Source organism: Lactuca saligna, chromosome 7, assembly GCF_052625555.1.
Source record: "Lactuca saligna cultivar CGN05327 chromosome 7, ASM5262555v1, whole genome shotgun sequence".
Taxonomy (NCBI): domain Eukaryota; kingdom Viridiplantae; phylum Streptophyta; class Magnoliopsida; order Asterales; family Asteraceae; genus Lactuca; species Lactuca saligna.
Genome location: NC_136423.1, coordinates 130,785,418 through 130,857,506, shown reverse-complemented (window position 1 = coordinate 130,857,506; position 72,089 = coordinate 130,785,418). Strand labels below are relative to the sequence as shown.

General features: G+C 37.7%; 2 protein-coding genes across 2 annotated transcripts; both read left to right on the top strand.

Moving 5' to 3' along the window:
- The first annotated feature begins 32,802 nt into the window (after window positions 1-32,802).
- Window positions 32,803-35,826, top strand: LOC145004355 (uncharacterized). The gene is made up of 2 exons (XM_078963253.1): window positions 32,803-32,981; window positions 33,600-35,826. Exon 2 carries the CDS (start codon window positions 33,888-33,890, stop codon window positions 35,700-35,702), a length of 1,815 nt encoding a protein of 604 aa, XP_078819379.1. The 5' UTR covers window positions 32,803-32,981; window positions 33,600-33,887; the 3' UTR covers window positions 35,703-35,826.
- A 19,193-nt stretch (window positions 35,827-55,019) lies between these two features.
- Window positions 55,020-56,632, top strand: LOC145005194 (FAD/NAD(P)-binding oxidoreductase family protein). Its single transcript, XM_078964251.1, has one exon. The coding sequence runs from the start codon at window positions 55,080-55,082 to the stop codon at window positions 56,538-56,540; it is 1,461 nt and encodes a 486-aa protein (XP_078820377.1). The 5' UTR covers window positions 55,020-55,079; the 3' UTR covers window positions 56,541-56,632.
- The last annotated feature ends 15,457 nt before the right edge of the window (window positions 56,633-72,089 follow it).

Sequence of the window (72,089 nt, the reverse complement as noted above, 5' to 3'; positions counted from 1 at the left end):
CATATTCTTCCATAAAATCTCAACATTTTCCCCGAATGATTGTGAGAACCTAATCCCGTGAGATATCCAGTCGTTTTTCTTGGCACATGGAATGATATCATACCGAGGTTTTATGGGAAATTTGTTTCCAAGATAACCCAAACAGTTCACGTTTCTTGGCTTTAAGGAAGATTGGAAAGCTGCCCCAACAAATGGGTTTTGAAGTCTGCTACTCATTATCTTCACTAAAAACTCATGTCACAGCTTGCAGATCAAGTATTGGGGACTCAGGACTTACTCCTAAGAGGAGAGGTCGTCATTCCAAAAAAACAAATGGAGAAGAAGAGAATAATCTTCGTACCTAATTTAGGGAATAAAAGAATCTTTAGAGATTGAATGTAAAAGAAAGAAATCTAGGGCACATACATGAAGAAGAAGAGAACAATCTTCGAACCTGATGCCTCCTCCGCTTTTTTTTTCTGCATCTTGATGCTTCCGATCGTACCCTAAACCTCAGACTTTCGATCCCAAATCTGACTTGCAACCTTCGATCCACCTGTGGGAGACCTAGGGGAAGTTGATCGCTTCTATCCACCTGCCAAAAAAGTGAATCGTCTTCCTGTAAGTTTTCGGCGCTTTCTCCCGATCTTGCCGCTCAACCGGACCAATGATGCCGGGAAGGAAAAGGACGTCGCTCTTCACCTCATACTCGTGGATGTGCCACATCGGCTTTTCTGAGTCCGGCAAGGTTAAGAACAGTTTTTATGTTATGATGTTTTCAACTCCTATTAACCGGGCATCGACGACTGGACGATCGTAGATCAAGCACTGTCTCATATCCTCGTTTTGATGGCGACGGAAACGGCGGCATAAATGGAAAGGGGATATCAAAGAACCAAATAGATAGACACGGGAGGCGGGAGAGAGAAGAGTCGAATGAGTGTTTTAAAAAGCCCTAGAAATTATCCCAATGATATTCTGATATATGAATTGTTGAGGTATACAACAGAGATGCTATCATGATTAGGGTTTGCAGAGAAAAATGAAGAATAGAACGAAGGGGATCTTGAAGCGGGGTATTAAAAAATTTAAAAATTTTGAGGGGATTTCATTTCCCCCTTTCAAGAACGCGCGTTTTAGTAAAAATCATAAAGCGACAATCACAGTAGACGCACGTTTTAGATAATGTGCCCTCCGTGTTTTTTTTTTTTACATTAGACACTAATTTAGGGGCACGCAATAATGCGCGACCTAAATCCTCAAATTTTTTGAACAGACGACACGTTTTTATTGTCACTCTCTTTTGTGTAACATAAATCAGTGAGAGTCGTGATTTGCGCGTCGTGAAAGGGTCTTTTTCTTGTAGTGTAGGTCAATAACAATCACATGTGATTATGCCAATCATGTAATTTGATTTTGTTAAACTAGTAATGTGATAAACTTACTATGTAATTCATGTTAAAGTATGAACTTTCATACATATTTTATGATACAACTCAAAGTATATGTCCATACGATTCCAAAAATATAGAGAACATCTAAATCTGACTTCCATGAAGAAGTTATGATAAACCAAACACTATAAATATCTATAATAAGACGAATTTAAAATAGACTTAGATTTAGATATTGGAGTCTAAAAGAAAGTTGTAGTGCTCATAAATACCTATGCGTGGATATAAAGAACGTCAAAAACGGAATTCGTATGCAAAAGTTACGACCTTCCGAAGTTACAGCTGTCTAAGTGCACGACACGTGTCAAAAACCCTGATCTGACTAGACTCACGACGTGAGCATCAAAACTCACGACTTGAGGATTCAAAAAGGCACATTTCGAAGCTAGAAGTCCACAAAACGATAACCCAAAAGCTCACAACGTGAGGATGGTGCACGACACTATTCGAGGCTAGAAAACACGCGTTAAAGCTACGGGATTACTCTTGCCATAGCTCAGGATGTGAATCTATCATTCTCACATCGTGAGAGGCCAAAAAATAGCCTATAAATAGAAATTCCATCCTCCACTCTCCTTACACCATTTCTTTTCTCTCTCTCTCTCTCTCTCATTTGCTGAAGCCGTTTCGCTTCCCGAGCCCCGACGACCTCGTACCGCTGACCGTTTCTGCTTAGATTACATAAAATCACGCTACTAAGGTGAGTTTCACGGCCCCACTTTCTAATATTTTTAATGGAAAACACATGCTAAGTATTGTATATACGTTACTATTAGGTCTATATGATGGTATATTAGTATCAATATAGATAGTTATATTAATCGAGATATGGTTGTTCTAAATATAATATTTTGAATATATACAACTATTGTCAACTTGTTAGCATGCTACTGTTATAGAAATATATTAATGTAGATCTTGATTTATACTTAAGATTCTATATATATTTTGTGTGCGATATAGTTCCGAAGTTATATTCAGAAGTTCTACATGTTAAGTTATAAACTATGTTGCTATTATTGGTTTTATGTCCAGATAAAAATTGGTATGTTATATGTTGTTATTATTAGTTTTATGTCAAGATAAAACTTAGTATGTTATCTATTGTAATTGATAGTTTTATGTCAAGATAAAACTAGGAACGTTATATGTTGCTATTATGGTTTTATGTCAAGATAAAACTTGGTATGTTATATGTTGTTATTATTAGTTTTATGTCAAGATAAAACATAGTATGTTATATATTGTTATTGATAGTTTTATGTCAAGATGAAACTAGGAACATTATATGTTGCTATTATTGGTTTTATGTCAAGATAAAACCTGGTTTTAATTCTAATTATAGTTGTTGTACTACCTAAGTATTATAAATATTAGGAGTAAAGTTAAAAGCATAGTCTAATAACTTAGGGTTTTAGACACGAATATCATTTTACTACTAGAACTAACGGAACTTGACAAGTCTACATGAGCTATTGTATTCATCAACTAAGATTGGAAATCTTAGGGAAAATCCTCTGACCTGTAACCGTTAATCCAGTGTGAGCGAGGAAGTCATGTATGAATAAGATACGGGTTGACAACCCCACTCATGGTTGCTAGCTACAACAAAACTATGTGCGAGTGATGAACTATCCTTTTTCTTTGTTTATTGTTCTGACGTTGATGAAGCGTGTGGAACCTATGTCAAGATGCGAAACTTGTAGCATCAATCAGAGGTTTGAAACTAGTCATATAGTCGTGGTTACGGACTCTAGGTATAAGAAACTGGTAGGTATACTACTTGTATATTAAGTAGATAATTATACCTAACACACATACTCATATAGAATTGAAATAGATTTATACGTAGTTGTTTTTGCTCGTATAGAATTGAAATAAGATTTATACGTAGCAACTTTCGTTTGTATGGAATTACAAACACTTATGTTATAGTATATGAGACTTATAGGTTAACTACTTATTTGGTAAGTAAACTTTTATACCTAGGATATATATACTAAACATTGGAGAGTCAAAATAATACTTTCACAACTATACTTTTGAACTTGGAAATGTATTATTTTAATATTGAGTCAAAACCTGTGGATTCACCAACTTTATCTTGACGTATTTTAAATTGCATGTGTTTTCAGGATGTGGATAACTATCATACGATAAATGACGTTACACCGCCCGGTGTTTCTGCCAACGGCCAGGGTGTGACACAAACTTCATGGATTAGCGATTAAGGGGGTGCTTTTCTTGGAAGTGCCAGGCATTTTCCTTTCAGTAGGGGGGCCACTCGGTAGAGGTGGTAGGTTTTGGTTGGAATGGAAGGAGCAGAGGACAAAGAGAGGATCGGTTGTGTAGACATGATTTTTTTTTGAGGATTTTGAACACCAAGGCCTCACGGTGGGCACCAAATTGTTTTGGTCAAAAATTACACAAGCACTAATCAACCGAATTAAATGACAGGTTGTGATGTTCAGATTGTGTAATAGCAAATGGTAAAATAAAGTGACACAATGGTTTACATGGAAAGCCCTTGATCCTTGCTAGAATCTCCGACATAAAACCTTGGTAGGTGATAATGACCACCTACCTTGATGATTTTATTGATATAAAATTAAGATTACAGTGGGTTCTTCGTAAGAATAAGTAAAGAATTTCGTAGAGTAAGCTTAGACTCAAAAAAAAACATTCTGTTGTGTACAGAGTACAAGTGTCAATATATAGTATAAACTAGCCACAAGATGTCTGATATTTTCGGGATCCTCTATGACCATCTTCATGAACACTATTTGAACTAGTATTTCGGGTCTTCAACATTGTTGAGACGATTCTTCATTGAGAATTGGTGTTCCCTTGACTACTTCTGCACACGTGTTAATTATAGACAAGATATGACTGTTATAAATATTAATAAAGATAATAACGGTAATTAGCCGGGATCCTGAGGTAGTTGAGGATCTTGGATATTTAAGGATCGTGAATATTGTAAGGATCCTGGTCCTAACAATACTATTATAAAATTAAAAGTTTAATTTTATATATATATATATATATATATATATATATATATATATATATATATATATATATATATATACATAAGAAAAAGTCAATTTTACCGTTAGTAGGCCTCATTCATGAAGCCGATCTATAAGGAGAGGTATAAGAAAACTGCCATTAAAATGGCGGTTGAATGCGTGTCCACTCTCACCCATCGCTTCCTTGATTGGTGGAGGGTCGTTAGCCGAACGGGTAGGTTTGGACATTAAATTCTCACTAATAAGTATAATTAAAATATTAAAGTATTTAAATGTTTTTTATAAAATTCCCAATATTAGTTACTTTAGGAAAATATGAATTTGATGCTAATCCATGAAATTGCACATTGGACTTTATAAAAGTCGTTAGTGGAGTGTGTGTGGTTAACCGGCACACTAATATGGACTAATAAAGGGTAGCAATGGGTAGCTCGTAAATTATCATTTATCAATGGAGTGTGTGTGGTTAACTGGCACATTGCTAGTTTGTATGGTTATTCACACTTTGTTTGTGATCCTCGGTATCCCAGTCACAAATGGAAATGGCATAATCGAGATTAAACATGCCATTGAATAGTTCAATGAATCTCAAAAGATCTACAAATTTCATTTAAAACCTAATTCAGTTTAAATTTCGTTTTCATGGTGGATTTGGTAAATCGTCATTTACCTACCTTCAAATAATTTACAATTGGATTACGGCGTCCCTCTTCTGAAAAATGAATTATTGTGTTGGGTCCTAGACTTAATATTTCATTTTGGGTGTTATATTAAGGATTCCTTATCTAATCAAAACTTTTCCTTATTCTTTTGCAGATGTCACCTTCTAACAATGCTTTTGGTTCCTCCAACAACAACTCCTCGAACACTTTCTCGCTCTTGAGCATTTGTGCCAAGGTGACATTCAATGGTTCCAATTTTATTGATTAGATCTGTAACATCCAAATGGCCTTGCGATTTGAGGACAAAGAATACGTCTTCGACAAAGAGCTAAATAATATAGATGAATCACAAGCTACTACTAAAGAAATAGATGAGCATAGGGCTCACTACAAATATGCTACCAAAGTGTCTTCCATTATGGTGGCTACTATGACGTCTGAGCTACAGAGGTTCAATGAGGAATATTAGCCTTATAAGATGTGCAAAGACTTGATGTATAAGTAACATCAAATACCACATCAAGAAGGGTATGATATAGTTAGGTCACTCGTAACCACCAAGATGAAGGATGGAGAGTCCATCACGACCCATCTGCAACGTATGGAGTGCTATGTGGATCGTTTGCTGAAACTTAATGTAAACATCGATGAAGAGCTAGCTATTGACATAGTATTGCACTCATTGTGTCCTTTATATGGTTAATTCAAAATGACTTATCATTTGAGCAAAGAGGAATTCACATTAAGTAAACTTCAAGGCTTGCTGAGAACCGCTGAAGGTGGATTAAAAAGAAAAGTTGTTGAATCCATGCCCACTACTGCTACAACAGCCATGATTATTGGAAAAGGGAAGGGGGAAAAAGAGAAAGATCCCTCAAAAAAAAGCTAGAAGGTAAATTCTCATGAAGGGTCTTCTAGTGGGCCCAAAGGAAAATCCGGTTCTGCTCCCCCTCTTGCCTCAGATCTAAAAGAAGTGACATGCTTCTACTACCAAGACAAGGGTCATTGGAAGAGAAATTGCCATAAATACCTGCATGACACTAAGGATGGCAAGATCAAGCCTGCTGTGGTAGGTAATTGTTATATTAGTTTTCTAAGCCCATAACTATAATCCGCATGTACTTGATTTGATAGTAGCATGATCCTTGTGAGTTGCCTTTACATTAGCAACTAGACAGGATGATTGTTAGAGAGAGATGTTGAGTTTGTAATTTGGAATAATAAATTGGTGCATAAAAATGATTTATGAATATATTATAAGAATAATATATTAATTAGAAATCATATTATTAATTAGTATTTAATCGGAAATTAATTTGGAACTAATTTCAAGATTAAAGGAACTGATTAAAAGTGCAGGGGCTGTTTTGCAATTATTTGATAGTTGTGGTTTTGGGCCATTTGATCACCCTTATTAGGGAGGGCCGAAAATCCTTAGAAGGTTCTAGAGATTTTCGTCCGAGCCCTAAGGAAGGGGTCCATGGACTTGCTTAGGCCCTAAGCTAAGGAGTTAGGATCTCCACCTTAAAACCCAAGTTAGCCTCAAGAATAAATAGACCCCTTGGTCTCTTGAATTCGGGAACCTCCAAAAAACCCTAAAAGAGCTGAATTTTTGAGCAAGTGAATCCTTTATCCTCTCTCTCATATTCATCCTCTTTCCCTAGTGTGTTTGTTAGCCATTAGAGGTACTACGCTTGTTGTACTTGTTTTCAAATGCAAGAATCTTCAAGAATTGGTTGTTATTACTATATAGCAACAAAAGTATGTGTTCTAATATTTCTTATGTAGATTTCGAAATATTAGATGCATATTATGGTTTTATATTTTGTGTTTAATACTGGTATGTCTAATAGAGAAAATATAGATCCAATTTAGGGTTCCATGCACACATAGGATTGTTTGCATAAAACCCATAAGTGGTATCAGAGCTTTTGGTTTTTATTTTCAGTTAGATTTGATACAATAGATTGAAGTTGAAAAAACTAGGGTTTATGGATTTTAAACCCTAGGGCTTGGATTTTTCGAAATTAGGGTTTCTAAACTCTAGGTTCGAAACTTGGTTAGGGTTTTTTTGAACCCTTTCCTTTGACCCTCATGATTTTAGGTTTGTTAACCCAAAAATTTTCAAAATTGCCTTCCCCAAGATTAGATTTTGAAAATCTAGGGTCTTAGGTAGGTATTATCTTTTAATTATTTAAAAGGATAATTGCAGTTTTTAAAATATTCATTCCCAAATTTTCAAAATCTAGGGGATAAGGGGATTAGGTTAAATTATTTATTTAAATTAGTGGTTAATCCTTATGAGATTTAGTAATTTAAATTAATTGTTTAATTTTGGATAATTTTGAAATCAAAATTTTTAATATTTAAGATTTTAAATTAAAATGTAATAATTTCAAAAATTTTAAATTAGGTTAAAAACTCTAGTATTTTGAAATGTTTAAAACACACCCTTATACTATACATATAATTAAAAGTTTATTATTATATATGTATAAGAAAAGTGAATCTTACCATTACTATGCCTCATTCACGAAGCTAGTCTATAAGGGGTGTTTAAGAAAGCAACGTATAAAACGACTGCTATTAGGTATCCACTCTTACCAAACGCACTGTTGACTAGTGGAGGGTCGTTAGCCGAACGGGTAGAATAGGACATTAATTCTCTCATTCATAAGTATAATGATAAATATAAAGTAAGTAAATGCTTTTTTTATAAATTCCCAATATTAGTTACTTTAGGAAAATGTGAATTTGATGCTAATCCATGAATTTACACAATGCACTTTGTCAAGTCGTTAGTGGAGTGTGTGTGGTTAACCGACACCCTGACTTGGACTAACAAAGAGTGGAAATGGGTAGCTCGTAAATTATCATAGATCAATGAAGCATGTGTGGTTAATCGTCATATTTATTAGGTGGTAAATGACATCGAGAGTACCAAGCTAATTTGCAGGGTTATTCACACCTTGTTTGTGATCCTCAGTATCCCAGACACAAACTTAAAGGGCATAATCGAAATTAAACACACCATTGAAGAGTTTAATAAATCTCAAAGATCAAGGAATTTCATTTTAAACCTAATTCATTTTAAAATTTCGTTTTCGTGGTGAAATTGGTAAATCGTCATTTACCTACCTTCAAATAATTTAAATTGGATTACTGCATCCTTTTTCTAAATTTTGAATTGTTGTGTTAGGTCCCAGCCTTACTATTTCATTTGGGTGTTATATTAAGGATTTCCTATCTAATCAAAAACTTGTCTCTATACTTTTTTTAGATGTCTAGCCTAAACTAAGTTTCTGGCTCAAAATCCTCCAACAACAAATCCTCGAACCCACTCTCGCTCCTGAACATTTATAGGAAGGTTACATTTGATGGATCCAATTTCAATGATTGGATCAGAAACATCCGAATGGCCTTATGTTATGAGGATAAGGAACATAGTCTTGACAAGGAACTCGTTGAAATATATGAAACCACTACTACTCCCAAAGAAATAATTGAGTATAGGGCCAAATGCAAGGAAGTGACCAAAGTGTTGTGCATTATAGTGGCCTTTATGACTCTCGAGCTGCAGCGATTGTACGAGGACTATTGGCCCTGGGAGATGTAACAGGACTCAATGCAAAAGTACCATCAAAGAGCAGATCAAGAGAGGTATGAAATAATCACCTCATTCATAACAACCAAGATGAAGGATGGAGAGTCCATCACGACCCACTTGCAAAGGATGAAGAGGTATGTGGATCGATTGCTCAAGGTTATTGTCAACTTTGATGAAGAGCTAGATATAGACATAGTCTTGCACTCTTTGCCTCCTTGTTATGACCAATTCAAGATGACTTATCTATTGAAAGTGGATTGAAAGTAAAAGTTGTTGAATCCACTCCTGCTGCTACCCCAATCCTGGCTATTACACATGGAAAGGGGAAAAAGAGGAAAGCTCCCTCATGATGGATCTTCTACTAGTGGATCCAAAGGAAAAACCAGTTATGCTCCTCCCTCCTCCAATCCAAAAGAAGCAACATGTTTCTACTGCTATGATAAGGAGCATTGGAAACGAAGCAGCCCGAAGTACTTCCATGACATCAAGGATAGGAAGATAAATCCCACATTCGCATGTATTTATACTAATATGTCTAAAAACTGATCACATGCTAGTTCCTAGGTCCTTGATACAGGATGTCGTTATCACATTTATTCTGACTTCTAAGGACTAAGAAGAAGTACTGATGTGGAGCATGGGAAGATGAACCTAATAATGGGAAATATGAAATCATCGCTTGTTACCAAGATTGGAGTTTACTCTTTAGTGCTTAGTAGTAGCTTTGATTTAGATTTGAATGATTGTTGCTACTCATCAAGGATGATGAGGAATATTATTTATTTTCATGGTTTGTACAGAAAATGATTTAGATATTCATTTAGTAATGAAAGTGGTTCTCTAAATGCTTATTATAATGGTACTTTTTATTTTGAAGCATTTCCTTGTAATGGTGTGTATGAAATTGTGATGGTTGTAAATAACTTAGGAAATAATGTATTGCATATTGATTTGTCTAATGATTTAGAGAAGGCATGCTTGTGGCATTTTCGTGTTGGACATGTCAACAAGAAGCGCATTGCCTAACTCCAAAAGGATGGTGTGTTGGAGTCATTTGACCTAAGGTCAGATGACACGTATGAGTCTTGTTTTCTTGGAAAGATGACTAAATCACCTTTCATTGGTACTTGTGAAAGAGTTGAGGGATTATTGGATCTCATACACAAAGATGTGTGTGGTCCCTTCAGATCCACTACAAGGGATGAAAACGCTTCTATGTGAATTTTACTGATGATTATAGCAGATATGGATATATCTACTTAATCAAGCATAATACAGAGACCTTTGAAAAGTTCAATGACTATAAGCAAGAAGTAGAGAATCAATTGGGTAGGAAGATCAAGATGCTCAAATCTAATAGGGGTGGTGAGTATCTTAGTATCAAGTTCCATGACTATCTTAAGGAATGTGGAATTGTTTCACAATTGACACCTCCTGGGACAGCATAACTTAATGATGTCACTGAGAGGCATAATCGAACCTTGTTGGACATGATTCGTTCCATGATGATTCGAGCTTCGCTTCCGATATCATTTTGGGGGTATGCCTTAGAGATTGCCGCTTATATCCTTAATCTAGTCCCGACAAATAAGGTTGGCAAAACTCGTCATGAGATGTGGACACGGAAGGTTCCCTTATTGGCACATATCAAGTTTTGGGGTTGTGAAGCTTTCGTTAGATGAGATACTCACGACAAGCTTGAACCTCGAAGTGAGCGGTGTATTTTCATCGGCTACCCATAGTAGTCCATTGGATACTTGTTCTACAGACCTAGTGAGAACGTGGTCTTTGAAGAACGAAGGGGAGTCTTTCGCGAGAGAGAAATCATATGCCAATAGGACAGTGGGAGGACAATTGATCTTGAAGAGATTCAAGAATCAAGCGATGAAGGAACCTCTAACACTAGCGCTTAACCTAAGGAAGAAATTCCTATTGAACCAATTTATGAGTCATTACCTCTTAGATGTTCTACTCGAGTTAGAATGGCACCTGAGTTTCATGGTGTTCATATTACTGGTAAATTTGGATGAGCCTTCTAAATACAAGGAAGCCATGGCGTCCCCTGAGTCTACTAAATGGAAGGAGGCAACGGACAGCGAGATCCAGTCCATGTATGACTATCACTTTTGGAACTTGGTTGATAATGTATCAGGTCGTAAGACAGTTCAGTGAAAATTGATCTTTATGAAGAAGACCAACATATATGGAAAGGTGCACGCATTTAAGGTACGTCTGGTTGCGAAGGGCTTTACTCAAACCTTATGGGTTGACTATGATGAGACCTTCTCAGTAGTGGCCAAGATCAAGTCAATTAGGGTTATGTTAGCCATCGTTGTGTTTCATGATTATGAAATCTGGCAGATGAATGTCAAAACTACTTTCCTTAATAGGAAGATGGCTAAAGATGTTTACATGTGTCATCCAGAGGATTTTGTGGATGCTAAATACCAAAATAGAGTGTACAAGCTTGAGAAATCCATTTATGGATTGAAGCAAGCATCTCGCAGATGGAATCTTTGCTTCAATGAGAAATTTAAAGAATTTGGTTTCTCTAGGATTGAGGATGAGTCATGTGTGTATATCAAATCTAGTAGGAGTATAATTAGCTTTCTAGTTTTGTATGTTGATGACATACTTCTTATAGGAAACGATGCTCCAACCTTGTAGGAAGTTAAGTCCTGGCTTGGAAAGCATGCTTATATTCTAGGGATAAGGATTTTGAGGAATAAGAGTAGATGACTAATTGGACTTAGTCAAAGTACATACTTGGATAAGGTGCTGAAACATTTTAGAATGGAGAACTCCAAGAAAAGAGAGTTACATATCTAAAGCAATGCCAAATTAGGTAACACTCGGAGTCCGAGCACCGATGCAAAGATAGCAGAAATTAGTTGAGTTCCATATGCTTCTGCTGTTGGATCGATAATGTATGCTATGAAATGTACTCGTCCTGACATGGATTTTGCTTTAAGCATAGTTAGTCGATATCAGGGAAATCCAGGTAAAGCGCATTGGATAGCAGTCAAGAAAATTCTTAAGTATCAGCGAAGGACTCAGGACTATGTCCTTGTGCTTGGTGGAAGTGATGACTTAAGAGTTACAGGGTATAGTGACGCCAACCTTCAGACCGACAGAGACAACTTCCGCTATCAGTCAGGCTAGGTGTTTAACCTTAATGGAGGAGATGTGACACGGGAACGTTCAAAGCAGGAGACCGTGGCTGATTCAACATGTGAATTAGAATATATAGCCACGAGCAAAGCATCAAAGGGGGCTATATGGTTGAATAGCTTCATTAGAAACCTTGGGGCTGTACCATCCATAAAGATGCCCATGGAGATTTTCTATGATAATGAAGCAGCGGTTGCCTTAACCAAGGAACCAAAGGATCATGGCAGATCCAGACATATCGACATAAAATATCACTTCATCAGACATCATGTAGAAGGACTCCTCATGGTCAAGAGGGTATCGTGAGAAGAGAATCTTGCAGATCCCCTCACAAAGGGTCTAAGTACGATTAAACACATTCAGCATGTGAGGAGCATTGGTCTAAAGGACGATATTAGTTTTATTGATTAGATAGATATTTCAAAAACTTGTACCAATATAAATGTAGTTGACATATGATGATTGATTAATGGATATTTATTTATAAGTAATTGTTTACTATCTCTTGTCAATTTTTTATCTTGTGTTTCACTTTGCATTTTTTACTTCCCAAAAAATTGGATTATTCAAAACATCCACAGTCAATCATACTTTGGTAGTAAGTAATGAATGAAGATTGTCATGAATTAGCTTGTAGATTGTCTAAGTGTTTAGACATAACAAATGTTTGTTGCAACGTTCATGAGTCCTCTTGAAATGACATTTGTGTATTGGATTAAACCCACACTCATTTGAATTACTTCATGGAATTTATCACGAGTAATTGTGAGATGATAATATCGTATAATCTTTAAACCGAGATATATGAGTTGTTGTTTGCAAGTTGGTTTTGCATTGATAATGTGTAGACGCATCAGTAACTTGATGTTATAAAACATATTATTGTGTACGATTTAATGATTAAATAGTACAATCATATAACTCAAAGTTTAGATGTTCCTTTTATCCCAAGAGGTAAAAGAGATATCTTAGGCTCCTCGATGATTTTGTGTTGACTTATGTGTCGGGGCTGGTCAGGAATGAATTGATGTGTTCAATTAAGTTCGTTATAAAAAAATAGAAATCGGGAAAAAAATTGTTGGACAATGAGAAAGATTGTGTTTCTATTCTTTGTCTTCATGATATCTTATAGAACAGAGGTTTATATGATCCCTTATCTTAAGGACTTATAACTGACTAGGTCAGAGTTCGACAGTGGCTTTTGAGAGCTATGATTGTTGATCAGATTCTGAAGTCATACTTGAAAATATAATTATCAGACTTATCCAAGTGGGAGACTATTGAATTGGGTGTCTAAGCCTATAACTATAAATGGTATGCACTAGATTTGATAGTAGCATGGTCCTTTTAGGTTTCCCTCACACTGGCAACTAGATAGGATCATTGTTGAAGAGAGAGGTTGAGTTTATTATTTGGAATAATAAATTGGTGCATAAAAATGATTAATTAATATATTATAAGAATTTAATACTAATTAGAAATCATATTATTAATTAGTATTTAATCGTAAATTAATTTGGAACTAATTTCGGGATTAAAGGAACTGATTAAAAGTGCAGGGGCTATTTTGCAATTATTTGATAGTTGTGGTTTTGGGCCATTGGATCACCCTTATTAGGGAGGGCAGAAAATCCCTAGAAGGTTCTCGATATTTTCGTCCAAGCCCTAAGGAATGGGTCCATGGACTTGCTTAGGCCATAAGCTAAGGAATTAGGGTTTCCACCTTAAAACCCTAGCTAGCCTCAAGTATAAATAGACCCTTAGCCTCTTGAATCGGGAACCTCCAAGAAACTTTAGAATAGCCAAATTTTTGAGCAATTGAATCCTCTCTCCTCTCTCTCATATTCATCCTATTGCCCTGGTGTATTTGTGAGCCATTAGAGGTACTATGCTTGTGGTACTTGTTCTCAAAAGACAGAATCATCAAGAATTGGTTGTTATTACTATATAGCAAGAAAGGTATGTGTTCTAATCTTTCTTATGTAGATTTTGAAATATTTGATACATATTAGGGTTTTATATTTTGTGTTAATGCTTCTATGTCTAACAAAGAAAACATAGATCCAATCTAGGGTTGCATGCACACATAGGATTGTTTGTATAAAACCCATCAGTATTTACACTGTTTTGTATAAAAACTCATCGTATTCTAAATCTTGGCTCCTTGATACATGATGTGGTTTTCAAATTTGATCTGACTTGCATGGACTAAAAGAAAGTAGGAATATGGAGCTTAGGAAGATGAACCTGATAATGGGTAATAGGAGACCGCCACCTGTTACCAAGATCGGCGTTTATTCTTCAATGCTTAGTAGTGGGTTGTGTTTAGACTTGAACAACTCTTGCTACTCGTCAGAAATCACGGGGAATGTTTTTTTCATGTTTTGTACATACAAGGTCTTATATATTCTTTTAATAATGAGAATGGATCTATTAATGCTTATTATAGTGGTGTATTTTATTTTAAGGCATTGCCTTGTGATTGTGTATATGAAACTATGATGGTTGTAGACAATTTTGGAAATAGTGTGTTGAATATTGATTCGTCTAATGGTTTTCACAAAGCAAGCTTGTGGCATTGTCGTCTTGGACATGTTAACAAGAAGCGTATTTCCTAACTCCAAAAGGATGGAGTGTTGGAATCGTTTGACCTAAGGTCAGATGATACATGCAAATCTTGTTTGCTTGGAAAGATAACTAAATTACCTTTCACAGGTACGTGTGAACGAGGTGAGGGGTTGTTGGATCTCATACACACCGATGTGTGTGGGCCCTTCAGATCCACCACAAGGGATGCAAACCAATTTTATGTGACTTTTACCGGTGATTATAGTAGATATGGATATATCTATTTAATCAAGCATAAGTCAGAAACCTTTAAAAAGCTTAAAGAGTTTAAACATTAAGTTGAAATTCAATGGGGCAGGAAGATCAAGATGCTCAGATCCGATAGGGGTGGTGAGTATCTTAGTATCGAGTTCCACGACTACCTCAAGGAATTTGGAATTGTTTCACAATTGAAACCTACTAGGACAGCATAACTTAATGGTCTGGCTGAGAGGAATAATCGAACCTTGTTGGACATGGTTCTTTCCATATTTAGTCGAGCTTCGCTACCGATATCGTTCTGGGGGTATGCCTTGGAGACTGCCACCCATATCCTTAATTTAGTCCTGACAAAGAAGGTTGCATAAATGCCTCACGAGATGTGGATAAGGACGGTTGATGTGTGTAAAACCAACTAGTTTTAATCCTACTAACTTAGACACAAAATAAACACACGAAAGGCAGTGTACCTATCGATTAGTAATATAGTTCAAGCAAATAGGGTATCGAACACAGGGAACGGTAAACAATTAAAATAAATGCTAATATTATCTAAATAAAACAAATAACAAAAAGGGGGTTTTCTCTAGTTTTGCAAGACTAGAAATTTAAACAATTAACTAAAACTTAAACTAAGAAACTAAGAGCTAAGCAAATAAAAATCAACTAAATTCAATAATAAAGAGGACTTCTGTTTAGGTTCGACTCATTTGTTCCCATGGATGATTTCAATGTATCGGATTAATTCTTCATCGGCTACCGACTAAGATGATTAGTTTCACGTTCGCTATTACTAATCCTTAGGAAACAAATTAACTCAAGCAGTGGCCAGTTGTCTAAATCAACGGATTTCCTAGTTATTGATTCGGGTTAAATAAGACTTGTAATAGTTAATCAAATTGGTGATTCAATTAACCTCTTGTTGATGGTGTATCACACAAGCTCACACATTAACTTACCTATCTTCAAGTTAATTCTAGTTTCACATTCGTTATTCCTAGACATACAACTATGTGGTCACGTAAATCATATGAAATTAGCAACTAAGAGATGTTCATACAACTTAATTACTGATTTATTAATAGAAGAATAGTTATTGTCAACACATATGGTTCTTTAACAAGCTTAACAAAACATAATTACCAATCAAAATTAATCATACTCAAATAATCAATCCATGTTCACAAATTCATCTACCTAAACAGAAGTTATGAGTTTTTAGCTCATGATTACAGCAGAAACAAGCACAAAAATGAAATCAATTGGTAAAAAAATAGTTCAAACAAGAGATTAGGTAAGAGAAAACTTGATTTTGACTTGATTCTCCTTTAAAATTGAATGTAGGGTTGATTCCCTTGCTTCCCACGCTCCAACAGCACCTTTAGTCGACAATTGGCCTCCAAGGGTTCATATATATCCTAGGGTATCGATCTGAAAGTCCCTTTATATAGATTTTCACAAAACAGGGGCTACTCGGCGAGTCCATCACTTAAAACCCGTGTACGGCAAGTCAGCGCGTCCAGAATCACGAAACTTCTGAGCAACTCGGCGAGTAATCGACCCTACTCGCCGAGTACGTTTGGAATCAGCATTTTCTCAAAACACGAAAGTTGTCCGAAATTGTGTCTACTTTTCAGAACATTTTGAATCTCGTAAATCGGAGTTACGGTTCATGAGATATGGCGAAAACACTAACGAGGGGTCAAGCTGTCCAGCAACATCCTTCTTTCTTCAAAATCCAAGATCCAAGCGGCCAATCGCTAGTTCCGCTTCCTTTTCCATCTGAGCATGTCATCATTGCTGAAAAATTAAATATTTAAGCTAATTAAGCACCTTTTGTTCATTAAATGAGACAAAAACAACATAAAGTATTAAGATCATGCATGAAGTTTATAACAAAATATGCCCATATCAAAATACCCCACACTTGACTTTTGCTTGCCCCCAAGCAAAACTGAATTTTAGTACACTAATATTACATAAGACAATCCCAATCAAACCCAACCATTATGCCAAGACTGCAACGCATGCATTTGTGTCTAAAATTTTCCTAATAACCCCCCATACTCCAAATACTCACAATCCTCATAAACATTCGCCCACTTTTTTTGAACAATGCTCATTTTATGCATCCCTCCGAATCCATCCTTAGAAAACCTCTTAACCTCAAGGTATTTTTGGTTGAGCAACCCAAGTATACATAATCTAGACAATTACAATTTATGATACCTCACTGGAGCTCTTTGGAATTCTTTACTTCTTTGACATTTGATCTTTAATTTCTTTGAATTCACCACCTTGTTGTTTGATTTTTAGTATCTTCAACTTTTTAATTTCTTCGGAATTTTCGATCTTCTAATTTCATACTTAACTTTGATGCTCCAAAAATTCTTCAAACTTTTTCTTGTAATTCTCTCTCTTTTTTTTTTTAACATGTAACTCACTTTTTTTTCACTCAAAACCTACATGCTTAAGCAGGGGCGCTCAACTTCAACCTTTATTGGTTAAAGATAATAATATTCCTGGATACATTTCTGGTACACGATGCTAAACATATTGCATCCTTCAAACTAAGCGAGGTCGTGTTTTTGTCCCATGATTTCACTGGAATAAGGAAGCCACAAATGCACTAGAACGTATATAGGCTCAACTAAACATTTGGGTCTTCATGCAATCATCAAATATAATACTAGCATGATCCTTAATTGCTTTACCAAAATTTTCTAAATTAATCCTAGCAAATTTTACGCAAAAGTTTAAAAATTAACAAAAATTAACTAAAATTTTACTAATATAACCAACCCCCTACACCATACTTAATTTATGCAATGTCCCCATTGCATATCATACATGATAAAGAATAGTAAAAATAAGGAGAGAATTAGAACAAACTCCCCTGGGATAGTAGTTGCAAGGTTGAACTTCTTCATTTAAAGCTCCATCTTCAGCTGACTTTAGACATAGGAACAGCTCATCCATGCCTTGGGTGTCATTCGTCTCCTGTGATTGACAGCTCCAAAATATCAAGGAAAAAGCTTCTTGGAAATGCTCGGAAATGATCTTCAAAAATATAGCCAATTGCCGCCTTGAATTGAATCAAATCGCTGACTTAAAGATAAAAGAATGAGCAACTCATCAAGTTTTATGTGGAGACTCGTCGAGTTGAATCGTCATATGGGCAGAAATCGTGAATTTTCGCTGGAACTCGTCGAGTTATACGGGTGTACACGACGAGTTTTCGGCTCTGATCGTGTAAAACCAACTAGTTTTAATCCTACTAACTTAGACACAAAATAAACACACGAAAGGCAGTGTACCTATCGATTTCCTAGTTATTGATTCGGGTTAAATAAGACTTGTAATAGTTAATCAAATTGGTGATTCAATTAACCTCTTGTTGATGGTGTATCACACAAGCTCACACATTAACTTACCTATCTTCAAGTTAATTCTAGTTTCACATTCGTTATTCCTAGACCTACAACTATGTGGTCACGTAAATCATATGAAATTAGCAACTAAGAGATGTTCATACAACTTAATTACTGATTTATTAATAGAAGAATAGTTATTGTCAACACATATGGTTCTTTAACAAGCTTAACAAAACATAATTACCAATCAAAATTAATCATACTCAAATAATCAATCCATGTTCACAAATTCATCTACCTAAACAGAAGTTATGAGTTTTTAGCTCATGATTACAGCAGAAACAAGCACAAAAACGAAATCAATTGGTAAAAAAATAGTTCAAACAAGAGATTAGGTAAGAGAAAACTTGATTTTGACTTGATTCTCCTTTAAAATTGAATGTAGGGTTGATTCCCTTGCTTCCCACGCTCCAACAGCACCTTTAGTCGACAATTGGCCTCCAAGGGTTCATATATATCCTAGGGTATCGATCTGAAAGTCCCTTTATATAGATTTTCACAAAACAGGGGCTACTCGGCGAGTCCATCACTAAAAACCCGTGTACGGCAAGTCAGCGCGTCCAGAATCACGAAACTTCTGAGCAACTCGGCGAGTAATCGACCCTACTCGCCGAGTACGTTTGGAATCAGCATTTTCTCAAAACACGAAAGTTGTCCGAAATTGTGTCTACTTTTCAGAACATTTTGAATCTCGTCAATCGGAGTTACGGTTCATGAGATATGGCCAAAACACTAACGAGGGGTCAAGCTGTCCAGCAACATCCTTCTTTCTTCAAAATCCAAGATCCAAGCGTCCAATCGCTAGTTCCGCTTCCTTTTCCATCTGAGCATGTCATCATTGCTGAAAAATTAAATATTTAAGCTAATTAAGCACCTTTTGTTCATTAAATGAGACAAAAACAACATAAAGTATTAAGATCATGCATGAAGTTTATAACAAAATATGCCCATATCAAAATACCCCACACTTGACTTTTGCTTGCCCCCAAGCAAAACTGAATTTTAGTACACTAATATTACATAAGACAATCCCAATCAAACCCAACCATTATGCCAAGAATGCAACGCATGCATTTGTGTCTAAAATTTTCCTAATAACCCCCCATACTCCAAATACTCACAATCCTCATAAACATTCGCCCACTTTTTTTGAACAATGCTCATTTTATGCATCCCTCCGAATCCATCCTTAGAAAACCTCTTAACCTCAAGGTATTTTTGGTTGAGCAACCCAAGTATACATAATCTAGACAATTACAATTTATGATACCACACTGGAGCTCTTTGGAATTCTTTACTTCTTTAACATTTGATCTTTAATTTCTTTGAATTCACCACCTTGTTGTTTGATTTTTAGTATCTTCAACTTTTTAATTTCTTCGGAATTTTCGATCTTCTAATTTCATACTTAACTTTGATGCTCCAAAAATTCTTCAAACTTTTTCTTGTAATTCTCTCTCTTTTTTTTTTTAACATGTAACTCACTTTTTTTTCACTCAAAACCTACATGCTTAAGCAGGGGCGCTCAACTTCAACCTTTATTGGTTAAAGATAATAATATTCCTGGATACATTTCTGGTACACGATGCTAAACATATTGCATCCTTCAAACTAAGCGAGGTCGTGTTTTTGTCCCATGATTTCACTGGAATAAGGAAGCCACAAATGCACTAGAACGTATATAGGCTCAACTAAACATTTGGGTCTTCATGCAATCATCAAATATAATACTAGCATGATCCCTAATTGCTTTACCAAAATTTTCTAAATTAATCCTAGCAAATTTTACGCAAAACTTTAAAAATTAACAAAAATTAACTAAAATTTTACTAATATAACCAACCCCCTACGCCATACTTAATTTATGCAATGTCCCCATTGCATATCATACATGATAAAGAATAGTAAAAATAAGGAGAGAATTAGAACAAACTCCCCTGGGATAGTAGTTGCAAGGTTGAACTTCTTCATTTAAAGCTCCATCTTCAGCTGACTTTAGACATAGGAACAGCTCATCCATGCCTTGGGTGTCATTCGTCTCCTGTGATTGACAGCTCCAAAATATCAAGGAAAAAGCTTCTTGGAAATGCTCGGAAATGATCTTCAAAAATATAGCCAATTGCCGCCTTGAATTGAATCAAATCGCTGACTTAAAGATAAAAGAATGAGCAACTCATCAAGTTTTATGTGGAGACTCGTCGAGTTGAATCGTCATATGGGCAGAAATCGTGAATTTTCGCTGGAACTCGTCGAGTTATACGGGTGTACTCGACGAGTTTTCGGCTCTGATCGTGTAAAACCAACTAGTTTTAATCCTACTAACTTAGACACAAAATAAACACACGAAAGGCAGTGTACCTATCGATTTCCTAGTTATTGATTCGGGTTAAATAAGACTTGTAATAGTTAATCAAATTGGTGATTCAATTAACCTCTTGTTGATGGTGTATCACACAAGCTCACACATTAACTTACCTATCTTCAAGTTAATTCTAGTTTCACATTCGTTATTCCTAGACCTACAACTATGTGGTCACGTAAATCATATGAAATTAGCAACTAAGAGATGTTCATACAACTTAATTACTGATTTATTAATAGAAGAATAGTTATTGTCAACACATATGGTTCTTTAACAAGCTTAACAAAACATAATTACCAATCAAAATTAATCATACTCAAATAATCAATCCATGTTCACAAATTCATCTACCTAAACAGAAGTTATGAGTTTTTAGCTCATGATTACAGCAGAAACAAGCACAAAAACGAAATCAATTGGTAAAAAAAATAGTTCAAACAAGAGATTAGGTAAGAGAAAACTTGATTTTGACTTGATTCTCCTTTAAAATTGAATGTAGGGTTGATTCCCTTGCTTCCCACGCTCCAACAGCACCTTTAGTCGACAATTGGCCTCCAAGGGTTCATATATATCCTAGGGTATCGATCTGAAAGTCCCTTTATATAGATTTTCACAAAACAGGGGCTACTCGGCGAGTCCATCACTTAAAACCCGTGTACGGCAAGTCAGCGCGTCCAGAATCACGAAACTTCTGAGCAACTCGGCGAGTAATCGACCCTACTCGCCGAGTACGTTTGGAATCAGCATTTTCTCAAAACACGAAAGTTGTCCGAAATTGTGTCTACTTTTCAGAACATTTTGAATCTCGTCAATCGGAGTTACGGTTCATGAGATATGGCCAAAACACTAACGAGGGGTCAAGCTGTCCAGCAACATCCTTCTTTCTTCAAAATCCAAGATCCAAGCGTCCAATCGCTAGTTCCGCTTCCTTTTCCATCTGAGCATGTCATCATTGCTGAAAAATTAAATATTTAAGCTAATTAAGCACCTTTTGTTCATTAAATGAGACAAAAACAACATAAAGTATTAAGATCATGCATGAAGTTTATAACAAAATATGCCCATATCAAAATACCCCACACTTGACTTTTGCTTGCCCCCAAGCAAAACTGAATTTTAGTACACTAATATTACATAAGACAATCCCAATCAAACCCAACCATTATGCCAAGACTGCAACGCATGCATTTGTGTCTAAAATTTTCCTAATAACCCCCCATACTCCAAATACTCACAATCCTCATAAACATTCGCCCACTTTTTTTGAACAATGCTCATTTTATGCATCCCTCCGAATCCATCCTTAGAAAACCTCTTAACCTCAAGGTATTTTTGGTTGAGCAACCCAAGTATACATAATCTAGCCAATTACAATTTATGATACCACACTGGAGCACTTTGGAATTCTTTACTTCTTTGACATTTGATCTTTAATTTCTTCAAAATCCAAGATCCAAGCGTCCAATCGCTAGTTCTGCTTCCTTTTCCATCTGAGCATGTCATCATTGCTGAAAAATTAAATATTTAAGCTAATTAAGCACCTTTTGTTCATTAAATGAGACAAAAACAACATAAAGTATTAAGATCATGCATGAAGTTTATAACTAAATATGCCCATATCAACGGTCACATATCAATGTTTGGGGTTGTGAAGCTTTCGTTAGACGAGAGACTCACGACAAGCTTGAACCTCAAAGTAAGCGATGTATTTTCATCAGCTACCCACATAAGTCCTCTGGATACTTGTTCTACAAACCTAGTGAGAACGTGGTCTTCGTAGCACGAAGGGGAGTTTTCCACGATAGGGAAATCATATGAAAAGAGGAAAATGGGTGTATAATTGATCTTTATGAAATTCAAGAGTCAAACAATGAAGTAACCTCTAACACTAGTGCTCAACCCGAGGAAGAAATTCTTGTTGAACTAGTTGACGAATTGTTACCTCTTAGGCGTTCCACTCGAGTTAGAATGACACCAGAGTTTTATGGTTTTCATATTACTTCGGATGGTGATACATTTATCAATGATAGTTGTTAACGTTACCATGAATGACCACATTAAATGTAACGGAAAGCATAATAGAGATGTTATTGCGCCAAAACCTTGGCCAAGACCCAATCTCGGCCTAGGTGAGCCAGCACCAGGGTGACAGTTCACTTTCCTTCACGAGGAAAGAATATTCCCAGTGAGCCTCTCATTCACCCACGACCAAATAGGATGTGACAAGAAGCTTAGGTGATGCCCATAATTGACGTCACCAAACCGTTAGTTAACCTGTGTGCGATCCTCCCAATCAGAGGAGGTCATGTCTCACACTCATTGGGAGAGGTCCCCACGATCCGTTAGAAATAGGTATAAAAGGATCTTTTCCATCGTAGGGAATGGATCCATCTTCTCTCACACAAATATTATCCTAAAGTTCTCTCTCTCTCTCTCTCTCTCTCTCTCTCTCTCTCTCTCTCTCAGAAAACTCACTTGATCATCGGAGTGACGTCCCGGTGAACACCTAGATGTCCTTTAACGATTCTTCTATGTTGTGTTCTCAGGAAAGCCTCCAGGACAGATCTGTCGTCCAACATCCTAACCCGTTTTGAACATGTCACAACATTTGTCATCATCCGGATGTATCCTCGGAGTGATACAACCAATAGACGACGTTAGTTCTCTGTAAAAGGGGGATCTAAGCCTAACAGTATCTGGGATGGCAGTAAAAGATATGTTCAGAATACGAGTGATGTTCAACAACAACCACCACAAGCATAGAAGACATGCCTCACTCTAGGGGCTAATGGCACAAGTCCCACCGATTATGGTAGGAACAGCAAAGCCAATACCCCAGAGAAGTTTTCGGCAACTTTCATTGGATGTTTCACTACCTCATGGCGATATCACATTCTGATCTGTTGCAGACAAATTTGTATGACGGAATTGAGGTACTCACTAACTCTAACTCCACTAAGAGGAACACACCTCCCTACATTGAAGACGAGATTGAGGCACTCTCGAGAAACCTACTCAACATCAGTTTCTCAAGCAGCGATCCTAGACCATCGAACTGGGATCCACGAAACCCACTCCTTATATCTGAATTTATTCGTAAGATGAAAGTCCATTGAATATACATTAACAAAGGTAGTTGCTCTGATATACTCTATAAGCATTGTTTCTGGAAGCTACCAGATATGTAGAGGGAGGGACTATAGCCCCCAACCGGTGGACCATTGGTAGGATTCACCGAACATAGCTTGTGGCTATTGGGTACTATTCAGTTGTCCTTAACATTGGTCAGACACGATGAGAGGGACCGAATCACAAGAACAATCAAATTCTCTGTGATCCGGTACTCAACATAACACAATATTCTGCTTGGACAATCGGCAATCTCCTTACTTCACCTTGTACCATCAACGATCCATGGCATCGTTAAATTTAGCACACACCAGGGATCAATGACAATCCTCGAAACAAACAACAAGGCACAACATTTCCACTAGATCATAGCCACCCCAGAACTCATGCGCGCACCAAATATATCCAAGGATGGATGTTCCACCGAGCAATACCAGATAATCATGGAATATCCAGAACATCTCGTGCGAATTGGCGCTCACTTATCAGACAAGACCAGGACATGGCTGGTAGCACTCCTGAAGAAATACTCCATCGTCTTCGCCTGGAAAGCGACAGATCTGACAGGTTTTGATCAACGGGTTATAGAACACAACCTTAACATCACACCTGGAAGAAATCCGATTATGCAAATAAAAAGAGGGCTAGGAAGCAGAACGGAACAAGGCCATAAATGCAGAGGTAGCCGATCTAGTGAACTCCAACATCCTTAGGGAATTCATGTTCCCAACATGGATCGTAGATCCTGTCATGGTAAAGAAAGCCAGTGGGACATGGATAATGTGCATTGATTATTCGGACCTTAAAAACACCTGCCTAAAGGATTGTTATCCTCTCCCAGATATTGATTAGAATGCTTGATCGCTCGAAGGCTTTCAGCTCAAATGTTTCCTTGACACGTACAAGGGCTACCATCAAGTACAGATGAAATGAGAGGACAAAGCAAAAACTATCCTCCACGCCGAAAAGGGCACCTTCTGCTACCAGAAAATGTCGTTTGGACTCAAAAATGCGGGTTATACTTATCAAAGGCTCATGGACAAAGTATTCGCCGATCAAATTGGTAGGAATATCGAAGTCTATGTTGATGACATGGTAGTTAAGAGCCGCAATCAAGAAGCATTACTTCACGATGTGGAAGGAACTTTCCAGACGATAGCCAAAGCGAGGATGAAGTTAAACCCGACTAAGTGTACTTTCAGAGTAGGGGAAGGGAAATTCCTTGGGTATCAGATATCCAAGGAAGGTATTTTGCCTAATCCCACCAAAATTCAGGAGTTCCTCGAGTCAAAAAATCCTCACATCCTCAAGGGTGTGCAGGAGATCAATGGCAGGTTGACGGCATTGGGAAGATTCATCGCCAAATCTGCAGAAAAAGCGCTCCCCTGTACCGAACACTTATAGGGTGCATAGACAAAAATCAATTCAAATAGACAGAAAAATCAGATGCGACATTGCAACAACTGAAAGATGCCCTACACCAACTATCGGATCTTGCCTGCCCGTTACCAAGGGAAACACTACAGATGTATCTAACAATTGAAAGATGCCCTACACAAATAATTATTGGGAGCTCAAGGTGAGTTCATACCCCCCACATTTTCGAGTTTTTCATGTTTTAGGGGGGAGGGGGAATACAAGTAAAATTTGATTTTTACACAAATACTTGCATATTTCATTCTCTATGTTAAATATAAACATTATTTGGATGAAAAATAGTTATCACTAGTTTGTAGACAATTATTTGTGATATATTAGTTTTGAGATGCAAAACTAACAAAAACAAACATAAACTATGTTATATAATCATAAGAAAAGATTATGATTTCAAAACTACAAGGATTTTGAGACTTTTCACCAACATATAGTTTTTCTAACAAAAAGAGTTACATCCTAGTTATTTCACCATTTTGTGGGTTACAACCCAAAAACATGATGTTTTAACCATACATTTTGAAACTAGACAAGATAACTACTATGTATTTATATAAATGATTATATAAATAGTCTTAACACACAAACATAATAAACTATAATTGGTATAGTTTGGGAGTTACAAAACTACACTATCATTTCGGAAGAAACATATAATTATATAAAGGTATAATTATTTTTACACTATGTAACCACTATGAAAGAGTAAAGCGTTCATTTACAAGGAAAAGGGGTTTTTAGTTCATGTAAACTAGGTGATACCATTTTGTGAGACATTTGGCTTCACCGTACCTACCAGAGTACACACTAAGTTCTGAATTATAACCAGAGTATCTTGTAGGGAGAGCGTGACACTTGTGTATAGATCTATACAGGATTGACAATCATGTACCTAAGCTGTTTGCTATAGTTAGACCCGGCCAATCTAGGGTGACAAATGTCATAACATTATGACGCCTAAAGAACGTCGTAGCAGGCCAACTAGTCATTACCATGGTTATGATAACTCACATAGTGTATTAACAAAACATTAGGTTTATGGGGTTAACACACAATCAAGTAGTTTTATATAAATATAAACTTTATAAAACTATTTTTCAAGTACAACATTACCTACATTTTTCGTCTTGGGTTTAAGACTTATACTTCGTTTCTAAAGAAAATATTGGGTTTTCTGAAAGCACACTTTATCATTTTTACAAGGAAAAAGATATCGATTTCTCATACAAAATACTTATGAACTCACCAACTTAATTATTGACGCTTTTCAAAATCACTTGTATTCTCAGGAAATCAGTAAACAAGTAATCAAAGAGTTTTTGGAGGATGGGGCATCACCGCATCACATTATTTATTTTTGTTATACATATTTGATATCAAACAAACAATGTTTTGAGTACAATGTAAACTTTTAATTTATCAATATGATTTCTCATACAAAATACTTATGAACTCACCAAATTAATGGTTGACACTTTTCAAAATCACTTGTATTCTGAGGAAATCAGTAAACAAGTAATCAAAGAGTTTTTAGAGGATGGGGCGTCGCCGCGTCACATTATTTATTTTAGCTATACATATTTGATATCAAACAAACAATGTTTTGAGTATAAAGTAAACTTTTAAATTATCAATATGATGGTTGTATGGATTTGATAATATAAATTCAATTGTTATGATACTTTACAATGAAAGTCATCCACCCCCGAACGTTTCCGCCGTTCTGGTTCATGGGTGTGACAGGGAGAGTCTACGAGAATCTAGGGAGCCTACATAATGAGGATTCTTAGGGATATTCGGATATTTTGCATGTTATTTCGGTATAGTGTTGAGCACTCAAGAATTGGGTTCAAGTTCTGGTTATGGCTCAGGAGTAGGTACTGAGCTGATCGATGCAAGGATGCAGGAGTTCATCTCATTGGAGATTACTCACGGTATTTTGGAATGGGCCCTAATGGCCTGTGGTTCAGACAAGGAAGGGATTTTAGAGCTCTTGGATGGTCATCTCAGGGCCCTTCGGGTCAAGGTTGTAGTAGGGCAGTTGGGGGCTCACCTGGACCCCAAAGCTTGTGGATCCATTGAATCCTTTAGGAATGAGGAACCTATTATTAGTTCTTGTCGTTCGGGATCAAAGGGGAGTTTTGTACCATGTCGTTAGGATGTTCAGGGTAACTTAGGAAGAGGAAGTCAAGATTCCTTCAGATGCTTTTGCGGGAATGTTATCTTTTATTTTCATATGGGTTGTTATCGGGCATTGGTATTGTGTTTGAATTTTACTTGGGATCAGGTAAGTAATGTCCCGGGTTGATTTTTTGATATTGTATGGGTTATCAAAGATTGTTATATGTTGTTCTGCATGCCGAGAGTCTTCAATGAATCTTTAGAGGGTCGTATCTTGTTGAGCAAGTTTCAACGTGTTTAGTTGTTGATATGGGTCTTTGTCAGGATCAATTCGGGGGTACTGCTTAGAGGATCGTTATTCATGGTTTAGTGGGTTCGTCATCTGTTTTGGTATGATCGGTGGTTGCCTAGGAAAGAAATTTCGGGTGCAAGCACTACCGTTGCTAGGAGAGGAGTTGTAGCAGGAAGATGGTGATATCAGTTGCATGAGTTGTTTGGTTATTGGAAATGTCAGAAGATTTTTATATCAACATGGATTGTAGACATTTAGAATTCAATGATTCTTTGAGAATTGAAGTTGGGGTGAAGATTCATCAGTTCAGGGTAAGGGTTTTGGTTTCTAGTCACCAACATAAGAATTTAAGGAAATAGTATGGTGTCATGGGTGGTGATTTGGATTATCAGATTGGTTAAGATTTCAAGAGTATTCTACAGAATTTCAGGGGGGATCGTTGAGTTTGGCTAGAAATGGATCGCTAGTAATGATTAGCACAGGCCATAGGAAGTTCATGCTATATGAGATTGATGGGTTGGGAATCCATCGGATTTGAGAAGTAAGAGAGCTTCGTCAAATCCAAGTAGGGGAGAATCGATCAGGATTTTCAAGAGTTAGGGAGGGTGTGGAACTAGGGCAAGTTTCACATCCTGACCAGGAGGAGAGATGACCTAAGTGGCAGTTTAGATTGAGGTTGTGTAAATGGAAGTTTGGGGAACTTCCAACCTCCTTTTGGCCTCTCCTTTATTATGCATAGTAGGCTTTGAGGTTGAGTCCAAGTTGAGGGCTTTGGAATTTGAAGTATGACCTTAGCACCTGATTGGATGCATGTTTCGGCTCCGGATGAGTGGGGTTGTGATGGTTAGGGTGTGTTAAGACCATGGTTGTTTAGAAGTGTTGTAAGACTATGATGAGATCGTAGCATTCGCTAGTTTGAGGTAGACTATCGTTGGAGGTGGTCATGAGCATAAAGGAGGAATTAGTTCATACCTTGGGCATGCTGGTCAGGATTGTTGAGGAGTAATTCTCTGTTTAGATTGATGACAATTGGGGTCTGAGGCGGAGTCGGGCCTTGGTAGCTCTAAGTTTGGGTGGGACCCGTGGGTGAGGCCCGTGTGATTATGGCAATTTAGGTGGGACCCAGTAGAGACCGTTGGTTCAAGGTTTTGGATCTTGAGTTTCAGGATTAAGTGGATGGTCAAAATATGATACAGGTGGGTTTTTAGACTGAGTAACCTTGTTATTTGGACCCTTGTGAACCTAGTGGTTGGACCAGGTGCGAGACTGGCAATCTCAACAATGGTTTGGGAACCTTTATATCTCGGTCTAATGAGTGGGTTGTCATGAATCAATTTTTTTGTGAAATGCAAGTGTAGATCTGTGGATCTCGGGTTATGAGTTAAGTACCAGGTTGGTTTTTGGGTGAGATATCGAATTGGGAATCGCGAGTGTTTATGTGCAGGATTTTCTTCTCAGTGGGATAAGAATTGGGGTATCTATATACCGGGGGAATAAATCAAAGGTTTCAAAGGTAAGGAATGGATTCAGTTTTGATGATATATCAAGCCTGTGCGATTGTGTCTTTGATTGGTTCCATTTGTGAAGGGCATCAAGATAAGCCAGGGGTATTACTGATTTGGAATTCGTGTGTGGAGTCGCACATTCAGAGAATATGTTAGCTCACTTGTTGGGTTAAATAATCTCAGAGTAAAAGATTTAACCTTGTTGTGTAACTCTCATCTGAGTCTAACCGTTGCAGGGATAAGTCTTCTACTCGAAGGATTATCTGAGTCGTCTGTCAAGTATAAGTGTTCTGCGATAATAATTGGTATGTGATTTTGTTTTCTAGTGGGAACCTCAAGTATAAGTGTTCTGCAATAATAATTGGTGTTCTGCAATAATAATTGTTATGATATGTAGTGGTTTGGTACCACTCCAGGAGCTATGAGTTGCTACTCTTGGTGTTTCTGAGGTTCTAGATTCATAAACTTATCTCCTTTAGGATTTAGAATCCCCCATGTATAAGATTGTGTCCATTTGGTGAAAGTATAATGCTATATTTTGGAGTTGGGTTCTTTTAGGGCATGAAAAGTCACCAAGACAATGACTTTATGGTTCTAGATACTTGTTTGGACTCAGATATGTGGTTGGGACTTCTGGACTTAAGCATTAAGAGCTTAATGGAGTTTTTGGCTTAATGGATGAGTACGTTGGGCATATAAGTCTACATGTGCAACGTACAAGCCAAATAGCATGTATGCTTAGCGTACATCTGAGTATGCCCCATTTACTCAGTCAGGTTGGTTTTGTTTATTGGGCTTGGATGTTTGGGTTCTTAACGGGCCATCTGAGTGCAAATGTTTTGGACTAGGAAAAATGGTTGGGGTTTAGTGTAAGGCCCATGTAAAGGGTTTGGGCCCAATTTGGGAAATTGGGGCATAATTGGGCTTTGGTTGATTATTTTAGCTTAGGCCTTTCAGATGGTGAGTTTGGGCCTTAGTCTTGTACCAAGCTAGGTTAGGGGTAAAATGATCTTTTTACCCCGAGTATGGATTTATGGTTATGGATTGGAGCTCAAATGTTTATCAGGTGTTGATTTAATATTGATAGTGCGGGGATCTGTCAGCCAGCAGACAGGGTTTGTCTGTATGATTCAACAGTGCGAGGTGAGTCTTCTCACTATATCCATAGGTCGAAGGCACCAAGGCCAACCCATTACTTGTTATGTGGAATGTTATTTGTCTCTCTGATACTTGCATGAAAGACCATAGATGTAGCCCATGACACTTGGATATCAGACCATTGGGGAGCCCATGACATTCCTGGTAAAGACCTTGGGGTAGATCATGACACTTGGATATCAGACCATGGGGGGAACCCATGACATTCTAGGTAAAGACCATTGGGGTATCCCATGACACTTGGATATTAGACCATAGGGGGAGTTCATGACATTCTAGATAAAGACCATAGGGGTAGTTATTTGGTCACATTAGTCAATAGTTAGTACCATATTAAAGCACAAAATTAAAACATTACTTTAACGTTACTTTCAATAGAATTCTTCCGTAAATTAAAAGAATTACGTAACTATTTTCTTATAAACGTCTAAATTACCCGATGTATTTACTTTTTTTAAAAATCTTAAAATGGATTGTTAAAAGAAATTGGTATATATCATTACCAATTTGTACCAACTAAATTTGTTGGTAGTCAAATATATTAGTACCAAGTATACTTGGTACGGTAAATGTATCAAATTTTTTATACCAATTATAATTGGTACGATACACAGTTTAAGGAAAAACGAATTGATACCGTACAAATTCCACCTATTGATTTTTATGATGCTAATGTTTAAAAAAACATAAATACTTTAAATTATGATAGATATTAAAATTTTAATCATGTTAAATAATATAAAAACTTTCAGAATTGAACAAGTTTTTTCTAGAGTAAATTACACGAATGATCCCTAACTTGTTTTTTTTAACTCGGAAGGTCCATATTATTTGTTCTTATTACGCGCTTGATCTCTGTCTTGTCTAAAAATAGTATTATTTAAATAGAGAAAAATAATAAGGTATGTCTAATAAGGTGAGGAGTGGAGTTAAGAGTTTATTTATTTAAATTAATTTAAAAAATCAAGAGTAAAATAGTCTTTTTAAATAAGACAGTGACCAAACGCATAACAAAAACAAACAGTAAAGATATTTCAAATTAAAAAAAATAAATAAATAAGTTAGGGACTAAACGTACAAATTATCCTAAACGATAGGAAGCATTCATTTAATTTTTTTCTAAGATGAAATAGTTGACTTTTATCATATCATTTTCTTTTTCATACGCTATGATATATTTCTAACCTCGATATTTAAATATCTTAAAACCAAAAAATCAATCTGGAATATTTTTTTAAAACAAAAAAGAAAATCAAAAACACATTTGCTGTACTAGTTTATACCAAAGCCGGTTAGCCGCATAAAAACCATAAGCGGCTACAAAAAAGTGGCGGCTGGAAAGTCGAAGTACAGACAAATGACATTGGACGGATGCACTTTTTATTGGTTGTTGGCACGAGCTTGCCACGTCATCGCTCCACCTCCACCACTAATTTATAATACCCCATCTTACATCACCATTACTTCTCAAATGACGAATTTACCCCCGCCACATTATTACAAAACAGGGGCGAAATGGTCATTTGTGGGAACAACGTCGCTTTCGCTAAAAAGTAATCAAACGTTCCGTCGTCGTCTACCCTCCAAGCGGTCCAAAAGACAGTTGTACGTTGAGGGGTATTTTCGGTAATTTGTCCAATAATAGAAGTAGAATGTGCAATGTGTTGCACACTCCAAAATAATTCAGTATTCAATTAATATTTGAGGAAGAATATTTAATTCTTGTGGTCCTTCTACTATATGCAAAAGGTATGTTTGCCCTTACAAGTACAAATGTGATGTTTTTAGTCCTTTACGTGTCATGAATTTCAACAATTGTACAAAAAATAATGTCAACATTATAAATTTCATCAACCAAATAGAATATTTCATAACTTAAATGTCTTTATCATAAGATTCTTTTACTTTTGCTTTTCCAACATAATTTCAGTTATTTTTGTTATAAATTTTCTTTTTTGAATGATTTATATCATGTTTGAAAAAAATGAAACTAGAAAAGATAAAAATAAATATTTCTCATTAAGCAAATGAATGAAAATTAAAACTACACAAATGTTACTTTAACAAAGCTACACCTATCTTGCTAATAATCCTAATGTGAAACTTGTTAAACTAAATTAACTAACTCTAACGACTAATAACTACAATTTAACTACCTTTATAAATTTATGTTAATGTTAACATTAACAGTTTAAAAACTTTATTGCAACTCCATACATAAAAAATATATTGTAATTATTGGACTTGTTACTCAAACTCTTAGAGACTCTTTTTCTTTGTCAAAAATAATACAAACCATTTGGAGAATATTGATGTTAATAATAGGGACCGAGTTTCTTCGTAATTTATTTTTCTCAAATTAATTTTTATTTAGTTTGATATATAATTCGTGTTTGATTATACCATTATAGAGGATAATAGGTACTGTAGGTGTTGATGTTTGTTTTGACTTTTTGATTATTAATATCAAACTTTAATCAACCACTTCTTTCATACTGTAACCAACAACTTTTTTTCTTTTATATTTTAAGTAAATATATATTAGGGACCAAATATATAATTTGACTCAAGATAAAGGGCTAAATTGATAGTTTCCCAATAAATATTCTTGGGCTTTTCAATTTTCACTTCATTACCAAATTATTACTCCACTTGTTCAAACATCATCTTTCCCCTTCTTTCTCTCTTTCTCTTTCTCTCTCGCAAACTCATTCCAATCAATTTTCTATACCTGTCAACTGTTGTTCTTGGCTGGATTCTGATGCTTTAAATGTCTTCTTAGATCTGCTAACTCCGCCTGATTTTGCTTCTTGAGGTATGCTTCTGTTCATCTTTCTAATTTCATACGTTTATTTAGTTTTTCATTACTGTATATGATAATCGTTGTTTTTTTCTTCTACAATTCGACTTCTGATTCTGCTATGGTTTACATATTGAGGAATTTTATGATTTTTCTTTAAGTTGTTTCTTTTCTTATCATTCGTTTCACTGTGTTTGTCTGATTGAGAATTTGAGATCCTTATATCGGTTAACAGTTCGTTAATTGCTCATAATAAGCTAGCTAGAATTAGATGATGAGCTTACTGAATTTCGCTTTACTGTTGTTTACCTTTTCTAATTTTGTAGTTGCTTGCTAAATCGAATCAGTTCATCTTATACCCTAATTTTTTGTCGTCGTCTACAACATAAACATCATGCTCGCTTGTGTTCTATGCTTCAAGTGCTGTTCATTTTTACTTTGATTTTACTGATATACGATATTAAATTCTACGCGATTCAAAACAAATTGATGAATTTTGAACATTCAAATTCGAAAACAATGATGTCTATCAGAATTCAACCGATTGATGTTTTAGAAGCTTTAGATTTTGAGATTCATTGAACTACTTTCTTCAAATTTGGTATTTAAGTGTCTCTGTTCCTTGAATTGCAGGTGAATGAAGCTCAAAGACTTATCCATTAGGAGGAACAGAGAGTTCGCTGATCTAAACATCCCAATCTTCGTTGACTACGTAATCGGATTTTATCCAAGAAATGTCATCAGATACACCTCCCAATTGAAACGTTTCCATAAGTGGAAAAGGTAATGGATAGATCAGACACATCTGGATTTGTGAGTGGTGGAGCTAGCCTATTGGAAACTTTTCTATTTCTCTTCATCTTGATATACAGATCATTCTAGATATACTCTCCTAGTTTCCTACAAACTCTTTCTTCAAAGATGGTATACAGTAACCCTAAAATGGATCTCAACAATAGTCTCGCACTTGTTTCTTGTAATGGTGACACAACTTTAAGCTTGGATTGCTTTGGTTATGGCGGAAACACAAACACGGCGTCTGGATATGAAATCAGCCGTGAAAAACAAACCAGTCCGCCGCCGGCGGACGATGGCTGCAGATTAGTTCTCGGATTAGGGCCCACACCTAGTATATATTCTAATGATTATTTCTCCACCGGAACCATAACCAAAAAACCAACAAATGGATCGAAATCGAACAGGGGAATGGAATGCGAAGGCGATTCCGTTCTCAAATTAGGGTTTTCCGATCATACTGTAACTGATCTGAATCCATCTTTTTATTCTCATAAAACTTGTTTTGACGATGAGGGCTCTACATCGGCAAAAAAATCCGGCGGCTATATGCCGTCGCTTCTTCTAGCTCCGAGAATGAAAACCAACGTTTTTGAGGCGGGAGAAAACTCTTTCCATGGTCCTCAGGTAAGCTCAGAACCCTCTGCAATCTCCGACTACTCCATGGGAACAATCTCCGACCACCAAACCAGCAACTCCAAAAAATGTAAGTTTTCAGGTTGCACAAAAGGTGCAAGAGGCGCAACCGGCCTCTGTATCGGCCATGGCGGAGGTCAGAGATGTCAGAAACCGGGGTGTAGCAAAGGAGCTGAGAGCAGAACCGCGTACTGTAAAGCTCACGGCGGCGGAAGGCGGTGTCAGCATTTAGGCTGTACAAAAAGTGCAGAAGGTAGGACGGAGTATTGCATTGCCCACGGCGGTGGGAGACGGTGTGGCCACCCATCGGGGTGTAGTAAAGCCGCTAGGGGAAAATCAGGGCTTTGTATTAAGCACGGCGGAGGAAAGCGGTGTAAGGTTGACGGATGTACTCGTAGTGCTGAAGGACAGGTTGGTTTGTGCATCTCTCACGGCGGCGGCCGGCGGTGCCAGTTCCAAGGTTGTAACAAGGGAGCTCAAGGGAGCACAATGTATTGTAAAGCTCACGGTGGTGGTAAACGCTGTGTATTCGCCGGTTGTACGAAAGGAGCGGAAGGCAGTACACCACTTTGTAAAGCACACGGCGGCGGAAAGCGGTGTTTGTACGACGGCGGTGGGATTTGCCCTAAGAGCGTTCACGGAGGAACGAACTTTTGTGTCGCTCACGGTGGCGGCAAGAGGTGTTCAATCGCCGGATGTACGAAAAGCGCACGTGGCCGGACTGATTGCTGTGTGAAGCACGGAGGAGGGAAGCGGTGTCGATCTGAAAACTGTACAAAAAGCGCACAAGGAAGCACCGACTTCTGTAAAGCACACGGCGGCGGAAAGCGGTGTAACTGGGGCGGAGAAGGAACGTGTGAGAAGTTTGCGAGGGGGAAAAGCGGGCTTTGCGCCGCCCATACGAGTATGGTTCAAGAAAGAGAAAACAAGAAGAGTAACTTTGGAATCGGAATCGGACCAGGGCTCTTCCATGGACTAGTTCCGGCGCCGCCGGCGTCGGCGTCAACCGTCGTGAGCAGCTTTGAAAACACGTATTCTTCCTCCGGCGTTAGTATCGTCTCTGACTCCAACGACTCCCTAGAAAATCCCGCCAAACGACAACACCTGATTCCGCCTCAGGTACTGGTTCCTTCGTCGATGAAATCCCCATTTTCATCATCGTTTCAATTGAGTTCAGACGGAAGACAAGGTGGAGAAAGTGGGAGGAGATCGGAGTTGGCGGTGCCGGAGGGCCGGGTACACGGCGGTGGACTGCTGTCGCTGCTGGGGGGGAATCTGAAGAACGCAAGTGTTGATGGTGTGTAATTTTAGGGAGACGTTTGATTTAATTTGTTGAAGTGATTTTTTTTTAGATTGTGTGTGTATAATTGGTGAGACTCCTTTTTTTTGCTGTATGATAATTGATAAGCATTTGTTGTTTGTGTCTAAATTCTTCCGACCTTAATAAATGACGAAAGAAAAAAGTAATTTTATAATCATATAATGCGTGGTGTTGTGTAGTAAAAAAACAAGTTAAATCATTAAAGTGTGTTATTTTTATATGTTTGAAAATACAGTTACTTTATTATAAGTAACTTTGATATTTTTCAGTTAAGTATGGCTACGCCCCTCCCCATAAACATGAGCAATGAATCTCAAGATGAATTTGGTGATAGGGATATATAAACTAAACCTTACAAAATAAATGTTAAATTTTGAAGAAAAGAACAATCCCTATGACCTTGAATTGAATGATTAGTATCTGTTGAGTCTTTTCTCGGATTGTGTAAATTGGTTTCCTAAATGACTTAATTGTAAGGTTTCTCGGTGTGGTATGCGGTTTGGAACCACGGTTACGCCATGTGGGACACGAACACCGCCCCCAGGGTGCGGTTTGGGACGGTCGAGACCGCACTGCGGCCATTGAAGACCACGTTTGCTGATTGGCTCTTCCCCTTTCTCTTTTTGACCGTTCAAAGATTCGTGTAATTTAATTTTTTTTTTTAAACCATTTACTATATATATATATATATATATATATATATATATATATATATTATCATTTTTACATTTACACAATCTTTAAACACATATAAACACAATCATTTCATCCAATTTTCTTTGAAAAAATGTTTTCTTCCAAAAGACATAGCAAAGAAAAAACACCAGTCAGAAACATCAATACCTTCATTTGATCAACCGATTTTCTCACCTCCGTATTACCACTATGGTGGTATCTTTCCTTCTTTTCCACAACGACCATGACAACCACATCCACAAACACCACCACTACCACAACCCGGCCCGGATTTTAATCCATTTGATTTTTTGTCCCAACCCGAGTTTGTTCAACAAACACAAACACAACCAGAAACGGTTGTTTCTGATTTTGAACCGGAATTCGTTACAGAAACTCAGCCCACTCGAGCAGTGACTAAAAGAAAAGAGAAGGCGGAGGCTAGATGTTGGGAACCTCTAGAAGTGTTAGTGTTGGTACAATCTTGGATTGATATTTCAGAAGCTGCGACGGTTGGAAAAGACCAAAAGCATGACCGCTTTTGGATTCACGTTTTACACAGGTTCCATAAAGGAATGAACCGTGGAGAATACTGTTCAAAACATCAAGTGTACTCCACATGGGGGAAGATGAACAAGGAAATCATGTTGTTTAATGACTTGTGGAACAACATGAACCGTTAATGGAAAAGTGGAGAAAGCGAAGAAGTCATTTTGAAGAAAGCGTTGAAAGTGTATCAAAAAGAAAATCTGAAGGCTTTCAAGTTTCTTGAAGTTTGGAATTTTTTGAAAGATTACAGGAAATGGTTGAGTAGCAAAACATCTGACCAACATATCGACAGTGGGTCAAAACGCAGCAGAACATCTGAGTCCGACCACACTACATCAGATGCTCGTGTTCAATTTGATCTTAACGAAGATGAATCTGTTCCAGTTTCACCACCTTCCCGACCATTGGGAAGAGACAAATCAAAAAGCAAAGGCAAAGACAAAGGCAAAGCGTCGGATTCAGATGATTTGAAAGAAATGGGAACCAACATGAAGGATATAAAAGAGAGAATGGACAAGATTTTGAAAATTGCTTCTGAAAGAGAGCTTCGGAAACAAATGGAGAGCGACATGCGAATACTAGCAATGGACACGTCGAATATGACCGGGGCCAAGCTTGAAGTGGTTTTGACGATGAAGGAGGAAGTGAAAAACCGTTACATCAATCGTGACTAATTTCTACTTTTTCTTTCAAGTTTTTAATGGTTTCTTGTGTGTTTTTTTTAAGTTGTTTGTTTTTTGTTTCTACTTTGTTTTTCTAAATTTTTAGGTTTTTTTTTTTTAAATTAAGTAATGTATGGTATTTGTATTTTTAATTAATGAAATATTATGTTTTTAAAAATATGTTTTTTTAATTAAAAAATAAGTTTTATTAAATTAAAATAGTTAACAAAAAAACAAACAAAAAAAAGGAAAAACAAAAAACTAAAGTTGTGGCACCACACCCTTGGTGTGGCAAGAAACCACACTTAAGTGGTAAAAAGTGACATGATGCTTACGTGGCGAGGAAGGGAGTGCGGTTTCGGTGGCACCACTCCCTCCAACCTAAACATCTAAAGAAGTGAACACTTGTCATTGGGATTGGCTAGGTAAATCTAAACTTCATCACTTGAGATTCATTAATTCCAAGACAAATCATTAGATTGGCATCATTGTAATTGATGCCCTCAAATCTATAATTTATTTTACAATTGTATCCATATATGATATATCAATGTCAATTCCTCATCTATAACATCATGTTATCATGTTATGCTTTATTCTCAAACTCATATTTAATCTCAAAGTAAAACTCAAGTTTAGTTTCAAATTTAAGTTGCGGCCCTTTTGAACTTTTTCCTATCTCACCCCTACTACTCGTTAGCCCTCTAGAACCATCTCTGTTGCTTCTACCGCCTACTGGCCCTTCTTTCTCTTCTTCCAACTCTTCTACAATGTATAAGACTAGAATTCATGATAGTTTTATTATATTTATTTCTTTCCAAAATGTATTTTAATATATTTCATTCATAATCTAGCTAATCATCATTATATATATATATATATATATAGTTATTTTTCATCATTATCGGGTACTTTATATCAGGGGCGGAACACAAGCCCTAACGTTAGGGGGGCTGAAATCAAAAACTTCAAAACAAAGTATATTATAAAGAAAATCCATTAGTTGATAATTAGTGCATATATATCAAAAACCTGTTAGTTTTTTGTTTATGAATAAGTTTTTCTAACAATTTTTAACTAGGTGTATGCATTCTAAATTAACTAATAACTAACAAGAAGGTTTGATCCAAATTATGTTTTGAACGCTTACTTGTTGAAAAAACTTTTATTGCTTTTGTATTCCAAAATATGTTTTAGCAACAAATTTATTTGTCTTTTTAAACCCTCATTTGACAACTAAACAATAACACAAGTATAATTACACAAATTAAAAAAGAATAAAAAACATTTCTGTAGAACAAAGAGATGGTCTAGGCAAAATAGAATAAACAATTTAATAACAAATATAACATTATTTGTTAATATAGGCATCTAGGAAAAAAGTCAAAAGCTAGTATCTAAGCTTAATAGTGTAGTTTGTCCTTGTAGCCTGAGATTGTGTGCGATAGAAGTCCTTCATAGAAAAGGAAATAAAGACCCACAAGAGATCACAGTTTACTACACCCTTCTTTATTACACCATGTCTATATCATGAAAGATCAAGGCAAAAAAAGAAACAGTAAAACACACTAAAGAAGGAAGAAGATACAAAACAAGAGGGATAAGAACAAGTATGGTATGGGATAAGAATAAGTATGATATGGGCTTACAAGTAAGCAAGACTTATGGTGAATCGAAGAAGAAAGGTGATGACGAATGACTGTTAAGGGTTAAAGGTTTCATTTTTATGTTTGAGACATTTTAATATATTTTTCTAATTTTTTTGTCATTAAATAGTTAGAAGTTTGAAAGTTTAAATTTTGGTGTATCAGTTTTCCTTCAAATTAGGAATTTTAGGTATCTTCATAAATACTGTTTAAATTTTCTATTGCTGTGTTTTTTGTTGATTTCTAGTCTCTTCAATGGTGCTTTTTAATAACTTATAAATCATTCAATATATAAATAGGTATTACTGGAGTAGAAATCAGGGGGGCCATGGCCTCCCCTGGCCCCTTAAAGGATTCACTCCTGCTTTCTATTATTTTGAACTTAATTGCATGATTTATCGAAAAATATTTAACATGAAGCATGACCATAGTGCAGGGCCTTGAAATAGGGAGCTTGCAATGCATATCTGAATTACTTGACAGGCACAATTGTGCTTGTGGTCTAAAAAGATATGTGATGATTTGGGCTCTAGAAGATCAAAAGAGTATATGGGCTAATGAGACATTTTTTATTGGCAATCAATATAGGCTTGATATTAAAAGAAGATGAAAAAAAGATATTAAAAATTGTGAAATTGATCGATCAAGTGAGCATTTTAGCTTTGGATGGCTTAGAGGAGTTGAATTGGGCCAAAGTTGTAAGAATAATGAAGAATTTGATGGGTTTTGAGCATATATACATTCCTATGTACACATGCAACCCTATTTGCTTTGAATCTAGGTTTTTCTCAAGTTATACATGCAAATAAATTTTCCAAAGCAAGAACCCTAGATCTACTATATAAAATCGAAATCTATACATATTAGGGTTTAGAAGAATACCTTTCTTGTTAGCTAGTAGTAATAAGTAATCATTTCTTCAATTCCTTGACCTTCGAAAGGCTAGTGCCTCAAGCGTTGCAGCTCTAATGGAGTCACAAACACCACAAGCAAAGAATGAGGTAGAAGGAGTAAGAAATTGGCTAGGGTTTCTCTTAGGAATCAAGTGGCCGATTTCTAGAGGCTAAGGGGTCTATATATACTTGTTGCTGCTAGGGTTTTAGATGGAAACCCTAATCTGATTGCTTAAGCCTTAAGTAGTCCATGAAATCTTCCAGAAGGCCCCCTTGGACGAAATCTTCCATGGAAACCTTCCAGAAGGCCCCCTTCGTCCAGCCCTTCCAAGGTGATCCAACAACCCATTTGCAACTATCAATGATTTGAAAAATCAATCCCCTTACTTTTAATCAGTTCCTTTGATCCTAAAATTAATTTCTGATTAATTCTAATTAAATAATATGATTTCTCAATTAATATATTATTTTTATAATATATTAATAAACCGTTAATTAACCTTTTTCTCCAAAACTCATCATACCTAGTTGTTATGGTGAAGACAACCCAAAAGGATCATGCTACAATCAAATCAAGTACATACCAATTATAGTTATGAGCTTAGACACCTAATCCAACAGTCTCCCACTTGGATAAGTCTAATAACTATAACTGCAAGCATGACTTCAAAATCCGATTAGCAATCATACCTTTCAAAAGCAACTGTCAAACTTTGACCTAGTCAATGACACGTCCATTAGATAAGGGATCATATAATCTCCCGTTCTGCAGGATATCATGTAGACAAACACATGGAACATAATCATTGTCAATGTCCAACAGTTTGGCTTCTGATTTGTTTGACATAGAACTTAATTGAACACATGAATTCAGTCTTGATCGGGCCTGACATAAGTCAACACACAATCATCGAGGGGCCCAAGATATCGCTTTTACCCTATTAGGATAAAAGGAACAGATAAACTTTGATTTATATGCTTGTACTATTCACTCATCAAATCATACACACCAACACGTTTTATAACATTAAGTTACTGATGCGTTTACGCATTATCAATGCACAACCAAGTTGTAAACAACAACTCATATATCTTGGTTTAAAGATTATACGATATTATTGTCTCACAATCACTCGTGATAAATTCCATGAAGTGATTCATATGAGAGTGGGTTTAATCCAATACTTAAATATTATTTTAGAATTACTCATGAATGTTGCAACAAACATTTGCTATGTCTAAGCACTTAGACAATCTACAAACCAATTCATGATGGTCTAACCTCATAACTAACTTCAAAGTATGATCGACTGTGGATAATTTGAACAATCTAATTATCGAGGAAGTAAAACATGCAAAATCGAAACAATAGTAAACAATTGACACAAGATAGTAAACAATACTTATATATAAATCTCCTTTATATAATCACCAAATGTCAATTACATTTATCTATTACAAGTTTCTAAACATCTATCTAATCACTAAAATTAATATCGTCCTTCAGAGCGATGCTCCCCGCCATGCTGAACGGGCTTGATCCTACTTAGACCCTTTGTGAGGGGATCCGTAGGATTCTCTTCTGTCGATACCCTCTTGACTACGAGGAGTCCTTCTACCCGATGTCTGATGAAGTGGTATTTTCTGTTGATGTGTCTGGATCTACCATGATCCCTTGGTTCCTTGGTTAAGGCAACCGCTCAGAAAATATCCATTGGCTCCTATGATAACCCGAAATTTTCTATCTTGTTCAGTCAAACACTTCATTGAAAGTCAAACTTATTTCTACTATCATTTAGCACAATTTAGAGGCTATTTGAGCATTTCGATCCTTGTATACTTAAGGAATAAGTGTTAGAAAGTAACTGCTAAGCCACAGTACAAAATTCATGCCCTAAACTCCATCTTGTGGAGTTTACGGCCGTAAACATGGAGTTTACGGCCGTAAACCCATGTAGGCCATGAACTCCCACCCATATATATGAGCCTTGATCATTTCTAGCCATTTCTCACATTTCAAACCCAAGAAATCGAGTTTTCTCTCAAGGATCATCGGGTTCTTCATCCCCGATCTGCAAAACTAGTAAGTGTTCTTGCCCTAACTAGTTGATATCTTACTTGATCTAGTGATCTTACATGATTTCATCCGTGAAATCATTCCATTTGTATAGATCTTCAAGTGTTCTTAGTTTCACCAAGAACACACACTAGTGTTCTTGGACCTTAAATACCCAATCAAGGTTCTAGATTGTAAGTACACTTATCCTAGCTTGTTATACACTTGAGTTGGACTTTTTTTGCACTTCAAAATCACAAAGAAACACAAGATACAAGGTGTTTACGGCTAAGACATGTTCTTGGGCCGTAAACCCTTACAAGTGGGGAAAAATGCACCCTGGTCCCTTCTTTGGCCTTGGGCACTAACCTAGATCACATCCTTGAAGTGTTAAGGACCTTAAACATCAAAGAAAACATGTCCACATAGAGTTTATGGCTGTAAACTCATAAGGAAATGGTCTTTAGTCCGTAAACTCTATAAAGGAGTAAGATTGTGCCACCATGACTTCCTAAGGCTTAGACTTGAAGTAAGAATACTTCTTCATGACTTATAAGACCTAAATCCACAAAATGGTACTTAATGCCATGAGTTTACGGCCATAAACTCATGGGGAAATGACCATGGGCCATAAACTCATGAGTTGTTACCATTTGGACCATAAAATCCTTTGAGGAGCCCTACACTCCTTAGATGCAACCCTAATGAACTCCTAGCACTTGGATCAAAGTGTTATCCATGTTTTAGGGTGTCTTTACTTGTCTAATTAGTGTTATAATCACTAATTGTATACACACACACGTATATATATATATATATATATATATATATATATATATATATATATATATATGTCTTTATATGTTATTAGGATCATTGTGTGTGTTCAAGTCTTCACTTGACACCTAGCACTTGTCCGAAACTTCCATACGATCCACTCACTACAGGTGAGTTCATACCCCTTAATTAAACTTTTGAATTTTTTTTAAATGTTTATAAATGCTTTTATGGGGGGATACAAGTTGAATCATGCTAGTTATTATATCAATCACATGTGATTAATAACTAGCATACAAATGGATTTACTGTATTTTTAGCTGTTACTCAGTATACTACTTCCAAATGACTTACCAAAACGTTTTACATGTTAAACTCTTTATCAAATTGTATTACATACTATATCTTTCCTTTCAAACTCTGTTACATTTGTGTTTCAAACAAAGGATTTCTTATACTTTAAACCGTTCTTATCAAACAAAGTGCTTTTAAATCATTTTATAAACTGACATCAAGTCATCAATTCTTATTTACCAAACGTTCAAAGGTTTTACAAAACTGCTCTTTTACTTTATATTTTCAAATTCATGCCTATATATGTATAGTTATATAAGTAATGTTTGAAGGACTTAGGACTGCTAACTCGCTTTAATTCCTTTTCCTTGTTTGGATGTGGCCTTATAGTATCGGTTATTTGTCCAAAGGTCATCTAAATATTAGTTATATATTATGTATACATAAATAGACATAAAACTTTTGTCAGTCAATTCAGTACCTTTGGGTAGCAAAGGTATACTTCAATTATACACGTACATTTCTAGTAACTATAATAGCCATAGTTAGGAGATACTATTTACTATTATTCCCAATACAAGTAATCACACTAAGATTCAGTTCATACATGAATCAATACATACAATACACTAATACATACTATACGAAGAGACACTAATACATACTATATGAAGAGACACTAATACATACTATACAAAGAGACACTAGTACATACTATACGAAGAGACACTAATACATACTATACAAAGAGACATTAATACATACTATACAAAGAGACACTAGTACATCCTATACAAAGAGACACTAGTACATACTACATGAGGAGACACTACTACATACTACATGAAGTTATACTTTTACACACTCATGGACTGACCATCCTACACTTGGCTGCTCGGAACAAAAGGTGTGTTCATCTACAGATGTTCTCGGTTGTACTATTCGGCGAGTTACCACGCCGTGAATATCCTAGTACAAAAGGATACAATTTCAATAATTATATTATTTCCTTATTACCTTTATTTTGTGGTACATTCACTTAAACAAAGAGGTAGACTATATTTTTATAATAATAGTTATACATGGGAAAAATCATCATTTTTACAATGATACATACCTTCAAAACAGTCGAGTCTTGGTAAAAAAAACTACTTTTATACTAGTAGGATATATGAGCTTTTCTAGGATCTTTTATACTTATACAAACTTTTTCTCAAACAATTACAAGTCTTACATTACAGTTTTTACAAATCAATAAAACTAAAATACTTATGAATTCACCAGCTTTACGCTGATACTCGCTTTCAAAATAACTTTTATTCTCAGGTCATCAATAGATAGGTACGATGATCAGGTTTTGTGAAGACAGAGCAGTCAAGACTCGTCTTTTATTTTGATTATTCATTATGTTGTTTTATTCTATGAAAGAACACACTTGTAATTAAAAATTATACTATTAATGCAATGGATGATGTTGTTGATAGTTTACTACTTTGCATTGTTGTGATACTTTACATGATGTCCTCTACCCCAGAACATTTCTGCCGTTCTTGGTTTTGGGGTGTGACAGCTCCTTTATGGTTGGTAAAACTCCAAGGTCTCCAATGAAGTTCTTCAACCATATCGCATCCTTCGATGCTTCGCTCGCTGCTATGTACTCTAATTCACACATTGAATCAGCCATGGTCTCCTGCTTGGAGCTTTTCCAAGTTACTGCTCCTCCATTAAGCGAAAATACCCAACCTGACTGAAAACCGAAGTTATCTCTGTCGATTTGAAAACTGGCGTCACTATACCCTGTCACTCTCAAGTCATAACTCCCACAAAGTGTAAGGACCCAATCCTTAGTCCTTCGCAAGTACTTAAAAATGTTCTTAACTGCTATACAGTAAGCTCTACCCGGGTTCCCTTGATATCGACTAACCATGCTCAACGCAAAAGCCACATCTAGGCGAGTACATGTTATAGCGTACATGATCGAGCCAACGGCATAAGCATATGCACTAGACTCATTTCCGCTATCTCGGCATCGGTACTCGGACTCTGAGTCTTACTTAACTTGGTATTGCTATGGATGGGCAGTTATCTTTTCTTGGAATTCTCCATGCTAAAACATTTTAGCACCTTGTCCAAACAAGTACTCTGACTAAGTCCTATTAGTCTTCTACTCATACTTCTCAAAATCCTTATCCCCATAATATAAGCAACTTCCTCTAGATCCTTCATAGCGAAACACTTCCCAAGCTAGGACTTAACTACCTGCAAGGTTGGAATGTCGTTTTCTAGGAGCCATATGCCATCGACATATAATACTAGAAAGCTAACTATACTCCTACTAGCCTTGACATACACATAGGACTCATCCTCACTTCCTAGAGAAACCAATCTCTTTGACTTTCTCACCGAAGCAAAGATTCCATCTGCTAGACGCTTGCTTTAATCCATAAATGGATTTCTCAAGCTTGCACACTCTATTGGGGTATTTAGCATCCACAAAACCTTCTGGGCGACACATGTAAACATCTTTAGCCAGCTTCCCATTAAGGAAAGCAGTTTTGATATCCATCTGCCAAATTTCATAATCATGAAATGCAACAATAGCTAACATAACCCTAATAGAATTGATCTTGGCCATTGGTGAGATCGCGATCCAACTCGTCGAGTCAACCCCTGACTTGCTGAGTTCACTCGCTACTCAAGGTCGCGATTTATCGAGTCAACTCGTCGAGTCAGCCCTCAGACTCGTCGAGTCCCAACATAACCAAAAACGGGACAATACACTTAGACTCGTCGAGTCCCTCCCTGGACTCGCCGAATCCCCCAGTCTGATCGACCATCTTAACATATTAAGCCCTTACACTTCATATTGAAACCCCAAACTTCGTTTACATGCTGAAGATGACATCATGAAGTTAAAGTTTCCAACTTTACCCACTCCTAATCCTTCTTAATGGGTTAAGCCAAACCCTGGCTCCTTAAGACATAACTCTAGGTCCCAAAAACTCTTATTACTCTAATCCAAAGCATAACAACAAAGATCTAGGCCTTATACACCAGAAGGACACATAAAGTCTCTGCCCTTTTTCTTCCAAGCTTGGCCTTTTGAGGCTTAAAAGGCTATAACAACTCCTTAAAGCTTGCATGAGGGTTCCAATGGCATAAAGCTTGCATCTTTATGCCTTAACCACTCTTAGGGACTCCAGATCTGAAAGGATCTTTGCTTGGGACATCCTTACCATCGATCAAGCTTTATGGACCAAAACTCTCATAAAGTGGACATAAAGAGATCTAAGAAACTATAAGTCAAGATGAAAACTTCATTACCAGAAAATGATGGAAATGAGATGGTGTTGCTGGATCTACAAGTTCCTCCTTGAATCTTCAACCTCCTCCTTCTTCTTCTAGCCTCCAAGAACACCAAAACACTCAAGAATGGCTCACACACTCACCAAATGATCTAGGGTTGCGTGGGTTAAGTTTTAGATAATGGGGCTGGGAATGGAACCAAGAGGAGGAGAATAAAATCCTTAAATAGGGTGCCAAGTCCCGAATTTAGGGTTTCCCAAACCCTGGCCAACTCGCTATATCGGTCCTCTTACTCGTCGAGTATGTCACTTAACTCGCAACCCAGAATGCATTCCTACTCATCGAGTCACCCCACCTACTCGACGAGCCTCCTTCTGATTTTGAGGTTTTCCTTTCTTTTCTAGGTCTTCTGATTTTGGGGTGTTACACATGAGCAGAAACCTGAAATGAACATGATGTTAATAAAAACAAGTATGGATCAGAAGCTAATGTCACACGAACACTTACGACTTGGGAAAACGAAATAAACTTTTGAAGCACCTCCTTGGCTTTGAAAATTTCCAGGTTTAGATCCATGGCTTTTGAGGTCTTCCTCTTACAGGAGCTCAGGGTCTTCACAATAAGATCAATGTGAGATTTCTTAAGAGGAAGAGGTAAGGTAGTTTTTTCTCTCTTGACTAAGATCAGGCCATTGGACATATCGACTTCGGGATCAGATAAGATGGATCACCATTAGAGTAACCTTGGATCCTATACATCGTACAAGATCCTCGTTAGTTCAGGATCCTCATTAATTAAGGATCCTCATTGATTCTAAACTATCATAGGAAAGACATGGATTCTTACTAGTATCCTTTGATGCAATGGTGGAGGAACCTTCTTGGAGACTAGAGTAATCGAATTTGAAAGACCTGTCAGCTGTAGAAACAGCGAGAAGCTTCTCTATCTTCTCTTCGGTATCCTTGGTGACCGGGATAAGTTCTTTAAACTTGAAAGCTACAAAACATCAAACAAACTAATTAAATGTGAATTCCAGGATCCTTAGTACAAGGAAAAATTATTCCTACCCTTTTAACCCAGGCCTCCGACAGGGAATCCCCACCAAGGATCGAATCACGTCTCACAAAGAAGTATTTCTCCTTCCAAGCATCATCATTATGTTTTGTTTTTTGAATGAGAGGGGATTTGTGGGGTTTGAGCCTAAGAAGAAAACAAGAGCTTCCAAAGGTAGTAAGATCATACACATGAGTTAACTCAGCTAAACCTATATCTAGATCTTTGGAATGGTTCAGTTTGTCAATCCAAAATAAGATTCTCCAAACAATAGGCATGACTTGGATATAAGAAATTTGGGAACTTTAAAGAATTTGGAGATGATCCCGAAAAGGGGTATTTCATACTCAAACCAAAGGGGTATTTAGGAAAGCAGACCCAAGAGGAGGAAGTGAAATTAGGTTGGTGCTTTGGATCGAAGGGTTTGAAAACAACTTCATTGGAGAAAGTGCCAATTGTTTTCAACGACTCGATATTATACTCATCGAAAGAACAAATCTCATCGTAGGATAAGATCTTTTGGTCGACGAAACCATCCTCAGAAGGAGCGAGTGTGTTCTTACGATATATGGTCATTTTCTTGCCCATTGTCAGTGAAAAGAAAACTAAGGAGAATAAGTGAGAAGTGTACCTTCAAAGACGACTGGTAAACTCGTAGATGAAAGCTAAAAGACATGGGGAAGAATAGCCCCAATCGATTGCCTCTATTTATGCTGGTGGCAGAAGAAAGAGAGAAGTCGATTTGATCGGTTATAATGGTTCTTGAACAAATAAATTCTATCAATTAGGGTTTAAAATTCAAAACCTCTTATTATATTTGTGTCTTTTTATTTTTAAATTATCCTTTTAAATTTTTGGCAAACTAACTCCAAAGTATTTCACAGGAATAATTTTTGGGCAATTGTTACAGCTAGGATATCAGGACTACAATCAGAATCCTCAAACCTCAGGATCCTCAAACTTCAAGATCCTCAAACCTCAGGATCCTTGCTATTATTTTCCAAATATGTATAACGATTATATACTCCGTTATCTCTCTCACATGTGCAGAAATAATCAGTCAAAGACATATTCTCAATGAATAGTCGTCATAACCTAGCAAAATACTTGGAAGACCAAGTCAAGCAACGTCTATAAGTTGATCTTGTAGGATCCTAGAATTTTCAGAGTTCTTGTTATTAGCTTTAGACTATAAAAATCACTTGTATTCATCATACTACACACGAGACTTAGCAGAACAACACTTGTACTTATACTCTTTACATTTTCTTTGTAATCGATATTCTCAATCAATAAAATTATCAAGGCAGGTGATCATTATCACCTCCTAATGTTTTATGCAGGAGATCCTAGCAAGGATCAATGCATTTCCTTGTAAACAACTTGTATCACTTTGATCAACATTTTATACTTGCATTATTCTGAACATCATAGCCTCTCATATACTTTTGTTGATTCTTGATTGTTCATTTTTTGACCAAAACAATTAGTAGCTTGTAACTTGTAGCGGAAAGTTTTTATTTATACATAAGTGTTCGGTAAAAATAGTTGTTATTTTTTTTAAAAATATAAAATTACATAAAAATAAAAGCTAAAAAAATCAGAAAAATTAAAAGCTTCTAAAACTACTTGAAGTAGCATTGGTGTTAATATCCAATGGTCGAACAAAGTCTTTTTATTTATTATTATTATTATTATTATTATTATTATTATTATTATTATTTTGCATAAAACTCCGAAAAACTTTCAAAAACTTTGTACCATACACACCCATTTTTCTATGTTTAATATAAAGAATGATATTGTTTAAGTAACCCATAATGACACAATTTTTCTATAATATGTAATGCTTACTAATTTTACGAAGGACTGATGTCATAAAACCCTTAATTTTTTAAGTTTTTTGTGGGTTTTGCCTAAAGTTGGATTTTATATATGTTTTTGCCCTCATATTTTTTGAAAAATGTTCGGTTTTACCATTTTACCGTTGATTATAGTTTTTTCCAAATTATCATGATATTAACTTCTCAAAAAAACTTAAACTTATAGGTTTTTTTTAACCCTTTATATTTTTTTTATAATTACTTTTTTTTCATATTATATGTATCATACAAAAAATTCATATTTGTATACCAAAAAATGGTTAATTAAATATTGTGTTTATGTTCTTTTTTAATGTTGTTATATATATATATATATATATATATATATATATATATATATATATATATATATATATATATATATATATATGAGTTTTTTGCTTGATTATACTATTTAAAACATAAAAAGAAGAGAAAATGATAAAAATAGCCATTTACACTAATAGCATTACAAAAATAGTCAAAAAAAAAATCGAAATTACAAAATTAGCCAACGATTTCGCAGATGGAGATGCCCCATCTGCGAAATGAGCATCTCATCTGCGAATGTACAAGCACCTAAAGCACAGATGTGCTTTAGGTGCTTTGTACATTCGCAGGCGCTTTTAATTTTTTTTAGTATATATAGGGGTAAAATCGCAGATGGAATAGGTCCATCTGCGATTTACTCTCACTTTATCTGCGAAATTGTGGGTTTTTTTTTTTACTACGAAATGAATTGGTTTGACTGAGAAAGTAAAACAATCTACAAAACTTTTTATATAGCAACATGATTTCGTAGTCAAACCAATTCATTTCATAATCAAACTAAAAAAAAAATACAAAAAAAAAAACCCTACAATTCCGCAGATAGAGTGAGAGTAAATCGCAGATGGACCTATTTCATCTACGATTTTACCCCTATATATACAGAAAAAAATTAAAAGCACCTGCGAATGTACAAGCACCTAAAGCATGCTTGTACATTCGCAAATGAGATGCTCATTTCGCAGATGGGCATCTCCATCTGTGAAATCGTTGGCTAATTTTGTAATTTCGATTTTTTTTTGGCTATTTTTGTAATGCTATTAGTATAAATGCCTATTTTTGTTATTTTCTCTAAAAAGAAAAATTAATATGTTTTTAGAATTACAAATACGTATTAATATTTCCAAAATATAAAAATATGTATTTGTACTTCTAAAAAAATTATAAACAAAAGGTTAAAAACGTAACAAAATTTATAAACAAAAAGATTTTTTTACGAAGTTAATATATAATAACCTAAAAAACCTCTATAATTACAAGTAAAAGGATAAATTCAAATATTTTTTAGAAAACATAAGAGTTAAATAAACATAAAATCCAATTTTAGATAAAATAAACTTAAAAACATGAAGTTAAAAACATGAAGGAGTTTTATTGCATTTGTCCTTGAATACATCAAATAAATCTTAACTATCACTAAACTTTTTTACTTAACTCCGTCCGTTTTCTCTCCGATTAACCCGTAGGATTCATTACATATTGCGTTAAACATCATTTAAAGTCAAACTTAGGGGTATTAACTGACAGGACACAAAATATTGAAGGGTATTAATGAAAATATACGCCTTTTGACTTTACAGGTCGCGTAGTCAGAGAAGGGGAAGCCTTGTTGGGTACAAATAGCTACTCCACGTCACATCCCGTCGTCTTCAGTTACAGAGTCGATGATGAAAACCATTACAATGGCGGTGGAGGTCACATAATGCTCACATTGCAACTCCATCGCATGATCTCCTGATTTATCTCTCTCTCAGTCTCTCTCCGCCTCTTTAATCCGAACGATTTCATCAAAGCACCATTTACACAGGTATTCGAATTCAAATGTTCTAAATTCCGTTAATTTAAATCTCACATCGCGTTTTATGCTTCAACATTTGATAAAACCTAGAACTCGATCAACTTCTAGTATGTTTTCATCGCGTTGTTGCATGATCGTCAGAGGTTTGAATTTAGGCGGGAGTTTAAACGTTAAGTTCATCGTAATTTGTGTTCTGATTTGATAGTTTCGTCATTAACGCGTAAAAGTTATCGATTTTCAAGTTCAGGAATAGTTTTTTGCTTAAAATTTTAGTTTATAAGGTTTTGTTTGTGATGAATTGGTAGTTTCATCATCAACGTCAACGATTAGAGCTAACAGAGCATACATGTTTACATGAAATTGTTCATGATCGTGTTTGTTGAAAAACAATTGACACCTGTTTTGTTGATTGTGTAAAGTTAGCTACAAATGGATAATCTGTATGGTATTAGCGACTCAAAACTTCCTAAACGCGGCAGCATGTCACCTATACAGAACTTTGGGACTCAGAATCCTTACTTCCATTACAAAACTCCTGTGATCGATCAATATCCATCACCTGATGGCCATATTACTTCTTTTAAGACTGTGAACTCCCCACTCCTCCGATATCTGCAATCTTCTAGGTCACTTTTGGCAACGCCTTCATCAATTGGGGATCATCAGTCTTCAATCGGATACAAATATCATCGCAACAGTGTTACTCGGGGCTCTGATAAGTCTCCAAGAGTGGAGCCACCACATCGGCCAAGGTCACCTTTACTTTTTAGGAACACTGCAGTGAAGGTGGAAGAAGATGTGTTAGTGATGGATGGTGTCGTTCTGAAGAATCCACCAGTTGATAGAGGTAAATCTTCATCATCTTCTTTGCCAGATAGCTCATCATCATCATCATCATCATTATCATCCCCTGGTAGTAACAACTATAAGATGGATCTTTGTGTGTCTTACTTGGAGAAAGCTGGTTATTGCCGTTATGGAACCAAATGCCAGGTCTCTCTCTCTCTCTCTCTCTCTCTCTCTCTCTCTCTCTCTCTCTCTCTCTCACACACACACACACACACACACACACTGTCATGGGAGTTTTGAATTCCAAAATTGAACTATTTGATGGTATACATCACTAAACAAAAGTTACAAACAAGATTCAAATCAATCATTTTTGTTAATTGTCATATTGCATATGCAATCTGAATGTAAAATTCCTATAACATCACAAGATTTCATTTGTGACAGTTTGCACATGGAAATAAGGAGCTGAGGGCATCACAATTTCCTTACAAAACCATACTTGAGGTATTAAAGAATCCTACTTTCCTTCATCCTATTACAAATTACAACAAAATAAGTTTAAACTACATTGCTATTTCTATCATTTCCTAACATATTCTATCTGTTTTGCATATGTAGACCCCTTGCAAAAACTACAACATCTCAGCAGCAATGTCACCTATGAAAATAGAGGAATTCACCACAAACATTGCAAGCTTTAAAACCACTGATTGGACTCCTTTAGATGATGACATTGAGATTCAAAAAGGAAATGGTGACACCTTTTCAAAACATGACATTGATGCTTACATTAACAAGTTCCTTCATGGTTCTAAAAAATCAAAGAGGCTTCCAGTTTTCACTGCAATTTTCCTAGAATAGAGGTAAACACTAAACACTAAATACTAAAAACTAAATACATATACATGCATACTTTGCTATTTTTTTTGTGAATGATATATAGACAAATGAACTGCATGTGTGTAAGAAAATTGCTTATGTTGCTTGATTGGTACGACATGCTGATAGTAGAAACATAATTCCTTAAGTGTATGTTGTTTCGAATTTGGAATTAGTTTTTTTTTTTGTGGATAATTCCTTGGGTTGATTGGTTATATTTGATGATGAGGAAATGGAGGGTATATATGTCTTTTTGACAAAAAGCTCGATTTAACAAAAAGTTTTTTTGAGAGTACGATTGTTTAACTTTTAGTGTGAACAGAAAACACCAAATCTAAAAACTACTTAATGCAAAGTTAAAAAAAAAAAAAGGCTTTTGAGCTTTTTTAATCCAGAATTGCCCTTAAAAATGTATTTATATATTTATCTATTTTAAAATAATTGTCATTTTATGTAATTTTACACATCTCAGAAGCTTCCAACTACTTTTGCTAAATCTTCATATAACAAATAAAAGTTATAGCTACCAGCTAGTTTTACTAAACACGTCCTGTGAGTGGGTCTAGATCTCATTTTTTATGTGGGATAAAATTTAGGGTTAATGTCATAAATTGGCAATAGAATATTTGTTATGAATATTAAATCAATATAAACACATATACAATCACATAAAGCCTTTCATAATCCTTATGAAACCTAATGACATTGTGAGACAATTCAAGTTTCATTGGTCTTTCCTTTTCGTGCAATCCACATGGTTCTTCGCCACCAAGACTTACCATGGTTATTCAACAAATAGTGACTATGGTTCATAGCCATCGAGGCTTACCAAGTCTACCAAATATTTTCAGTCAGGGCTCTTAGTCACCAAGACTCTAAAAGTTATCAGCCACCCAGGCTTACTGAAACCCTAATCAGCATTGTTCTTAACTATCAAGGCTTACCATGACATCGATGATTCATACCTATCATGGATCTTAGCCACCAAGGCTTACCACAATCTACCATTAGTATCCCATCCTTGTGTTTCACAAAATTCAGCAAAAACATATAATTAACTACCAAATGTGAAGAAGGAAACATGGTTACTCACCTTTAAAGGTCACATGAGGATTAGCTTCCAATTCTTGCAATTGTTCACCACTTTGTGCCCCAAAGCTATTAGAACAACATAACATTTTTAAGCATTAATTTTTAGCAATATAACCACTCTTCAAATATTTATTTAATTTTATAATTTTCCGTAATCATCTTTAGTCACAACTCATTCTAGATATGTGATTAATTTGAAGTATTAACAATTTTCCCATTGAGTCATTATAACATCATCCAATGATAAATATCTTAATATTGTTTTCTTTGGGATGCCTTACACCGAACTTCTCAGGATCATCCATCCTGAAATTGCTCTTGTTTGGACATGTTCAAATGTAGACCCTACATACTGCTTATGAGATTTGATGACCTCACTATTTTAAAACACATTGTAAGAGGTAGGTATCCACATCCACTTTACAACAAAATACTACCTCCGTTCCAAATTAATTGTCCACATTTGACTTTTTCAGTTTTTATTCTTCAACTTTGATCTTAAATAATTTTCTTTTTGATAGATAATACTTAATACAAAACATATGAATAAATTGTATTTTAAATATCTTTTCATTGTTATAAGTTTCATCAAGTAATATATAACACAAATAAAAATATTTAAGATCAAAGTTGAAGAAAAAAGACTTCAAAAAATAGACAATTAATTTGGAACGGATGGAGTATTTTTTTACATTAAAGGAACAAACCAACAAATGATGTTAGTCTAACTAAATATGATGAATTTTTTAAAAAGTAAATATCATTGCATCATTTTTTAATTTTTAAAACTTAGACTAAAAATTGATACAAGTGTCAACCAAATGGCCAAAAGTAGAATTTATTGAATAAAAATTATTTTCTATCCAAAATGAACTCAAATCTGTAGCCTGTATACAAGCTAGTAAAAACAGAAACTATAACTGGATAAGCCTCTTCAACAAAACCAGAGCATACGTGCCACCCAATCAAAGATGACAGAATGACAATCGCCACTCTCTCTTTTACTTCCTCCTTCACTCCTCACCACACCTTCCACCACCGTCGCCGTCGTCACCACCTACTCAAACCCACCACCAAAATATCTTCACAGGTTTCCCTAACAACTCCCCCATCAATAACTCTTCAACCAACCCTCAAAAAGACCGGAGTTATCGTCGTCGGCGCTGGTCTAGCCGGCTTAGCCGCCGCCATACGCCTCCACTCCGAGAACATTCCCTTCCTCCTCGTCGAAGCTTCTGATGGCGTCGGAGGTCGTGTACGTACTGACAACGTCGACGGTTTCCTCCTCGACCGTGGCTTCCAAATCTTCATCACCGGTTACCCGGAAGCCCGAAGAATACTCGACTACGAAGCCCTAGATCTTCAAAAATTCTACTCCGGAGCTAAGGTTTACTACGGCGGTGGCTTCCATACAGTAGCTGATCCGTTACGCCACCTAGGTGATGCTATCCAATCTCTAACAAACCCGATTGGAACAATCGTTGATAAATCTCTCATCGCATTGACTAGAATTAGGGTTTTGACTCAATCCGATGATCAGATATTCTCTGCTGAAGAGACCTCCACTATCAATTTGCTCAAACGAATTGGGTTTTCCGATTCCATTGTGGATCGATTTTTCCGACCATTTTTCGGTGGGATTTTCTTCGACAGAGACCTCGAAACCACTTCCCGCCTCTTCGATTTCATCTTCAAGTGTTTAGCTCTCGGCGATAACACTCTCCCGGCGAAAGGAATTTCCGCAATTCCCGAACAATTAGCTTCAAAATTACCCTCCAATTCCATCATCCTAAACACACCAGTTAAATCCATCGATTCAGAATCAGAATCAAGCCACACTGTTAGATTGAACAATGGCGAGATTTTGAAGGCTGAACACGGAGTCATCATTGCAGTCGAAGAACCCGAAGCCGTTAAGCTTCTCGCCGGAAAATCAAACGACATCCCAGTTCAAATCAAGCCACCACGAAGCACCGTGTGTCTGTATTTCTCAGCCGATCGAACCCAAGTTCCAGTCCCCGATCCAGCTCTGTTCATCAACGGGTCCGGCCATGGCATCGTCAACAACATGTTTTTCGCCACCAATGTGGCTCCTTCATACGGCCCGCCGGGGAAAGTTCTGGTGTCGGTTTCCCTTATCGGATTATATGAAGATCTTTCCGATGAGGACCTGAAAACGAAGGTGGTGGAGGAGCTTAGTGGGTGGTTCGGGGAGGAAGTTGCAGTAGGATCCTGGAAATATCTCAGAAGTTATCGTGTTAAATTCGCACAACCAAATCAATGCCCTCCGACGGATTTACAGAAGAACCCTAAGCTAGGGTTAGGGTTGTATGCGTGTGGGGATTACCGGACTAGTGCGACGTTTGATGGGGCTCTGGTATCCGGGAGGAAGGCGGCTGAGGCTTTACTGAAAGATCGATCTTTGGTTCAAGCTTCATAAGCTTGAAAGAATGATAAAAGATAATACATTTGTAAATTGAGGTTCATCATTCATGTACTTTACATATTTTCAATCTAATATGTTTTATAACATGATTATAGTACATACTTTAAGATCTACTAATTGTAACATTGAGAATATATTTGTATATGAATGATAAAATAAAGGAGTTGGGGGTTTTAAATCGAAGTAGTATGGGTGGTGATAGTGAGGATGGTAACAATCAAAAGTAAATTTTTTTTTAACAATCACATATTTCTCATGGCTTATGCTTCCTAGAAATTTAATGTTGGTGGTAATAGTGAGGATGATTACAATAAGAATAGTTGTCATGGGATGTTACCCGGATTTAACATGGAGCATGGATTCACCAAAAAAGTTTGACCTATTTTGAAGGCCTATACAATTTAACAAAAAATAGGTCTTATTTCAAGTTCTAAAAATTTAAGCAAAAAAATTATAAATTTTCATTTCTATTGCTAAATAAATAAAAGTAAATTTTCATTTAAAATAATATACATTTTTTTTGCTTATACTGAAAAATCATCATAATATTCATTAATATAAACTTTTTATTAACATCTTCATCATCAGTAACTTTATCCAAAGTGGTGCGTTTGTATATCATCAAAGTCAATCCAATAAGTTGTTCTTTGGTCAATATAGATCGTAAGTATGGCTTCAAAATATTCAATTTGGAAAAAAATTGTTCTGCAATGCCACAAAAATCAAATTTATTTCAAATATGCAAGATATATATTTCATTATCAGAAAAAAGGAGCAATGATATAATTCTAATAAAAGATATCCAATGTTACAATATATTTTTTTGCTTATACTCGAAATCGCTCCTTATTAACACCCATTTCAAAGTAATCAATCCTGATGATCATGAACGGAATTTCTATACATATAATAGCCTTCCCAAGGCAACCGAAACCCGAACGAAACTCCTACCCTAAAATAACACCCGAACCTTTAGCCCTTGCAAACCGTCTTTGCCTCCTAAGACCTGAAATCTGCAATATCCTGATTCCTCGACAACTCGACCGTGCTGAACCAACCCATGTCCTCTCTCAGCGAATAACCAACCAATCATAACCCTTCCGAATCTGATCATACCACGACCTATCCCGATTTACTCAAACCATCCTTAGAATAATTCTTCAAGCTTGGTGAAGAACGACTCCTCGATCTTTCAATTAAAACCAAACTCACATATCTGGAATCCGAATCCTAAGTCTCAATGGTCTGACTCCCTGTCAGACCCCTCACACCGAACTGTCACCAAGCCATCCTTATAGAGTCTCGCACCACACAAAATGCTTCCAATCCCTGATCACATTGTCATCTCGACGGAAGCAAAATCACTGACCATCTGTTGATAAAGAACATTTAACTCGACAGGAGGCTCAGATAATCCTTCGAGTAGAAGATTCACCCCTGCAACGATTAGACTTAGACGAGAGCTGCACAATAGGGTCAAATCAATTGCTCTGAGATTATTTAATCCCAATGTGAGTGACTTGGCATTACCCAAACAATCAGTTACCCATCCATACATGAAGTCCTAAAACACTAATATTGCCCGAGACACTGAAACTGCCAAAAACTCTGAATTGTCGGAAACACTGAACTGCCTGAAACAGTATGCTGCCTCTTGGTTGCTTTCAAAATTCCACCGAGATCTCCCTGGTCTCAATTCGTGTGCTAGCTAGTCATTTGAGATGCCAGGTTCCAGCCCAGTTGCTGAGCCAAAAGACTCCCACACAGTCACCCCACATGAATTCCGAATGAAATCCTCATCTGTCAATAGTTGCCATCAATTATCTTGCCGCTGTGGCTCTATATAACACCATAAACTTTCAACCCAAAATTTTCATTTTTAAAACACATAAAACTCATATATTATATTTCATAAAAACCATAAGTGTCTCAAATGTCAACATAAATCCACAAAAAAAAAGTCAAATCCCAGAATCCTCAACATAATCTCGAACAAGTGTGTACAATCATGCCAGCGCCTTCCCGCGGTCCTGAGAAGTACCTGAAACACATATCACATAATATGGTAAATATGAAGTTTAGTGAGTTCCTGAAAATACCATATACACAAATAATAAACCTCTCATGGCTATAACTCGGCATGGACCCTCCAGTCTCATGCGTCTCGGTGTGGACCCTCCGGTCTCATAGCTTGGTTTGGACCATCCGGTCCTATCTCGGTGGAAAGCCTATGGTCCCACAACTCAGGTTGGATTCTCCGATCCTGTCTCAGTGGAAACCCTCCAGCCCCACAACTCGGTTTGGACCCTCCGGTCCTATCTCAGTAAACACAGAATATAACATATATATCACACAAACAAAATGCATAATATCACATAACTCAAGTAAGCACATAAGTCCCTCTGGTCACACATAGATACCACTCATGGTAAGTATAGTGAGAAGACTCACCTCGTAATAAGCTAGGTAAATGTGTACCCCTCGAACACGAATTACCGAATCTAGCCTCCTCCTATTCATATATGATAATTGACTCTAATTAACACTTTAATCAAAATTCTACGTAAACTAAGCTACTTCCTCTCTCTCTCTCTCTCTCTCTCTCTCTTTAACTCTTGGAATTGAAAAAGACCATTTTACCCATCCATGGTCTCCATAAGTCATGATTGATCAAACCCTAAAGTCAACAAACTTCAACTCGCGTCAACAATACATGTTGACCGAACTCGTCGAGTCTTATTGATATTCTTAGAATCTCAAAAAAGTCCAACTCAACTCGTCGAATCGACCCATCAACTTCCCGAGTTACTGCATGGTCAGATCCATCGAGATAACCCTAGCTGACTTGTCGAGTCAGATCATCGACTAGTTGAGTCCTTTCAGACCCTTTTCTCATTCAAACGTTTTTAAGGAAGAAAGCAACCCTAAACTCTAGATCTAACCTACCAAGGCACGAATATCACGTAAAGCCACAATCTTTACATCCATGCATGGCACTTAGGGATTGAAATGCCAAAAACATGATCCATTAAGGGTTTTTCACTCAAAAGCTCTACTATGCCTGAATAAACCTGGGATCTTTAGACTCTAGGGACCTCACAAGGTCCAGATCTGAAGTCCAGATCTCTAGATGAACTTAATACACTCAAAGTCCTAATAATAGATGGAAAAAGCCCTAAACTCCATAAACATGAGATCTAACCATCACAATGCGAAATATGTGGACTTTTTACCTTTCACAGAAGCTCTGGGCGAAATAGCAATGGATCTAACAACCCCTTCTCGTTCCTTTCTTAAAATCATTCTCATCTCTTCAAAAGGTGCACTAAAACACTCAAGGATTAGCTCTATAACTCTCTTAGCTCACTACAAACGATTAGGGTTTCACACAGGGAGTAGGGTAGCTAGTGAGGCGGAAATGAGGACATAAGTTTCCTTAAATAGGCCCTAAACCCGAGGATTTAGGGTTTCCTCACACAACGCCAACTCGGCGAGTCGGCATCTCTGACTCGACGAGTCAGTTATTTAACCCGCATCCTCAAATCCAACTCTACTCGGCGAGTCGAACACACAACTCGCCGAGTCATTCATGAATTCCCAAAAATAAATAATAAATAATTATAATACCAGAGAGTTGGGAGGTTATAATTATACCCCTCTAGAATCAGACTTCGCCCTCGAAGTCATGCTCCGTAAATAACTCTAGATACTACTCTCGCATTTCGGACTCCGGCTCCTAAGTTTACTTGGACCCCTTATGATGTTGCCATTGGACCTGAACCAGGGGCACCTCCTTGTTCATCAGAACCTTCACTTTCCGATCCAATATTGCAACCGGTCTCTCGATGTAATTCATGATCGCATCAACGTGAATGTCCTCTAATGGTACCACACCGTCTCATCGGCTACACCCTTCCTTAACTGAGACATGTGGAAGGTGTTATGAATCTGGCTCAACTCTACTGGTAGCTCCAACTGGTAAGCTACCTTACCCGCTCTGGCGGTTACTCTAAAAGGAACAATGTATCTAGGGCCCAGATTGCCCAGTTTCCTAAATCGGATCACCCCTTTCCACGGGGATACCTTCAGGAGGACAAAATATCCAACCTGGAACTCTAGCTCGGATCGTCGTCGGTCTTCATAACTCTTTTGGCAACTCTGGGCTGTCAGCAACCTTTGTCTCACTTGCTGAATCTGCTCGGTCATCTTCAGCACTATCTCAATACCACCCATCACTCGCTGCCCTACCTCTCCCTAACAGATGGGAGTCCGACACCTCCTCCCGTATAAAAGCTCAAAGGGAGGCATTCCAATGCTGGCTGTTGTTGTATGAAAAGTTAGCCAAGGGAAAATAGGTGTCCCAACTTCCTCCGAAGTCCATAACACAAGCACACAACATGTCCTCAAGCGTTTGAATCGTTCGCTCACTCTGTCCATCTGTCTGTGGGTGGTAAGTTGTACTGAAGTGCAGCCGGGTACCCAAATCTTCATGGAACTTCTTCCATAACTTGGAAGTAAAACGCACATACCGATCTGACATTATCGATGTCGGCACCCCATGCCGTGCCACCACCTCTCGAACACCGATCTCGGCCAATTTCACTGCAGAAGAGCTCTCACTGATAGCGAGGAAGTGAGCACTCTTCGTCAGCCGGTCCACAATCACCCATATCGTGTCAACCCCACGCGTAGTCCTCAGTAACTTGGTGAAAAAAATCCATAGAAATCTGTTCCCACATCCACTGGGGAATCTCTAAAGGCTGTAACGGACCATGTGGACTGGTGCTCCGTCTTAACTCGACGACAGGTTAAGCATCTCTCAACTACCCATGTCACATCCCTCTTCATACATGGCCACCAATAATCTCTCTTCAGTTCCAAATACATCTTAGTGGCCTGTGGATGAATCAAGAGTCTCGAGTTATGTGCCTCCTCCATCAATACACGACAAGCTCCACCTGTATAGGGTACCCAAATCTGCCCATGGAAAGCCGTAAGCCCATGACTATCCATCACAAACTCGGCAACCTGCCCAACCACACGCTCTCTCTTGCGGTTCTCCGGTCTCACAGCCTGCACCTGAGCCTCTCGGATGGTATCTAAGACTGGAGTCATCACCGTCATCCTCATACACACATCTCGGATCGGAGCGCTCTCAGCTATGCGACTCAAGGCATCAACTACCACATTAGCCTTGCCTAGGTGATATAAGATCTCACAGTCGTAGTCCTTCACTACATCCAACCATCTCCTCTCTCTCTCTCTCTCTCTCATATTCTGTTAGGCTGATCCATCAGGTACTTCAGGCTCTCGTGGGTGGGATACCTCGTCTCATAAGGCTTCAACTGCCTCGATACATATGCTATCACATTCCACCTCTGTATCAACACCGCACCCATCCCAAATATAGAAGCATCACAATAAACCATAAAGTCGTCCACTACCTCGGGAAGGGGTAACACCGGGGCTTCGCACAATCTCTGGCGAAGGGTCTCAAATGAGGCCTGATGCTCGGGACCCCAAGTAAAAGTAACACCCTTCCGAGTCAGCCTGGTGAGAGGAACAACAATCTCAGAGAAATCTCTGATAAATCTCCAATAGTATCCGACTAAATGCAAAAAACTCTTGATCTCGGTCGGGGATCTCGACACCTCCCATCTCATAACTGCCTCAATCTTGTCCAGGTCGACTAATATCCCATTCTAATTAACAAGGTATCCCAGGAACTGAACCTCTCGTAACCAAAAATCACACTTATAGAATTTGGCATAAAGCCTCTTCGACCTCAAAACCCCAAAAATCTCTCTAAGATGCTCCTCATGCTGCTCTTTGGATCTCGAATATACCAGAATATCGTCGATGAACACAATCAATGATCGATCCAACATAGGCCTGCACACCCGGTTCATGAGGTCCACGAACGCTGCCAGTGTGTTGGTGAGCCCCAAATGCATCACCACAAACTCGTAGTGCCCATAGCGAGTCCTAAAGGCTATCTTCTGGATATCCTCCTCGTAAAATCTCATCCGATGATATCCAGACCTCAAATCAATCTTGGAAAATCAAGACGCCCCCTGCAACGGATCGAATAAATCTTTGATCCTTGGAAGTGGATAACGGTTCTTGACCGTCAGCTTGTTAACCTCCCGATAATCTATACATAACCATCATTCTTCTTGACAAAAAGGATCGGTGCTCCCACAACGGGCTACTCGGTCTGATAAAACCCTTCCCCAGCAGCTCCTGAAGCTGAGAGGATAACTCCTTCATCTTAGGCGGTGCAAGGCGATAAGGTGCCTTGGCAATAGGTGCCGCTCCCGGAACTAACTCAATCCAGAACTCCACTTGCCTCTTGGGAGGCACTCCCGGTAACTCCTCGGGAAACATGTTTGGAAACTCGCACACTATCGGCACCTCGGAGATAGAACTTGGCCTCTATGTAGCTGCTTATCCATCACATACGCCAAAAAGCCTATACAACCCTGCTATATACTCTATCTAGCTATGGCAGCAGAGCAGAAAGCTGATCTGGACCAGGTACCCTTGCCATACATGGTAAGCACTCCCCTACTAGGGTCTCGTATAGTCACCATCTAACGCTCACAGTTAATCATAACTCCAAATTGACTTAACCAATCCATGCCCACAATGACACAAACGTCTCTTATCGCTATCGACACCAGATCTATCGGGAACTCGACACAAAAAATCTCCAGCACACATCCTCATAATACATTAGTAGCAAAAACCGCATGCTCGTCGGCTATGGAAACTCTCATAGGTCGAATCAACGCCTCACGCTCGACACTAATGTGATGACTAAAAGCTAAGGACACGAAAGATCGACTCGCACTCAAGTCAAACAACACCAAAGCAGGTACATAACTCACAAGAAAAGTACCTATACACAACACAATATAAGTATAAGCAATCTCAAATAACATAAATAAGGAGATACGTACCAGCAACAATATCAGACGCAACGCCGACCTCCTCCGCTATCAGCTGAAATGCTCTCCCACGAGCCCTCGGAGGCTTGGCGTTCCCTGGTCGGTCATCAGTAACACGTAATGCAGCAGGAGTGGTAGTCTGGGCTGATCGCTATGTAAGCTGGGGACACTCGGCCTTCCAATGGCCTGTCTGGTTATAGTGAAAGCAAACAAAAAATCCCTTAGGGCAATCCCTCGCAATATGCCCCTCCTTGCCACATTTGTAGCAAAATCCCAGCCCGACAAGATCCCTCGTGGGTCTTTTCGCACTTACCACAAGTGCAGTCCCTCTGGCCCCTAGTACTCGAATCAGCGGGCTTAGCCCGCTTAGCCGCCGATTGCGACTGTACCGGTCTCCTATCTCTCCCTTGCTGCTCTCCCTCCTTTCTGGACTGAATCTCTAATTCAGTCTCCCTCCTCTTGGAATTGGTCTACAACTCAGCCAATGTACAATAAGACGAGTTCGCCATGAACTCCCAAATGTCTCTTTGCAAAATGCTCAAATACCGACTCACACATGCCTGCTTAGTGGACACGTGCTCAGGGTAGAACAACACCTTCTCACATAACATCCTCATAATCTCATTCACTGTCTCTATCTTCTGCTTGAGAGACAGAAAATCTTGTGCCAAATGCTCCCTCTCTACCTGGGGAGCATGCTTATCTTGAAACAACTTGGTGAACCTCTCCCAAGTCACCGCAACATGATCTGCAGGGCTAAAATCATTCGTCACAAACTTCAACCAATCCTTCGCTCCCAAGCGAAGCTGGTTTAAGGCGAACCAGAATCTCAGATACTCTACGCATGAACAAGTATAAAAGAATCCATCAATATTAGCGATCCATCTCATGGAAGCAATCGGATCCTGTGTGCTATCAATCTCTGGTGGCTTCGTGTTGCTGAACTCCCGAAACAACAACGAGTCACCTCCCTATGGCCTAGCGGCATCAACAACTGCAGTGGATGCAGCAGTAGCAACAGCAGCCTCAGTAACAGCAGCGTATCGCTCGCTAAACGTCTCAATCATGATGGTTTTAATAGACCCAAACATCTCTGGTATCGCCTCTCGAAAGGCTGCAACCACCTCGTCATGGATGTTCCTGTGGATCTCCTCATCACCGGTCCCACTACTCTCGGGGTTGTGGTGTGTACCCACCATGTTATCTGTGAAAGACAACAGAACATCATCAGAAACTCGCTCGAGCATACTCACGCTCAATTCCCACCCCTACAGGCTCCTTGATACCCAAGGATTCTTACTTGTGTAGCATACAAAATCTGGTGCTTTCAGTAATACGAGCCCAATTCTACCTTCCACACCAACCTGTAGTCATCCCAAGTCCTCCTCCTAGGATTCTAATTCACAGGTACTCTATCTCTCACAAATATCAGACTACTCTCTCAGTAGGCTACTCATATGCTCATCTAGGTATCTCTTCCTAGATTATCTCTCAACTCAGAACTCAACGCATACTCAGATCACATAACAGATAACACTGATCAAAAGCATCTCATAGGCTAAGGCATCACAAATCATGAAACTATAGCCCTAGAATATGAAATACCTAGCCTACCCTGTAGCATGCATTTCTAATATCTCATAAACATCTAATAAATATCTCGGAAAGTAAACAGTTAAGATTATTTTAGGAAATCATCATTCGGGCTCTGGCTGATTGTACACACTTCTCCTTCTCGTTTACCCTTAGAATCTCTTACTCGGTTTCGAAAAAACATTTCTTTTGAAATTTTTTCTCAAATCCTTAGTTTGAGTCCAGACATACCCGAAGATGCATCCGAATCCCTCAAACCAAGGCTCTGATACCAACTTGTAACACCGAAAATTTTCATACCAAAATTTTCATTTTTAAAACACATAAAACTCATATATTATATTTCATAAAAACCATAAGTTTCTCAAATGTCAACATGAATCCACAAACAAAAGTCAAATTCCAAAATCCTCAACATAATCTCGAACAAGTGTGGACTCTCTGGTCCTGTCTCAGTGGAAACCCTCCAGCCCTACAACTCGGTTTGGACCCTTCGGTCCTATCTCAGTAAACATAGAATATAACATATATATCACACAGACAAAATGCATAATATCATATGACTCAAGTAAGAAAATAAGACCCTCCAGTCACATATAGATACCACTCATGGTAAGTATAGTGAGAAGTCTCACCTCGTAACAAGCTAGGTAAATGTGTACCCCTCGAACAGGAATCACCGAATTTAGCCTCCTCCTATTCACATATGATAATTGACTCTAATTAACACTTTAATCCCAATTCTACATAAACTAAGTTACTTCCTCTCTCTCTAACTCTTGGAATGGGAAAAAGACTATTTTAACCATCCATGGTCTCCATATGTCATGATTGATCAAACCCTAAAGTCAACAGAAGTCAACTCGAGTCAACAGTCCATTTTGACCAAACTCGTCGAGTGCATATATGCGAATCGTCGAGTCCTATCGATATTCTCAGAATCTCACAAAAGTTCAATTCAACTCGTCGAGTTGACCCGTCAGCTTGCCGAGTTACTACATGGATAGATGCATCGAGATAACCCTAGCCGACTTGTCGAGTCAGCTCATCGACCAGTCGAATCCTTTCAGACCCTTTTCTCATTCAGACCTTTTTAAGGAAGAAAGCAACCCCAAACTCTAGATCTAACCTACCAAGGCACGAATATCACGTAAAGCCACAAGCTTTACATCCATGCATGGAACTTAGGGATTGAAATGCCAAAAACATGACCCATTAAGGGTTTTTCACTCAAAAGCTCTACTATGGCTGAATAAAGTTGGGACCTTTGGACTCTAGGGACCTCACAAGGTCCAAATCTGAAGTCCAGATCTCTAAATGAACTCAATACACTCAAAGTCCCAATAATAGATGGAAAAAGCCCTAAACTCCATAAACATGAGATCTAACCAACATAATGAGAAAGGTGTGGACTTTTTACCATTCACAGAAGCTCTGGACGAAATAGCAACAGATCTAACAACCCTTTCTCGTTTCTTTCTTCAAATCCTTCTCTTCTCTTCAAAAGATGCACAAAAACACTCAAGGATTAGCTCTATAATTCTTTTAGATCACTACAAACAATTAGGGTTTCACACAGGGGAGTATGGTAGATGGTGAGGTGGAAATGAAGACATAAGTTTCCTTATATAGGCCCCAAATTTGGGGATTTAGGGTTTCCTCACATAGCGCCAACTCGGCGAGTCGGCATCTTTGACTCGTCGAGTCGGTTATTTAACCTGCATGCTCAAATCCAACTCTACTCAGCGATTCGAACACACAACTCGCCGAGTCACTCATTAATTCCCAAAAATAAATAATAAATAAATGTAATACCTGGGAGTCGGGATGTTACAATGTAACAACCTTCTGATCCAACCGATCGTGTCCATTCGTTGAATCCTGATGTCGCCAAATTCAAGGCTAAAAGTGAATGCTACATGACCAAAGGTAGCCTTATATCACAAACGACCTTATATGTTCCATCACTTACTTGATCCCATGACTACAATGGTGTTCCAACGGTCTTAACACTGGCGCAGATAGGTCTAATCCATCTGGATAAATCCGTAACCCAATATGTGGGTTTGCCTCGCCCTTACTACTACACCAGAACTGGTTGGTGCTACTGTTCTTTTCGCGATCTAGCAACACTCCCATGCTATCTACCAACCTAGTGAATGCTACAGTTACCCCCCGTAGTCTTACAACACCCTAACACTATCTGCCAACCTTGTGAATGCTACGGCTACACCGCAGTCTTACAACACTCTAACACTATCTGCCAACCTAGTGAATGCTACGGCCACACCCACAGTCTTACAACATTCTAGCAGTATCTGCCAACCTAATGAATGCTACGGCTACACCCGCAGTGTTACAACACTCTAGCACTATCTGCCAAACTAGTAAATGCTACGACTACACCAGCAGTCTTACAACACTATAGCACTATCTGCCAACCTAGTGAATGCTACGACTACATCCGCTGTCTTACAACACTCTAGCACTATCACGAGAACACGATCTCAATGCTGACAAGTTTTCCGAATCCCAACTCACATTATCCTCAATTCATACAACCGCTCGGGCCGTCTTTCTTCCCGACGAGGATGCGTAACTTATCCCCGTTTCATACCACTCCCGCTTCTGAATCCCTGGACGATTCTCCCCCACTTTGGATCGACTAAATCCTCCACGAACACAAGAATTAAAGGATTCCCATTCCTGCCTTCCTTACAATGATTGACACGTTGACTACCTACTATTAACCTTGCTAGTGATTGCTAGCCCCCTCCAAAGACTGCACAATCAACGAAGACTAAATGAATGCTTTCCGAATTCCAGAAAAAAAAACCGACAACCCCTGATGCTTGCAATGAGGCCGCACTCAAATCTTGAAGCCCAAATGACAGATGCTCCAACAAATACCTCAGCAACAAGCCACTTCCTTTAGCACTTCCAACCGTCACTCTAAGAACAACTATTGAACCATCGAATCCTGACGAATCTTGACCTTGACTTCCATATTCGGAGAATCTCCGAATTTTAACCATCTACAACCCATGCGAACATAAGAGTCCCCTGACATTTTGCAGTGACCAATCACTCACGCACTGACATCATCATTATCCTTCTACTGTTCTTCTCCTAGCAATGGTAGTGTGGAACCCCAAAGGTTCTTCTATAGACAACTGCTGATCCTAACCGATCAATGTTGAAACAACCAAACCATGACTTGCTGGAGAGCTACCCCGCTAATCCTAACCATTGATTCTCCAAGCCATACCCTGAATTGCTTCCGACAAAGACCCGGAACAACAACTGAGTACACTGAACCCGACAAACAAACAAAAAGAGAAACGACCTTTTGCTAACTACTTAGTAATTCTTGGTATGCAAATGGCATATGAAAATAATTTAAGATATAACCTGATCATGAGTAAAGAAATGAACCAAATATATGCTTCTCTATACTGATGCAAGATTCCGACAAACATAAATATGGATATACACATTACCTGAAGGAAGGAAAAAGATACATACCTGCAATATTGCCTATGAGAGTCCTAACCTCCTTTTTCTATAACTGTAAAACTTCTGGAGATCCTATCCTACCTTCTAGTCCATCAATGATCCTCAAAATATATGGACTAGTCGTGCATACTACCTCTCTCCTCATCATCGGATATTGGGCCTTCTTATGGCCCACCCGATCGCAAAGGAAACACAACGAACTTGCCCCCTGAGGACAATCCCTGCTGACGTGACCAACCCTGCCACACTTGTAGCAACCTAAACCCTTGGAACAACAAAAATCCCTTATGCACTTTCCCACACGTGCTACCATGACCCCAACCCTGCTAACCTCTCGCCCGATGGTTTGAAACCTTGGGTCTCTTCCCGAGACCCTCCACTATACACACATGGTATGACCCACTCTCCAAATGTGCTCCAAATTGATCTCGCACCCTTGGACTTTGGAAGTCATATCCTTTAGGGTCTAGCACCCTGTCTCGCTCACCAGCCTAGTTGCCAATAACTAAACCACAACAGCTGGAACAACCTCTTCCCTAAACCAGGTTACAAACTCCTCCCAATACATAGTCTCCAATTCAGAGAGCACAATAGATCACATAATCAATTCCAAACAACTCCTTGCTGCTGGATACAGGAGATCCAAGGCAAACCGAACCTTGGCTCCTATGAGGTAGGGACTAGTGCGGAAAACACCTTCCATCTCCTCAATCTAATGCGAACTCAGAATCCTAGTGGTACTTCCATTGACTGGCTCACCACCTGCGCTAAGACCTAATCCTGAACAAGAACCACCTCCCAGAGTGCTCATCTCTAAACTGAAAAACCACTAACCACTGATCAAAACATACTAAAGGATTTTTCCTCCCCTAAGCTTCCTAGATTCTCCAAGACTCTCACTGATTTGAGTATGGATCCTATGCTTTCAGTAGTACGGGTCCAATACTACCTTCCACACCTATCCATACTTTCCTTATAAATCCTCCTAAATCCCCAAAGTCACTTTCTCAAACTGATGCACCCAAAACTCAATAACCCGTACTACTAACCCACTGATGCATATCCCAGGCTTTCCTAGGTTCCCGAACCCACCTAGTCCTCAGTTGCTGAAGGATTCCCATTAATTACAACTAGCTACCTCATGACTATAGCCACATGCAACATAGATCAGATAATTCTTCGATTAAAAGATTTAATTCTAGAACGGTTGGACTCAAACAAGAGCTACACAATAGGGCCAATACATCACTACGAGATTATCTAAACTGTGCCACATGTGACTTAGCATATTCACTTGGTAGCTAGCTCACATTGTAAGAGTCCCACAAAGCACAAAGAAAGCAACATTAAGACAATGGAAAATCTAACCAACACACACCATAAAGCCATTCTATCCTTTTATCAGGAATCTATACTAGCATGTAATTCTAAAGCTCATACAATTAGGCATAACATAAACAGGTCATCCTACCACTGACTAATCGGTACTAGCATGCAGTTCAATAAGCATATACAGTAGGCATACAAGACATCCTTCCTAGATCCTTAGCCCTAACCTAGAACGCAGTTCACATATTCTCACTTCATATCATAATATGACATGTATGGGTATCTTGGGGAAAACTTACTTGAGCTCGGCCAATTGCACGCATCACACTCCTTGTTCTCTTTTGAAAATCCTTTTTATCAAAATGGTTTTCGTTTGAAATTTCATACCAAGTCCTCAGTTTGAGTTCAAACACACCCGAGAGTGTGCCCGAATCCCTGAAACCAAGTCTCTGATACCAACTTGTAACATCCCAAAATTCGTGACCAAAAACTTCATTTTAAATAAGTAATTATGTAAACTAGTAATCTGAAACATCATTAGTGCCAATCCATATCAAAACAAGTATGTCAATTAACCAAAACATGTCATAGAAAATATTATCAGAGTACAACTCCCAAATATCTCATGTGCTGAAAAATCATAGTGTGATGCGCTGCGATCAGGCCGACTCCTTTCCTTTTGAATAATAAGTACTTGAAACCAAAACTGAAAACTATAATCATAAAGCTTGGTGAGTTCCCCTATCATACCACATACCATACAATAAACATACTGCCACGCATTTCAGGGTGGTCGACCTACCCCTTCGATATTTTTCAACCAATAACCACCTAGTATATATGGGTGTTGACCTACCCCTTCGGTCTCTTTTAACTTGTAACTACTTAGCATATTTGGGTGCTGGCCTATCCCTTCGGTCCTTTCGACCGGTAATGGGGACTATTTCACCCCTACCATTAACACATGATATCCTAGCATATAAACACATAAATCACATACTGCCAGACATATTTGGGTGCCCGACCTACCGTGTTAGGCATATCTGGGTGACCTACCCTGTCAAGCATATCTGGATGCTCGACCTACCCTATCAGGTATATCTAGGTGCCTGACCTACCCTCCAGTTTATCTCAACCAGTTACGGAGTCTAATCCACCCACCTACCACTATCACCTATTATCATAGCATACTAGGACATAAAGCATAACAGAGAGTGGCATACCAGTCAATTATCACAAACAAAATCATCTACCTATACACAAGTACTAGTGGGCCGACATTAGTGCCTTCGACCCACTTTTACCGTGAAGGTAACTCACCTCGCACTGCTGAAGTTACCTGCAAGAATTCCTTAGCTACTGCCTTGGAAACTCCTCAAGCTATCAATACCAAAATATCACCCAATTAGAAATTAGGTTCTAACCCATGATCCATAATCCATACTTGGTGTGAAATGAGCGATTCACCCCGGACCCATCAAGGCCGAAACTATAAATTCCATGAAATCCCATCAATAGCCTAATTTTCCAATTTGGGCCCAAACCCTTACATGGGATTACCCTCTAGAACTCATTCTATACTTCATAACCCCCAAAGGTCGACCTTGGTCATAGTTAAGTCAAGGTCAAAGTCAACATCCAAGTCAAAGTCAAAATTAACACTCTAAGTTGAATCAACTCATCGAGGTGTCCTTTAACTCAGCGAGTTCCCATAAACCATAGAATCGTGATACTATGAATCAACTCGTTGAGTTTTTTTTCCTTTTCAACAAAATCGGGACATACTCACATAAACTTGCCAAGTTCCTTTGTGAACTCGTTAAGTTCTTTAGTCTGTAAACCATTCTTAATGTATTACGTAATTTCTCTCGAATCCAACAACTCCAAACCTCAGGTCCTTTTCATTATGATGCCTAGAAGGGTAAATTTTCCAACTTTACCCTCAAGAACCTTTTACTAAGCTTAAAACTCAAACCCTAGTTTCTTTAAAGGTGGTATTGATCCATTAAGCCCCTAAACTCCTATTACAACCCACCAACATACATATCTGATGTCCCAAGGTGGACAAATCACATAAAGTTTCCAACTTTACGTTAATGCATGCTAGAAACACCCTTAAATGTCTATTTTTGGCTTCACAATGGACATATTGCAT

Bases quoted from the DNA above. Each gene is read 5' to 3' on its own strand.
- LOC145004355 (XM_078963253.1), top strand. From the start codon at position 33,888: ATGGTATACAGTAACCCTAAAATGGATCTCAACAATAGTCTCGCACTT.
- LOC145005194 (XM_078964251.1), top strand. From the start codon at position 55,080: ATGACAATCGCCACTCTCTCTTTTACTTCCTCCTTCACTCCTCACCAC.